Source organism: Phoenix dactylifera, chromosome 2, assembly GCF_051530095.1.
Source record: "Phoenix dactylifera cultivar Ajwa chromosome 2, Ajwa_hap1_PhDact_Kaust_v1.1, whole genome shotgun sequence".
Taxonomy (NCBI): domain Eukaryota; kingdom Viridiplantae; phylum Streptophyta; class Magnoliopsida; order Arecales; family Arecaceae; genus Phoenix; species Phoenix dactylifera.
In genome coordinates, this window is record NC_143191.1 from 34120763 (window position 1) to 34192851 (window position 72089).

General features: G+C 39.4%; 4 protein-coding genes across 10 annotated transcripts; 1 reads left to right on the top strand and 3 right to left on the bottom strand.

Moving 5' to 3' along the window:
* The first annotated feature begins 7756 nt into the window (after positions 1 to 7756).
* LOC148714756 (xyloglucan O-acetyltransferase 3-like) lies at positions 7757 to 10302 on the top strand. Its single transcript, XM_088716105.2, has 3 exons — positions 7757 to 8374; positions 8456 to 8742; positions 9376 to 10302. The coding sequence occupies exons 1-3, from the start codon at positions 7903 to 7905 to the stop codon at positions 10144 to 10146; spliced, it is 1530 nt and encodes a 509-aa protein (XP_088572231.1). The 5' UTR covers positions 7757 to 7902; the 3' UTR covers positions 10147 to 10302.
* Positions 10303 to 16175: 5873 nt separating this feature from the next.
* LOC148714757 (uncharacterized) lies at positions 16176 to 27222 on the bottom strand. The gene is made up of 2 exons (XM_088716111.1): positions 26341 to 27222; positions 16176 to 16489 (listed from the first exon to the last, which is right to left on the bottom strand). Exon 1 carries the CDS (start codon positions 26957 to 26959, stop codon positions 26342 to 26344), a length of 618 nt encoding a protein of 205 aa, XP_088572237.1. The 5' UTR covers positions 26960 to 27222; the 3' UTR covers positions 16176 to 16489; position 26341.
* Positions 27223 to 28164: 942 nt separating this feature from the next.
* Positions 28165 to 43865, bottom strand: LOC148714758 (Acyl-CoA N-acyltransferases (NAT) superfamily protein). Of its 6 annotated transcripts, none has more exons than XM_088716106.1 (3): positions 43183 to 43865; positions 31517 to 31743; positions 28165 to 28863 (listed from the first exon to the last, which is right to left on the bottom strand). In XM_088716106.1, exons 1-3 carry the CDS (start codon positions 43818 to 43820, stop codon positions 28718 to 28720), a joined length of 1011 nt encoding a protein of 336 aa, XP_088572232.1. In that variant the 5' UTR covers positions 43821 to 43865; the 3' UTR covers positions 28165 to 28717. The 6 variants fall into 6 exon arrangements, with proteins under 6 accessions (XP_088572232.1, XP_089785050.1, XP_088572235.1 ...); XM_089928924.1 differs by lacking the exon at positions 28165 to 28863 and adding an exon at positions 28913 to 29022; XM_088716109.1 differs by lacking the exon at positions 28165 to 28863 and adding an exon at positions 30868 to 30962.
* Positions 43866 to 47289: 3424 nt separating this feature from the next.
* LOC148714759 (Protein kinase superfamily protein) lies at positions 47290 to 52267 on the bottom strand. Of its 2 annotated transcripts, XM_088716112.1 has the most exons (9): positions 51996 to 52267; positions 51847 to 51907; positions 51333 to 51449; positions 51034 to 51218; positions 50087 to 50285; positions 49828 to 49991; positions 49626 to 49730; positions 47662 to 47784; positions 47290 to 47558 (listed from the first exon to the last, which is right to left on the bottom strand). In XM_088716112.1, the coding sequence occupies exons 3-9, from the start codon at positions 51400 to 51402 to the stop codon at positions 47355 to 47357; spliced, it is 1050 nt and encodes a 349-aa protein (XP_088572238.1). In that variant the 5' UTR covers positions 51403 to 51449; positions 51847 to 51907; positions 51996 to 52267; the 3' UTR covers positions 47290 to 47354. The 2 variants fall into 2 exon arrangements, with proteins under 2 accessions (XP_088572238.1, XP_088572239.1); XM_088716113.1 differs by lacking the exon at positions 51996 to 52267 and having other exon boundaries at positions 51747 to 51873.
* Between the last annotated feature and the right edge of the window lie 19822 nt (positions 52268 to 72089).

Sequence of the window (72089 nt, forward strand, 5' to 3'; positions counted from 1 at the left end):
TTTTTAAAATTTTGATGTCTATCATAAGTATTTCTGGCAGAATACATGCATACATATAACTATATATCTATATATATTATTTAAAATAATTTTCTAAACTTTGAGGTGTGGATTTTCAGGATCTTCAGAGCGGGAGCGGAAAAAAAAAACCTACATTTTTTTACCGTGCTCCAGGGTTTTTTTGTTTTTTTTATTTTTGCTTAGACGGGCGCCTCACAGTACATGAGTATAGACATACCCAATAAAATCTGAAAACAAAATATCGCGAGAGCCATGGGCAGCTCTCTTCCCTGCGTCCATAAAATACTACCTGAGTGACTAGCCACGTAAGAAGCCATCCAATTCGCGCCCGTGTTGGCTTCCTTATAGACATGCTTGGCCAGGAAGACCTTTTCGTCCCTACCCATGGCCTAAATGTCTCGGAGTAGGGAATAATTCCACCCCAACACCCTCGGACCCTCCTGGATCCATCCTATAATAGTAGCCGAGTCGCCCTTCATAATAATGGAGCTAGCCTGCAACACTCGCCGCGCGTATCGAAAATCCTCCCATGCAGCCCTCAGCTCAGCACTGGGAATCGAGGTCTCCACTAGCTGATAGCCACCAGCCGCCACTACTCGTGCTTCTCCAAAAGCACACTCGTGCTTCTCCAGATAGTCTAATGAAATTAAATTCTTCTTCAACTTCGGGATATGCTTGACATTGGTCAATGTTCTGATGACTCCATCATACATCCTCACCTTAATGGTGCCTACCCAAGCAACCTTGCAAGGATGATCATCACCTAAACTCACACTCCCTCCATCGGTTTTCTCATAGGTATCGAATCACTCCCGATGCGAAGTGTAGTGATGCGAACATGCTGAATCCAATGTCCATCGACTGTTTTCCTTCACGTGACCATCCGAAACAACTAGGATATCATCTCCACTGTCTTCAGATGTAAGAGCACCCCCATGACTGGCCGAACCACCCTTGGAAGAGTTCTTTTCCTTCTCAGATTTCAGCAAAGGATAATTTCTCCTTATGTGACCAAACTGATGACACTTGTAGCACTTCCAAGCCTTCTGCTTGCCCCGAGACTTAGATCTGCCCTTGGACTTCTCTCTAACCCTTTTCCGAGGCCTCCCTTGCCTCTCATTAACAGCAAGAACCTTTGAGTTAGAACTTTCCTTGCAAATCTTCTCTCTTTGCTCATTAGATCGAAGAACACCAATCACCTCTTCATAATTCAGGGTTTCCTTCCCATACACCAGGGTAGTAATCAACCCATCATATGATCTTGGGAGAGAACATAGCAGTAGAAGGGTCCTATCTTCTTCCTCAATCTTCACATCAAGGCTCGTGATCTCCGAGCAAACTTGATTGAATTTCTGAATATGAGAAATTAGATCTTCTCCCTCTGGCATCCACAGACTATACAACTATTTCTTCAACCATAGTTTATTAGTCATGCTCTTTCCCATATAGGTGTTCTCTAACCTCTCCCATAGCCCTCTGGCTGTTGTCTCTGAGCAAATCTTAGGTAGCACCTGATCAGCCAAGCATATACGAATCGTGCTAAAAGCAATCTCCTCTAACTCCTCCCAGTCTTCCAAACTGATCCTTTCCGGTCTTTTCCTAACCAAGACCTTATAGATCCGCTGTTGCGCCAGCAAATCCTTCACCCTTTGCTGCCATAGGGTGAAGTTTTCCTTGCCATCGAACTTCTCAAAATCTGCTTTGAGATTTCTCAAGCCATAACACCAAACAGAGATTTAATGAACGCAGAAAATTCTATTTTGAAGGCTTACCACAGATTTTGATTTTCCTCCACCGAATCAGCAACCTATGACTCTGATACCAATTGTGGGAGACCTTATGGATCTGATCCCAATCTTGAGAAGATGAACGGCCTCAAACCACAACACCTGAAGACTTTCCTTGGCTGCTAGAGGCGTGGATCACTGGTTCTTTGATGGTGGAGGAGAACAAGAGCCAAATGAAAATTGGCTCTTCTTCCTTATGGCCTAGGGTTCTTAGGGACGGCGGCTTACGTGCATGAGAGGAAGAGAAGAGAAGAGAATAGGGTTTTTCAGGGAGAAAGGAGTATCATCTGATTTCATTCCATCCATACACAAAATACGTGAGTGTATATATACATGGTTAATCATGACCCAAATCCAAAAAACTCCCCTAGGCTAAACCATGTGAGAAAGCACTCAACCCAAGCCCATGTTCGCCCATGACTTGCATGCTCTCTCTCCCTTTGAGCCTAAACCTAGCCCAATAATAGTTAGCCACCTCAAGACCCAAGTACTTGAGTCTCAAGCAGGTAGAAGACCAAATTCCGTCTCTACCTAAATTTGAAACAGACTAGGGGTCGACCTTTTAACAGCATGAGTTGACCCTTGCTCTTCAGGAGTCGACTCTTTAACAACATGAGTCGACCCTTTCTCTTCAGGAGTCAACTCTTTAACAGCATGAGTCGACCCTTGCTCTTCAAGAGTCGACTCATTAACTGCAAGAGTCGACCCTTTCACTGTTTCCACTGCAGTTTCTTGCATTCCTTGCTTTGGATGCGCCACATTTGTGCCCACAGTTTGCGGTCTGCCTTGTTTGATAGCTATCCATCTCTTGATGGCGGTTATCTATGGTTACACAACACTCTGCGGTGCTGCTCATGCAAGCAGAGAATTCATGCTCTGTCATTCATGCAATAAACTGTGTTCTCCTTCCAATCTCACGCGTGAAAAGAATTCGTGCCTTCATCTATTTGGAACCGTTGAGCACCAATTTCCATGGTTCGATGCTTACATAATTGGCCTTTGTTTGTAGGAAAATATCACTCTTAATTAAAAGACAAGGACGATCTCTATGGCACGCATTGTAATGTGTACTCAAATCACGCTAAGATCCAATTGCGGATCCTTCCATGATCGGCTTGGTTAGCATATACCTGATTATATTTATTGAACATATCACATACATCAGAATAGGCAACATGTAATATCTTAATTGAGTAAAAATATAACACAAAGCTTGGCATAGTTTTCAACTAGCGTACAACGCCGCTCGGCATCTGTTGGAGCACGGATTAAATAATATACTGCATATTCGCATCCTTTTACATTGTCTTGCGCAGTTGCGCTAAGAGGCTGACGATGGCTGGGTGTGGGAGTTTGGGCTACACCAGAGAGTTGCTTTTTTTCTCTGAAAGGTGGCTTGGGAGCGTCTGCCGACGAGCTCAGTGTTGAATAGACGAGGAGTGGGCATTTCTCCCCTATGCCTGGATTGTGGGGTGGATGAGTCGGTGGATCATATGCTCTTCCAGTGCGTGTGGGCGAGGGGTGCTTGGAGTCTGACTGGGATCCCGGGGGATGCTTGGAGTCGGAGGGATTGTTTTTTGGAGGAGGTTCGGCGATGGGTTGGTGTCCCTCAAATGCGTTGCATGGCTATTTGGGCGTCTTGTACAGTTTATCAGGTATGGCTGGCCAGAAACACCCGAATTTTTGGCGAGGGCAGCCCATCATCGAGATTTGTGATGGAGCGGGCTAGGGCTCAGGCACCAGAGATCATACATGTGGATTCAGCTCATAAACCTTTGACAGTTCGGGACATCTGGAGCTCCCATATTGCTTCGGCAACTCCACGTACGGTATTCTTTACCTGGGAGCCCCCACCCCCGAGTTTCCTCAAGGTCAATTTTGATGGCTCAGTCTTAGACGGATGTAGGAGAGGTGGGGCTGGATTCGTCATCAGGGGGCCGAGTTCTTGTGCGGTGGCAGCGGGGGGCTGTCAGATCTTCGATACCTCAGTTCTTGGGGCGGAGCTGCGGGCGGCATGGATGGGTTATATTATGCGCGGCGAGTGCTTCAGGCGAGTTCAGTCTTACTGGAGGGAGATTCATCCATGATGATCAACTGGGTCCGAAAGGGCCCGAGCAGTTATGGAGGAAATCATCCCCTGCTTCGCGACATTTGGGAGATGGCAAGGGAGGGTGTCACATCCCAGGCTATGCATGTATATCGTGAGGCTAATGGGGCGGCCGACTGGGTGGCAGCTTATGTAGCGAGCCACTCAGGAGGTACCCTATGGTCTATAGAGAGATATGCCTAGAGCACTTCGGGATCTTTTGTTTTCTGACTCTATTGGGTGTATTCATAATCGTGATGTATGAAATGCCCGTTCCAGAAAAAAAAGTACAATTTTAGTGGCTCACCAAGTTTTAGAGGCACGAACAAATGAGGTTTATTTTTTTAAATATTATTTTAAAGGTTTAGCTAAAATGAATTTATCTTGTGCCTTAAGCTTCAATAGTGGGGGAAAAGACCGAACCTTTCCTGTGCAGTTCGATATAAGCCGCGTAAGAAAATTTCCATGATTTAAAATGAGTAACTTTTCAGCACAGTTAGACATAATCCTCCCAATGAAGTAGCAGGGGGTACGAAGGAAGCTGGACATATTCGGTTTGTTGCATGATTTAAAAAGAATGACATTATAGCATGGATATTTTCTTACTACAATAAAAATAAATAAGGATTACAATAAGTTATATTATTGTAGTTGGAGGAAGGAGCCGTTCATCATGATATATTACTGTGAGGATCCGTGCAGACGTGTGTTTAGTTCCATATCAATTATTCGCTGGATTGATCTTGGATACTTATACATGATCAAATAACTCTAATAATAGCTTTCGGCTAGCCATTTTGGGTGAGGTACTAGGTTGTTACAAATGGTATCAGCGCAGATCTGGCCTATAACCTATATGAACTAGAAGATACTGTAGCATGGATCCATTGGGGCTGACCACGAGCCGATCGTGGCGTTTGTAATTAGATTTGAATAGATTTGAACCCTTAGCCTGACGAGAACGTCAGGGCTTGAATGGGAAGAATATATGAGGATCCGTGCGGGCGCGTGTTTTAGTTCCACATCAATTATTTGCTGGGTAGATCTTGGATACCTATACTGGATTAAGGAATCCAAATAATATATTTCGGTTAGTCATTTTGGGTGAGGTTCTAAGTTGTTATAATTACTATATCATGAAATGGTGAAAATGTACTTGGGAGTAGCAGAAGGACCAGCTATTAGCAGGAGGGGGGATTTGAGGTTGGAAGTGGGTGGTGGTGGAATGGAGGGTGTAGCGATGGCGAGAGCGGATAGAGGAGGTAGCGGGGGCGTCTCAAGCTTGGGGTGGTCCTCCGCCTTCAATAAGACATAGGGATTGGAATTTTGAAAGCAAATTCTAAGGCATGTTATACTCACGTCTCTTTCACTGCACAGTGGTTAATGGACATGGACGGAAACAGATTGGAATGAAATGTTAAATTGATATGCCATATTGAGACTTTTTAATCTTTGGGCGGTGAAACACAAAAATTTTGAGGGTCTTGCGGTAATTTTGTTTCTTAAATGAATTGTGATGGCTAATTAGTACTTTTTAAAAATTTGATGTCTAATCATAAGTATTTCTGGCAGAATACATGCATACATATAACTATATATCTATATATATTATTTAAAATAATTTTGTAAACTTTGAGGATGTGGATTTCCAGGATCTTCAGAGCGGGAGAAAAAAAAAAAAAAAACCTACATTTTTTACCATGCTCCAAGGTTGTTTTTTTTTTTTTTGCTTAGACGGGTACCTCACAGTACACGAGTACAGACATACCCAATAAAATCTGAAAATAAAATATTGCAGAGAGCCGTAGATAGCTCTCCCCCTGCGTCCACAGAATACCACCTGAGTGACTAGCCACGTAATAAGCCACCCAATTCGCGGCCGTGTTGGCTTCCCTATAGACATGCTTGGCCAGGAAGACTTTTCCGTCCCTGCCCATAGCCTAAATGTCTCGGAATACGGGATGGTCCCATCCCAACATCCTCGGACCCTTCTGAATCCACCCTATAACAGTAGCCAAGTTGCCCTCCATAATAATGGAGCTAGCCTACAACACTCGCCGCGTGTATCGAAGATCCTCCCATGCAGCCCTCAACTCAGCACTGGGAATCGAGGTCCCCGCTAGCTGACAGTCACCAGCTGCCACCACTCGTGAACTCGGGTCTTTAATGACGAACCCGGCGCCCCCTTTACTCCCTTCGTTCAATATCGACTTATCGAAGTTAACCTTGAGAAAGTTCGGGGGTGGAGGCTCCATTGAATAAGCATTTTGTTCGTGATCATGCTCTGTTGGGCTCCTTGCCCCAGGCAATTCGATGATTCCGATCTTCACAAAAAAAAATAAGAAAAAGCAAGAATCACGGCTTGGTTGGTGAATAGGGTTTGCTTCCAGTTGCATGGTATTTAAAGATGACGGAATGATCCATAACCCACAAATAGTCCATGATGAAGAGTTGAGACTTCATAAATGGGGACCGTGTTAAGTACTAAACTGAAATAATTTTAAAATTATTCTCTTTAATAAGGCCAATAGTTCAACCAATCTGATATGGTGTTTGCACAGTCATCAAACGAGCCTTTCTCACCTAAACCAAGGAGTTGGTGTGGAATCCGGTATAAAGGCTAAATCAAAATATGATTTTCTTTTTAAATATTGAGGCCGGTATAAAGGCTATCTACTTGTAGTATTCCTCCATATTAAAAAGAACTACTGCTTGATCTCGTCATTTTTTAAAACCTTTTTAATGTGCCTAATCTGGCCACCAAGGCTTATGGATGTATTGCAATTAAACCGATTAGGTGCACTCGCACCTTTTAGCCGAAAGATGCAGCTTAGGTGAATGATTGGCCCTCAGTCGACCAAGATTAGCTGGTGAATTTAATCATTTGTATCAACCAAACCTCTATATTAAAAGCATTTTCTAGAAAGGCAATATCAAAAGGATAAGTACCATGCTAGTTACCAATATTTGCTAGTATGTACTTTGAATGCAATTTTGTTTCACACAATAAAGACCATAAAAAAAATGCTATCCTTTAGATCTTATGACATGAATAGAGAATTACAGAAAAATAACATCACTATTTGACAAGTCATTGTTTACAGGTTGATATTAAAAAAAAAACAAATAAACAACCTGCCAATTTTTACTTTTTCTAGAATAGAGCATACTTTTGTCTTGCAGAATGGTCTTTTAGACCTCACAAAACCATCGTGCACAATTTCTATTATTATTCAAGCTATAGTTACGACTTTTGATGTTGGGGATACCATAGTCTAATGAAGTCCCAAATTAATCATGTTGACGAAGACAATGAACTTCAAAACACAAACACATTATATCTAATTTTAAACATAGGTAAATATAACTATGTTTCAAATGTTTGACGTAAAACTAACAATTGGTATAATATATAATTGAAATACTGAAGAAGTCCTTTCTTTGGGTGAATGCGCGTTATTTGACTCAATAAAGGCACACATACTAGAAGCGGATGCACATACACATGTTGCAAAATGCATAAAAATATTTTCATAACCAGGGATATCCAATTTAAAAATTGATGATTGCTACAAATAAATTAAATTATATCAATTTTAAGATATAAAAATAAAGTAGTTTTATCGTGCAAGATTTCCCTTCTTACGTACGATAGCTATTGGTAAAATTATTCCTATTTGGACTCCGGCCGACGTGCCCTCCCAAATCGCATGGCAATTTCCTACAATAAAATCACCAAAACGATCCGTTGTTGGGCGGTGCGCATCACAAGAACCAGCCACCCTTACATAGTACATGACACGTACCCTAATTTGGTCCACACCTCCCATCCATATTTACCTACCATGTCGGGTAAACAACCAAGAGGGTTCCTTTCAACACCTCCAAGCTCGGGTAACCCTCTAATTTCTTCAAATCTGTAGTTGAGCTAACAAAGAAGCATAGAAGGAATTCAAAGTCCTCGACCATCTTCTTGGAGTTCCACCATCGCCAAAGAGAACAAACAGCATGGTGACCTCTCTCTCTTCCTCCATGCCAAAATTGCACTGCTCCATGGAGTGGAAAGTGATCCAAAAGAAGATTGGGTCCTCCTTGTTGTGGCTTCTGCTCCTCTCCACCGTCTTCATTCTGTTCATCTTACATTCTTCCAACCCTTTAACCAAACAAGGCCTCAGCCAGAGCCCTACCATCAATACTGATAACGAGAGTGTAGCACAAATAGCAGGAAGTCCCCTTCCAAAGCTCTCTTCTCCACCACCTACAACCAATGAAGGACACCACCAAAGCCCTTCTCTCACTACCAATTATGACAATAGCATGAGACCTGCAGTAAAGAGCTCTCCTCCAAACCCCTCTTCTCAACCAACTTTAAACAAGGCAGGCCTCAGCCAAAGCCCACATCTCCCTGCTACTAGATACGCTGTGGCACCAGTATTTCAGAACTCCTCTCCAGAGCTCTCTTCTTCACCAACTCTTGCTAGTAAGCTCATTACCTATCACTTAATTCCTCTATCATTGTATTATTAATACCTGCGGTCATTTGCTTTTACTTTTGATATAGATGGTATGGAAGAGCTATGTGATATGTCCAAGGGTAAATGGGTTAAGGAACCAAGAGGGTCTCTTTATACCAACATGACATGCCCCTGGCTCCCTGAGTTGAAAAACTGCGCGAAGTATGGGAAGGAACAGAGCTATGTGCATTGGAGATGGCAGCCAGATGGGTGTCAGCTGCCGAGATTTGAGCCCATGATGTTCCTGAACATTGTTCGAGGGAAGAAGCTGGCTTTTATTGGGGACTCACTAGCCAGGAACCAGATGGAATCTCTTCTGTGTCTCCTATCTCAGGTGATTCTCCAATTCAGTTGCTTTCCTTCTTTCTAGTAGTAGTTTCTGATTACTCTTTCCTTTTTCCAATTTGTTTTCATTTTTATATAACCCAATAAGATATCTATGCAACCCAGATTAATCCTATGATGCTAACGATATATAGAACATTTCATCCAAACAAGGAACAGCCAAAATAGCAGGTAATATGTATACAACATTTCCTCTCGGAAGGTTACTTGAGGTTAGGCATGCCTTTTACCGATCAATTGCCATTGGATACTAATACACTAGGGTGCAATGGCTTCAAAGCCTCTACAGATAGCAGAGTAAGATCCCAAGGACTTTTTTTTCTCTTCCAACAGAGAAATAAAAACAAAATCGAAATCATTGCCATTGAATTAAAATTTCTCACACATTCGGCCAATCCCATCTTTGATCTTATAACAGGGAAGATCCTTGCAGAAACAGAGAAGTTATAAATTTATCATAATTTGATATTGTGCTAGTTTCTCTCTATTTATTCATGCATGGTGACGAGAATCTAACTAGTATTGCTTTTTAGCTGGCTTTGCTTTCTTATAAAAACTTGTAGTTCTGAGTGCTAAGATCGTCTCCATAAATAAAAAAAAAGTTCACTGAAATTGGGTGCAGGCAGAGACTCCTACAGAAATTTACAAGGATTCCGAGGACAAATATCGAACATGGTACTTTCCATCCCACAATTTCACCCTCATGGTCATGTGGACAGAATTTTTTGTTGTCGGAATACGGAAAATTCTCAATGGAACGGCTACAGCCTCGTTTGACATACACCTCGATCAGATCAACAGAAACTGGACAGACAAACTCCCTGGTGTAAACTATGCTGTCGTTTCCGGTGGTAACTGGTTTTTCAGAAGAAATTACATGTACAAAGGTGACAAAATTATAGGTTGTGTCAATTGCCAAGAAGGCAACTTGAGAAACCATGGTGTCCAATTCGCTATCAGAATGGTCCTTAGAGCAGCTCTTGAGTTCATAAGTACATGCAAGGAGTGTGAAGGGCTGGTAACATTCCTAAGGACCTACACACCAGCACATTTTGAGGGTGGTTCATGGTTCACTGGGGGATACTGCAATAGAACTCAACCCTTGAATGATAGTGAGATAAGTTCAGATAAGATCAGTTGGGAGCTGAGGAACGTCCAATTGGAAGAGTTGGAGAGGATAAAGCAGAGAGAGACGGTAGGGAAGAGAAGGTTCGGCCTATTGGACGTCACCAAGGCTATGCTGTTTCGGGCTGACGCGCATCCTGGAGAAAACTGGAACAAGAGATGGACCACCGCTAATGACTGCTTGCACTGGTGCCTGCCTGGGCCAGTTGACATGTGGAATGATCTACTGTTGCAAATTCTGAAGGAGGAGTCGTTACTTTATGGATAGATCTCGAGAAGAAGCAAAAAAGGATGTTTAATTGTATCCATTTTTTATTAATTTAACATTCAAACAAAATCCAGATTAATTTCTTGGAAATTGTTAAAAATGTGTCAGAAATTTGAACCTAAGCACGGAATAGGATACTTCCAATATGGACGCTTACATCTTGGCATCCCTTTGGATAAGTAGGAAATGGATGAGGTTTCTTTTATACAGCTCGTAGCTTGGTACCTGCAGTAGGTGTTACAGTCCATGCATGGCAAGGACTCTGGGTGTGGAGTGGTGTACGTTAGGCAAGGTGGACTTTGTATCCCCGGCAATTGGATGCATGGTTCCCTTGGCTTGCATATGGAACAGTCACAGTACTTGCAATTTTTAATTTACTCCCAAAAAGTTTTTTTTTTAAAAAGATCCTTGATTTTTTTTTTTGCCTCTAGGATTTGATATTTTCTTATAGGATGAGTTTCTGTGAGTCCTGTTTTGCATCTCGTCAAATGGAAAATGAATGTGGATGTATCAAAAATTACATATAGAGATACATCCATTAAGTTCACTCAAAAAAATTAGTACATCCGCAGGACTATGCTGTTTAAGATTCTTACCGATAAAAATCCATTGAAATATAATTTTTTTAAAAAATTAACATAAATTAAAAGAAAATAAAAATTATTTACTAAAAATATTAAATAATTTTACCTCAGCGGGTTGGCACTCTCTCGAGAAATGGTTGTGTTTCCCATGGTATTGGTTAAAGAAAAAAAGCCTCTAGTAAGCGGTTGGTTGGCTCAGCAACCGCAAATCTCAATAACATTCATCCGCATGCGATCTCTAAGCAACCAGTGGATGATCTAATGGTAGATTCACGGGAAGAAAGGGCGAACCCTTCTTTTGCACGAAAGATACAACTATGGTCCTAATACCGTAAGCCCCCATGCATGGCCGGGTCAAATTCCTCCTCACGTCCTCATGGACGGTATGATTTGATGAACTTCCTAGTTTCCTACGTTACCACAAATATGGAGTTTTCTTTTTTGACACAATCAGTAGAATAACTGCCAATTTATGCTATTATCTGGTGAACAAGGTGGACATAGTTTCGGCAATCAATTGTGTTTATGACTTGCATAACTTTATAGAAATACCTCTTATTAAATATAACTACTTGCTAAGAAAATAAATCAGGTCTTTCAATAATATTGCTTCTCACCCTTCCTCCCCTTATTGGACTAATATTACCTTCCCAATATAGTAAAATGCACTCTTAATTTTCCAGCAAGTTTAGAAGCTAATGTAAATTATAAAAAGTAAAAAACCTAACGTTGTAGTCATCAGTGATGTAATTATGCCCCTGGTCTCACTTCCATAGACCAAATGCTAGCACTTGCCTCTTCAACAGTTTCAAATTTAATTTCTTTAAATCGTTTAAATATATCAAGATGAGAATGCAAAAGAAAATCTCAATATCCTACAGAGGAGTGTTAATATTCGGAGACAAATTCTGGTTTGAATTTTGAATCTGATTGCTTGCATCCCCTTTAGGCAAAACATAAATGAACGGTTAGGTGAAATATATAGTTTGCGAGCCTTCTTTCCTTCAATTATTGTTGTTTAAATAGATCATGAAGGAAGTCCATTAATTCAATGACCAAGAATAGCAGCAAGGTGCAAGTCGAATAGGATTAACAACTGACTGGGTCGGCTCAGTTGAAAAGTCCTTTGATTCTGCTAACAAAGAAACTAGAGCAAATGCACTATACCCAATCAAATACTGGATAATACATATCCAAGAATAATTCCTTAACTAATTTGCAGGTTGAGACTCCACTAGAAGTGCAAAAGGATGCTGAAGACAAATTTTGGACCTGGTACTTCAAATATTATGACTTCACTCTCATGACTCTGTGGACCAGATTTTTAGTGGAAGGAAGAGAGAGAGAGAGAGAGAGAGAGAGAGAGAGAGAGAGAGATCAATGGCTCAGCCTCTTGGATGTTTGACTTGCAATTAGACAGGATCAACACCAAATGGCCTGACAAACTTCCTTTGATCAACTATCTTGTCATCTCTGATGGTCACTGTTTCTTCAGGAAAGACTGCATGAGCGAAGCAAGCTTATTGGGTGTATGTTCTTCTCGGAGGCAAATCTTACAGACCAAGGAATCAACCATACTGTACTGAGGGCCTTCAGAACAGAACTCAAATATCAAAATAAATGCGAAAAATGTGAGGGGCTGCTTACCTTGTTACAGATATTCCCCCCCACCACATTTCGAGAGTGGGGCTTCAAATGGTGGAGCGTAATGTGGGGCTCCACCATTAAAGTGGGACCCAATACTTTGTCTGCATGTTCTTCTTTATGTTATTCTGAAGGTATCGGAGATCAACTTGCTAGAAGTTCTGTGCCCGCTGCTGAAAATGTTTCTTCCAACAACTAACAATTAAAGTGGGACTCATCACAATATACTTCCTCTTGTTGAGCCTAATGTAGCAGCATTCACTCTCGAACTACAAAAGATAACTTGTACCTTGAGTCACTGTTTGGATTAGGGAAGCTGCTTTCCACAGATAACATCTGACTGGCTGCAGCTTCTGCCCAGAGGCAAGAAAAGGGAGGAAATCAGGGCTATCATGGATTTCCGATCTTGACTTTTTTTTTAAGGATACTAAAAATCACCTTAGAACTAGATATTCTTGTCCCGGAAACTGAGGAAATCCACGTGAGCTGGTATGATCCATTTTTGATTATTTTCTTCCTTTTCCACTACACAGGGGAAAGACCACCAATCCAGAGTTTTCTGTGGATAGCAAATTCTATCATCCAAACAAGCCAAAATGCTCAAAATGCCTGTCTTCAGCATAGAAGTGGTCAAGGCAGCAAAAGGTATCTGTCTGGTGTATGCCCTTCACACTTTTAACAGCTTAAATGCAAGAAGTCTTCTTAATCTCCCAACTTCATAGTTATTTCGCTTCTGTGAAGTCATATTTCCAGGAGAACATCTTAATGTTCCAATTATATACTGTGATTTAAGAACTTATTTTCTTATAAAAGGCTAATACAAAATATGGATTCTTCACTGGAATAGAAAGAGAATAGATTGAATACAGTCACTCATATAGATGCCCAAAATGGAGATAAGAAGGTATCTTCTCTTGCATTGCATAATGATGCACTACTTTCATTTGTTTCCAACATCACTGTAGAACTCAACAAACGAGGAAAAATGGAGAGACATGAATATAAAACCTTTGCATTCTTGAATCTGAAACATCAAATAGTTGAAGCGACACAAAATAACAGAAAAAGTTTGTACTGTTATTAATTTTTAACTTCGGACCTGAAACACATTTTGTTGCTTGTTTTAATGTTCTGTATCATAAAACACTGGTTGGGCAAGAGTCTATTGTCCACAATATGTAAAGGAGGTAGTCGTTTTTCGAGTACCAGTTTTTATGTTGTAACCAAGGTTCAGAAAATCAAACTTGGTTTTGATTTCGATCAAGCTTAAATTTCAGTATTGGAAGTTACAGCTATTTCAGCTATTTCGCTCAAGATAATTAGAAAAATAAAAAATACAAAAAATAAAAGAAGCCAAAAAAAGTTCTTACACAACATTTTAAAGCATTTTATGTTATATAAGATCTTTATTTACGCAATTTTAATAGTTCCAAGCTGAGATCAACAGACTATGTAAGTAAAGTTTTTTTAATTATGCTAACAATAGTTTCTTAGGTTCTCTCTCTCTCTCTCTCTCTCTCTCTCTCTCACACACACACACACACACACACACACACACACTGAACTTCAATTATTAAAAATTTGTTACAATATCTTTTATTTTTCTAGAGTAGAAATGACAAACATCCAGAATTTGTGCACATCTTTTTATTCTATAGATTACATGAATATTAATTATATAGGTTTTTTGTGTACATATCCTCCTAAATATTAAAATTTGCATGAATACCCTTCTAAATTGATATTTGCATGTATACCTTTATAAAATACTTGTTTTGCATGTATACCCTTCATATTTCTCTATTCTTGCATGCATGCCCACAACATCTAATGCCATTAAGAAATTAGCAGTTTAAAATTAAAAATGACTGAAATATCCTTAATGAGTAGATATGAAAAAAAAATATTTATAAGAGTATATATATGCAAATAATACTTTATGAGGGTATTCATGCAATTTCACATATTTAGAAGGGTTTACAAGCAAAAAAATTTTAATTTTATTTTTTTTTCTATTTCAACCTATTTTAATACTTGGATTTGTCTAGTGCCTAATCCTCAATATTTTTCATAAAAATATTGTTTAAGAAAAAGATAGATTTGGTAATTAGATAACAAAAAGAGTTATGGAAGTTTTTTCACTAATCATGAATATTCTATTTTATTCTGCTTCATTTATAACGACCACTATATCTTATTTCATTGAAACATAGCTTATAACATTTATTGTTATAGATGCATATATGAGGGCATGCATTAGAATATAGAAAAAGATTAGAATCTCTTAAAAGCACACGATAGATTGCAATAATCAAGCTTCCTTGCTACGGCTATGCTTATGGTTGGTTGAATAACATCAATCATCTCCAAGCAAAATCATTGAAAGATTTTGAACCCTTCAGACTTATTAACAACCTCTGCGGCCATATGGTAGAATGCCACCCCTTATGTTGTGTATCTTAATCTACTTTTCTTTAGAGCTTCAATTTTCTTGAAGAAGAAAAAAATATAGTATATAGAGCTCATCTTGTCACAGTAATTTTAAATCAGCCACTAGCCCACACATGAGAAATTTTTCAACTCTAAAAGATAAACATTGCAAATCTCATATACTAAAAGATAAATATTGCAAATCTCTCACAACACTTTTCTTTAAATAATTCATAAAGCTAAAGGCAGGAACTAACCATCTTCATGTAAAAAGGATACAATGTAGGATTGTCTATGGTGGAGAAGAAAGTCAAGGGAATGATTTTGATTCTAGACGGAGAAGTGAAAGAGAGGATCGAGAGAGATCGAAAAATTTCTCAAAAAAGATAGAGATATTAGTTACTAGCGAGACCAATTAACCTGTTATCCGCTTCAGAAATAAAAAGATACTTTCATAATTTTAATTAATTTTTAATTTAAATAAATATAATTTTGGCTAATCATGTTAGCTGAATCGCCATGTTAAAAATATTCATACACAAAATGTTGTTTTGTGAGGGCATACACGTAAATATTAATTTGGAGGGCATTCATGCAAATTTCGATATTTAGAAGGGTATTGATGCAAAAATTCAAGAATTTTCTTGCTTGTATACCCTTCTAAATATATAAAATTGCAAGAATACCCTCCAAAATTGCTATTTACATGTATGCCCTTATAAACATTTTTTTGCATGTTTACCCGCTAAGGATATTTTCGTCATTTTAATTTTAAACAGCTAATTTCTTATCGACGTTAGATGGCATGGATAGATATGCAAAAAAAAAAGAAGGGTATACATACAAAATAAGTGTTTGATGATGATATACATGCAAACATCAATTTTAGAAAGGTATTCATGCAAATTCCAATATTTATGAGGATATGTACGCAAAAAATCCTAATTATATTGATAGGATATTGTACAATTATATAAAAAACAAGCATGTTATCTTGTACTCAATGGTAAACTATACTCAATATTCAAGATAGTCTCTTTAAGAACTGCAATGGGGGCCTTTACATAGGCTGAGGCCCACACCACAAACTGTTTGGGGCCAAAAACCCTGGCCTGATTTTTTTTAAAATGAGAATTCTAGATTTTTTTTTTTTTTTTTTTGTTGGGGGGGTGGGGGGGGGGGGGGGGCAGGGGGTTTGGGGTGGGGAGGGGGAACTGTCAAGATTGATCAAAACTAATTGAAACCGGACATCTAAATTGGCTGAAACTTGATAAAACAAGCAATTTTTAGTTCAGAATAAGCTGAAACCAGTTCATTTCGACAATAACTTTTGACCGTGGTGGCTACCATGCTCATCATACATTCTGAAGCTGATTAAAATTGTGTGAGTAACACTCTTTCAACATTTATTCGGTTTCTAAAGTCATTCTTCCATTCAACAAAATGCATATTCCTATTGTAAGCAATAGCTGCAAATGTCATAATCATGTCTCAACCCACAATATATTTGTTATGATCGTTTTGTTGGCAAGCAGTCACATCTTAAGTGACATCCTGATACAAGCAATATATGCCCCACGACCAAAAACTCCAGCATCTCAAGTGAAACTCACCAAATCAACATATGCTCGACCAATTAACCTTTTCGAGTCATGAAACCAAAAGCCCACCCACCTCTCCTATTCCTACACAAAAAAGGAAACCAAAACAAAGAATTAGAATTACTACACATTTATTAACAATGAGGACAAGCCATGCATGTCATCCTTTCTGGAATCTGATGACACTAGTCATTAGCTTATATCACATCTACAGAAGGATTAATTCATCTATATTGCTTCACACAAGCGATCTTTTGATATAGCTAGAAACCCCTCCGCAGCTCAGGGCATCTCACATTGATTAATTTAGCAATCACACATTCTTTATGTCTACTTACACTGGGTGATGTAACTAAGAGTTGCATGTTGTAGCTAATATAATACATTGTAAAATTCTGAATATGCTTTTGCCTTCCAGATCTGAAAATATAAAGAGGGCAGAAGAAATGAAGAAAGAAGATTAGAGAAAAAAGATGGACGGTTTCTGCCCAAACCTACAGCCAACAGCTATTGATTCATGAAAGCAGTCAAGATACAATTCAAGACCTGTTTTGCACTTTATACTTCTGACAACTATTATTTCATCAGGAATACTAGATTGTGACTTAACTAGGATACCTAATCAAATGATAACTTAAGCAATAATGATAAAGATACCCATCATAAACCTTCTAATGATTATAAGATAATCTAAGTTGACTTAGCATTCCAAACATACAAAAATTAAAATAAGACGTCAAAACTACCCTTGAGAAGAAAAGATGATCATCATAGCCTCCTAGAGTAATGATCATGAAACTGAATATAAGGAAAGTCAAAGATTATCATCCATCAATATCAAGCCTGGTTCAACATGGAGACCCACATATCAACTACTAAATCAGATTTAGTTGTCTTTTTGTATGATTTCTCAGCTTTGCATTTGCATCATTGAGATCAGATATTCCTTCAAATGGATTATGTATCCTTTCCAAGACTGTTTCTAACTTTGAATTTAAGCATACCTCTTCACAAGGTCAACAGTTCTTGCAAAGCTGTCACCATAAGTCCTAAGCGAATGTATCTGACATCTTTTGAGAGTTGAGATATTAATCCATTCTTTTGCCCACTTATCAAGGTAACGAAATGAAACATGCGATCTTTTCAAACTTCAACTGTTTGAAGTTCAAATTGCATGCTGGAAGAGATTGTTGCTCTAATACAAAACTGATGCAATTTGAAGTGACGCAACTTGTCTGTTTCATTATAATTCTTTTAAAGTTGGGGATTTTAAAGTCTCCACAATGATATAGGATTTAATGCAAAGAAGAACTAGAGTGGGAAAATATGTGGATTCTCACTATATCCTGAACTTATTGGATAGTTAGAAGTGATGTGCAACAGCTTCTCGCTCAGATACAAATTCATACAACTAAGAGCAGCAGCATTCTCTGCTAATTATGATAGCCATTTAGATTCAACCTTATCTCAACCAGTTTGAACCATATGAAAGCCACAGAATACCTATAATAAGTGAATTAACCAAGGGATAACTAAGAAAGCCATGACCTATGCAAAAATGCTACATAAACAAGTTTCTTTTAACCTTTTCAAGGCTACCTAAAAATCATTCAAAAAATAAACCCAGTATGATATAGGAATTCTATACTGAAATTTTTTTTGCTGTTCTGGTCTTATATTTTCCTGCACTCATAGCAAACAACTGTGTCGACATGCTTTTTGTTTGATATCTGGCACTTCAAACCTCTTTCTTCTTCTTGTTTTTACTTTTCTCCTTTGCTGAAACTTTCTACTTTAAATCACCTCTCTATCTCTGCAACTTGGCAAGAAGTGATAGGCAGCCACGCAGAACTATAAGAGTTCCAAAGCCAAACATCAAGTATAGTGGGTGAAGACCAGGCATGAGAACCGGACATGCAGGACGAGAAATCCATGCATGCAAGGGAGAAAGACCCGGAGCCACCTTCAGCAATGGATAGATGCTGATTTACCGCGTCAAACAGTTGTTGGAGAGAGTGTAGTTGTTTTGTTATAATTTTGTTGCATGTTTACTTGTGTTTACGTTAATTCTGTTATGCACGTAGGCTTTATTCTCGGCTGAATAGCCGAATAGTTGGTTAAGTTTAATTGTATAAATAAAGCTCCGAAGGTCAATAAAAGTTTATCGAGAAATTTATCCAACAACTTATCTTGTGGTTTGTTCTCACCCGAAGCAGAACAGTTACCCTTTTTTGCGATTGCTAGCTAGCTTTGACTGGGACCTTACCAATTGGTATCAGAGCTAGGTTGGCAATGGCGACTAACAAAGAGAGGATCGAAGCTTTGGAGGTAGCACTCGGAGGAGTTCAAGATGGAATGAGCCACATGGAGCAAGGCGTTGCTGATAAGCTGCACCACCTGGAAGACACTATCAATAGGATCTCTGAAGCATGGTTCTCTAACCGTGATGCAACCAGCTACCACAATGATCGGGGAAGCCACTCGCGTTCACACCGGGAGGAGCACGATGCAGGCCGCCAAGGCTTCTTTCCCAAGACCACCAAGCTGGAATTTCCGAAGTATTTAGGCGAGGATCCCACGGAATGGTTCAATCGTGCTGCTCAATTTTTTGAGTACCAGGGCACCACTGAACAACAGAAGGTTTCTCTAGCATCGTTCCACCTGGCGGGAGAAGCAAACCAATGGTGGCAGTGGATACGCCGGACATACCGGGAAGAAGGGTGGACCATGACATGAGAGGCATTCGAAGATGAGCTTTGGACAAGGTTCGGCCCTACAGATTGCGAAGACTTTGATAAAGCCTTATCAAGAATAAGGCAATCAGGGTCTTTACGTGACTACCAGCGAGAGTTCGAGAAGTTGGAAAACCGAGTTCGGGGTTGGACTCAGAAGGCTTTGGTTGGAACATTCATGGGTGGTCTCAAGCCGGAGATTGCTGATGGCATACGTATGTTCGAGCCACGGACCTTGAAAGAAGCCATCAGTTTGGCTCGAATGAAGGACGACCAGCTGTCACGGCAAAGGCGATTCGCACGGCCATCACCTGTCAACCGTACTCCACCAGCATTACCACCTTCTACACGAGCAGCACCAGCAACACCAATTCGGAGACTGACGTGGGATGAAATGCAACGGCGGAGGGCACAGGGACTATGCTTTAACTGCAATGAAAGGTTCACCGCTGGTCATAAATGCCAAGGCCCTCAACTCCTCCTGTTGGAAAGCTTCCCTGACACCAGCGGCATTACTTGTGAAGAAGTGACCGAAGAACTGCAGGAAGATGAAGATCAAGGAGAGCAACCCGAGCCCGAGATTACGCTGCATGCACTCACAGGGTGGGCAGCTCCACGAACTATGAGAGTTCTAGCAAAAATCGGGGCATTAGAAGTGATGGTGCTAATTGATAGTGGGTCAACCCACAATTTTATTAGCACTTGCGTGGCTGATTCACTTCGGTTGTCAGTTACTCCCACCAAGGCATTTACGGTCAAGGTAGCAAATGGCGAACCATTGAAGTGCCAAGGCAGGTTCGAGAAGGTGCAGGTATTCTTGCAAAGCATTCCATTTTCACTCACACTTTATTCTTTACCTTTAGTAGGTTTGGATTTGGTACTGGGCAACCAGTGGTTGGAGATGCTAGGCACCGTCACATGCAATTGGAAATCCCTCACAATGGATTTCCAATGGGAAGACAAGACCCAAAGGCTACAGGGGCTCGGACACCATCCCATCCGAGATGCCTCACTCAAGGAGATGACGAAGGAGCTTCTTCAAGGGCATTCAGTCTTTGCAATCTGTTTACAAATGAAGGGGCCCATGAGTACTGTGCCACCAAGCTTGCAAAAAGCTTTGGAAGATTATGAGGAAGTATTCAAGGAACCAACACAGCTTCCGCCGGCACGTGAGGTCGACCACTGCATTCCCCTTAAGGAAGGCACCGAACCAGTCAATGTTCGGCCTTATAGATATGCTTATTTTCAGAAGGCCGAAATTGAGAAGCAGGTCCAAGAGATGTTGGGTTCGGGACTTATAAGGCCAAGTACTAGCCCATTCTCATCACCGGTACTGTTGGTGAAAAAGAAGGATGGCAGTTGGCGGTTCTGTACTAACTACCGGTCCCTCAATGCGGTCACCATCAAAGATCGTTTCCTCATCCCCACGGTGGAAGACATGTTAGATGAACTGCATGGCGCCGCCTATTTCACTAAATTGGACCTGAGAGCCGGATATCATCAGGTACGGGTAAATCCGAATGATATTCACAAAACTGCATTCCGAACACATAACGGCCATTATGAGTATTTGGTAATGCCTTTTGGCCTATGTAACGCCCCATCCACCTTCCAAGCCATAATGAACTCCATCTTTCGCCCCTACCTTAGAAAATTTATCCTCGTCTTTTTCGACGATATCTTGATTTATAGCCCTACCTGGGATATGCATCTTGAACATGTCCGAAAGACTTTGAAGATTTTGAAGCAACAACAATTTTTTATCAAAGCTAGTAAATGTGCTTTTGGTAAGAAGGAGCTTGAATACTTGGGGCATATTATTACATGTCAAGGGGTTAAGGTAGACGATGCCAAGATTTCGGCCATGGTAGCATGGCCCCAACCTACTAACATCTCTGAGTTGCGTGGGTTTTTAGGATTGACAGGTTATTACCGCAAGTTTGTTCGGAACTATGGGATTCTGGCTCGTCCCCTCACGAATCTTCTCAAAAAGGGGCAATTTGGGTGGCATGATGAAGCAAAAGCGGCATTTCTCAAACTTAAACAAGCCATGACTACCACACCAACATTGGCCATGCCGAACTTCAATGATACTTTTATCATTGAAACTGATGCCTCCGGCGAAGGTATTGGCGCCGTCCTTCAACAACAAGGCAGGCCAATTGCATTCATGAGCCGAGCCCTTGGAGTTGCCAAGAAGTCATGGTCTACTTATGCCAAAGAAATGCTTGCCATTATCGAGGCCATCCGCATTTGGCGGCCATATTTATTGGGGAGAAGATTTATTATTCAAACAGATCAACGCAGTCTCAAGTATTTCTTGGTGCAAAAGATTGCCACCCTGGAGCAACAAAAGTGGGTTGCTAAATTATTGGGTTATGACTACGAGATCCATTATCGTCCGGGTCATGAAAATTCTGCCGCTGATGCCCTCTCCCGTCGACCGGACAGCCCCACTCTTGACCACCTATTTGTTCCTCGGGTGAATATCTGGGAAGAGATTAAAGCAGCTTCCAAAGGGGACACTTATATGGAAGCTGTGGAACGTTTGGCCCATGCACAACCTGAAGGTCCATATTCTAGAAGGAATGGGTTAACTCTCTTCAAAGGCAGAGTGGTGGTGCCGCATAAGCTTCGCAGCAAGCTTTTATTTGAAGCCCACGATACTAAAGTGGGGGGCCATTCAGGGACCTTGCGCACTTTCAAGCGTTTGGGCCAGCAATTCTATTGGCCATCTATGTTCTGCACTGTTCAAGAGTATGTTAAAAAATGCAAAATATGTCAGCGGACGAAAGCTGAAACACTGGCACCTGCGGGGCTGCTCCAACCTCTTCCAATTCCATGCCAGGTATGGGATGATATTACTCTTGATTTTATTGAGGGTCTTCCGGTTTCATAGAGCAAGGATACCATATTAGTCGTGGTCGACCGATTGAGTAAATCTGCTCATTTTTTGTCTTTATCTCACCCATTCACGGCCAAAATAGTAGCAGAAAAATTTGTTGAAGGTGTGGTCAAATTGCACGGCATGCCCAAGTCCATCATTAGTGACCGGGATCCCATATTTATCAGCAACTTTTGGCAAGAGTTTTTTAAGATGTCCGGGACTCAACTCAAGATGAGTTCAGCCTACCACCCACAGACCGACGGCCAGACGGAAGTAATTAATCGGTGTGTTGAGCAGTATTTGCGGAGTTTTGTTCACCAATGGCCACGAAAGTGGCATGCTTATTTACCATAGGCAGAGTTCTGGTATAACACAACATACCATATTTCCACTGGAATGACTCCATTTCAGGCATTATACGGACGACCCCCGCCCACTATTCCCATCTACCGTGATGGTTCCTCACCTGTGAATGCGGTTGATCAAGATCTTTTGACTCGGGATGAACTGCTGCAATGTCTAAAAAAGAATTTGGAGACAGCTGCAAACCGCATGAAGCAATCCGCAGATAAAAAGAGGCGAGAGGTTACATTCCAGCAAGATGATATGGTATTTCTCAAGCTTCAGCCCTACCGACAATCCACAGTGTTCAAACGCGCCCATCAAAAATTATCCAGTAAGTTTTATGGCCCCTACCGGGTTATACAACGAGTGGGTAATGTTGCCTACAAATTGCAGCTTCCTGAAGGAGCAAGAGTCCATCCCGTGTTCCGTGTTTCCCTTCTCAAAGGATACATTGGAGATTCTTCAACGGCAAGTGCGGAACTACCTCCAGTTAATGATGAAGGCGTGATCATTTTGGAACCCGAGAATATCATTGACAGCCGTTGGGTCAAACAAGGAGGGAAATTTGTGGAGGAAAGCCTGGTCAAATGGAAGCATCTTCCTTCGGAAGAAGCCACGTGGGAGAACACTACTCTACTGCGGCAACAGTTTCCACATGTGGCCCTTGAGGACAAGGAACCACTTCATGGGGGGAGTATTGATAGGCAGCCACGCAGAACTATAAGAGTTCCAAAGCCAAACATCAAGTATAGTGGGTGAAGACCAGGCATGAGAACCGGACATGCAGGACGTGAAATCCATGCATGCAAGGGAGAAAGACCCGGAGCCACCTTCAGCAACGGATAGATGCTGATTTACCGCGTCAAACAGTTGTTGGAGAGAGTGTAGTTGTTTTGTTATTATTTTGTTGCATGTTTACTTATGTTTACGTTAATTCTGTTATGCACGTAGGCTTTATTCTCGGCTGAATAGCCGAATAGTTGGTTAAGTTTAATTGTATAAATAAAGCTCCGAAGGTCAATAAAAGTTTATCGAAAAATTTATCCAACAACTTTTCTTGTGGTTTGTTCTCACCCGAAGCAGAACAGTTACCCTTTTTTGCGATTGCTAGCTAGCTTTGACTGGGACCTTACCAAGAAGCATGGCCTTTCAAGAAAACATGTGTCTTAATGCTCATTCAGATCAGTATACACCATCACAGACTTTTTCCACTTCATCTGTTAGATTGTGCCTTTTGTTTAAAGTTAGGAACTTTAAATCTAGATCATAGACCATGCCGCCTGTTGATGGTTCTAAAGGCCCTGCAAATTTCCTAGCTATGAAAATTATTTGTCAAAGATTTTGAAGGGTTTGATTCAGTGTAATTTTAGACGCTCTGAACAAAACAGTTTCTTCTAAGGTTATCAAGAAATAATATACTTCATCATCAAAATCTTTTAATGTGATAACCGTGGTTGACAGTAAACATAGTGTTTTCCCATCACTCTATATATGCCTAATAACCAAATCAAGTAACAAAACCATGAGAGTTGGAAAGTGCAAGAAGCACCTTTACAAGTACCATTTCTGAAATAATTTCCCCGAAATTCAGGCTACAGCCACGGCGCCGACGAAGAATTTGTGCAGCTAGAAAATTCAAATATGAGCCAAATCATGGCAGCACTGTTCAAGATATAAATTTTAAATATTCTAACCTCCTTTCTTTTTTCTGAATGTGCATAAAAAACTCCCACTTTACAAACATCCTGATCAGTCTTGTTTGAATATCTTTAAAAATAAGAAATTCTTAGATACATACATTCCCCAGATTAGTCTAAACCCACAGAACAGAAAATCTGATAATATTGTATCATTCAGTGTAACTGAAGTTCTCTTTTAAGAGAGTAACTCCCATTTGCCACCATTCAAATATCTAATAACTTCATCAATAAATTAGGTACTCTTCCCAAACCTTCTAAACAATTGCTGTCCATATAAGTATTTCTTGGTTTGTAACCAACTTCCAACAAAACAGATCCTAGTTCATTCTGTCATGGACATTAACATGAGACACCTTAATTGGCTCGCATATTCTCTTTGCTCTGGTATAATATTGGAATGACTAAACAACAGCAAACAGCAGCAGTACAAATTGTCACTACAGCAGACTAATGCTAATGACCAGATAACCAGAATAGAACAACTGCTGGAGAACATCATCAATTCACTAGCAGTACTAAGGAGGCAAACACACTCCTCTCCCTTTTGCCCAAAAAAACAAACATCCAAACATACTAAACATAGCCTGAAAACAAATCAATTCCTTGACTTTAATCAAGGTACTTGAACTCTTTTTTTTTTCCTACAAAAAATTATGACTTTGCAGATATTGTTATCACCTAATCCTATCTCTCACCACCCAAGCAATGCCAGACTAAATGGCTGGATGTTGGTATCATCTTTGCTAGATAACACAATCCAAGTTCATCATCTGCCATGTATGTCAAATTTTCAAGTAAGGACCTTGGCCATGGTGACCTCCATTTATACATATTCACTTTATCCACTGACGGATTTCCAATATAGTCCTAGCTAACCTTTCATGAAAATGTATAAAGATCATAGTGTCACTAAGCTCCAAAAAAAGATCACAGTGTCACATGGGATCCCCTAACTTGAACTCATTTTTTTTCCTACAAAAACTTATGTCTTTGCGGATATTGTTATCACCTAATCCTATCTCTCACAACCCAAGCAATGCCAGACTAAATGGCTGGATGTTGGTATCATCTTTGATTACATAACACAATCCAAGTTCAACATCTGCCATGTATTTCAAATTTTTAAGTAAGGACCTTGGCCATGGTGACCTCCATTTATACATATTCACTTTATCCACTGACAGATTTCCAATATAGTCCTAGCTAACCTTTCATGAAAATATATAAAGATCATAGCATCACTAAGCTCCAAAAAAAGATCACAGTGTCACATGGGATCCCCTAACTTAAGGAATGCAAAGAGTGTTGTTACTTATAATGAATGACAATTATTAAACTAGAATTCGACAATTGCAGCAAATACATAAGCAATTTTTCAATAAACTTGAAAATTGTGAGAGAATGATAAGTAAGAATATTTCCAAGCATCAACTGTCCTCTGTATAAAATACAATCATGTTGCTTTAAAATGTTTCAGCTGAAGAATCAACACATGGAGCTAGCAGAGGACAGAAGACCATGGGCATTAAGAAGAAAGGTGTATGTACATAGTGTATTGATTAACAAAGACATGTTGAGTTAGTGACAGATTCTAAAAGTAGTTATGCCAAGATAAAGTACATTTTTAGTAAATAGCCATCTGAACTTTGATGAAGAATAAGCATCAGTTATGATGTTGGAGCCAATGAAAAGTTGATTAAGAAAGAGTATACGGGTATGATTTATAACAAGGTTATGTTAAAAAAATTAAAGAAACAACTGGCAAGTGCAGCAAGCCAGTAGCTGCCCTTTCATAGGAGATTGGATCTTTGATGTTTACTAGAAAAAGTTGTCAAATACTGAGAACAATATCATGTCCCCGTTGATAAAGAACATTGATTATTAAAGCCCTAATTCCAAAATGCAAGTGGAAAACAAAGTTATGCCCTAGTTTATCGCCCTCGTTGTCATTGGAACGCCCCAGTCAACAAAATATTCCATACTCCTTCAATTCAATGAACTGCTCATATAAAAAGGCGATGAAAACCATCCAACCATTAGAAGGAAAGATAAGATTTTGGCACTGCAAATGCTTAGTGCAGAGAAATTAGTATTATACTTCTAGCAAGATTGAAATCCAATCAACTTAGTTCAGGCGGGATGGCTTCAAGATCACTCAAGTTTGTACAACAACATCACTAGGAGATTTTGACACCAGAATGCAATCAAACAATCCACGTGGAACAAAAGTTCCGAGAAGAGGGGAAAATAAATCCAACTCTGATGATCTACCTCAGGCATCGGCGGCGCTTCCGAGAGGAAACGAGCAGATCTCCCGGACGGGGGAGAACTCTACCAGGCCGATATCCATGGCGTAGCCGGAGACAGGGAGCTTGAGGTCGCGAAGAATACAGAAGGCCTCGGCCATCCGGCTCCTGGGGACGTCCTGGGCGACGGAGCAGTGGGGGACCCAGGCGTCGGGCCGGAACTCCTCGGGCACCTCGACCCCTTCCTTCCTGAGGGCGTCGCAGAGCTGGGCGTGGAGGTGGAGGAGAGCGGACGACGGGGTGGGGGCGAGGAAGAGGATTCCTCCTCCGCCTCCTCCGCCGCCGACATCGGAGGAGGAAGAGGAAGGGAAGGCGCCGACGGAGGAGAGGGAGAGAGGGAGGGGGTCGAGGCGGGAGGCTAGGAAGCGGAGGGCGGAGTGGAGCTTAAGGGGGTCGAGGGAGGGGGAGGAGAGGAGGGTTAGGTGGGGGCGGGCGGCCATCTCGATGAGCTGCGTGCTGATCTGCCGCCGGGCCAGAACGTTCCATGCCTTCAGCACTTGGTTCTCCAGCGCCGGATCGAAGTACAGTTCCACCGCGTATCCCAGCTGCGCCGCCGCCGCCGGCGGTGTTGCACCCTGAGACATTTTGCGTCCTCCTCCTCGCCGGCGGCGCTCACCTTCTTCGACTTCAATAAAAGAGAGGCAACGGTGAAAGGGCTAGGGGGGGTGAAGAGAGGGTGAAGAGAGGGGATGCTGGGGGCAGGAGAAAAGCTGGAGGGGCAACGGGTGAAACGGCGGGCGGTATTCGCTTTGCGTCTGACGAACGCGTTGCAGGGCTGGCGTTGCGGATGAAAGGAACCGTTTGACCCTTGGTCGGTGGAGCGGTGGACTCCAGGTAAGGCCTGTTGGTGGTGGGATCTTGACCAAGATTTTGTCGTGGAGTTTTGTCCATCGGAGTCCGGTAGGCGTAATCCGGCGAAGATTTCGTTTCAGCGTACTCGACTAGCCTGGCCACGTCCCGTAACCCAGCCCGCACCCCCTCCCCAAAACAGGGCCATGGCCACATTGGCCGAGTGCTTCAGACCGACTCAGCTATATTTGAGAGTGACTCAGCCACCGTAGTCAGCTGGTGGCTCCAGCAGTATAAGTGAAGACCACTCTTTGCTCTGAAATATTTGGATAATGGCAAGCGATGGAGTGGTATATGGCCAGTCATTTTGAAAGTACTTTGTTGATCGAAGGTGGAGGGCTGCCTAAAACGCTCAGTGACTTTTTATTTTCTAATTTTGTTGGATGTATGCATACTAAAAATATTTGAATCATATATTTCAATATACAAAAAATAAAAAATCCTATAGTAAACATTTGATGATTACCCTTATGATTTGTTACGGGGAGAACCACATCAATTGTCAAAATATGACCGTTTGATTTTGTGTTAAATAGCCATCATTGGATATTTCAGGGCCAAAGATCGTACTTATGCCGGCAAGTGTTCTAATGCATCGTAACTCAAGCCCATTAAGTATTGCTTTTTTCTGCTCGTGCATCTTAAGCTTACCAAGTTCTCCTTTCGGAAAACAAAAAAGAAAGAGCTTACCGAGTACAGTTTTTGTTATTAATGGGTTGGACAATGCTATTTTCCAGATGATACTTAACATGAGTACCATACGTGATGCATAATTTGTGCCTCCTCAAAACATATGAATGGTCGCGGATGGTATCGCATACACGACCACATAGCACCCATCTGCAAAATAGAATCTTTTAATGAATGAGATCACATCTCTTGTAGAAAATTTAATTATATATAATTTATTGGTTTATTTATATGTCCGTCTGTTTATTTGTTATCAGGTCTTGCTTCCATGAAATAGTAGCTGAGGTATCAATTTCTCTGTCTAAAAGCTCAAACCAAATGTCGGTGGTCATTAACAAGAATGCCCAGAAAAACATCAATTTTTAGCTTGATGGGATCAAGCAGACGAGACGATGGACCGTCAAAAATATTTTGGGGCATAAAAAGGAATAAGATGCAGAGGCGTGATCTACATGTTTGCTGAAAGTTGTTCGCCAACCTGATATATTATGAAAGTTCGGAAACCTTGTTTTAAAAAGAAAAAGGTAACATATGCACCACATGAGAAGAAAATCCTTCACAGACATCTCTGTGTAGAACTGAAAATATTTATAAGGCCACCTGCAACACTGACTACAGGAGCTTTGATGTTCTAATCAGTCATCCACCCTGCCGCACGTCGGATTTGTGCATGGCTCTCTACGCTCCGGCCACCATTTCCTCATAGGTAATTGTTCACAGTCAATAGCACCTACCTCCATCATTGCTCAGAAAGACCTGACTCCTTGACTCAGAATTTATAGTTTCTACAGCTCCGATTTTATTCAGTAATTCCGTACCAAGGTGTTCTGATTCCTTGTCGCCAAAGAGCAGGATGCCCATTGCATGGGTAGCTGCATCGAGGCCACCAATCCTTGCCTTGTTGTAGCACCATCCTGAGTTTTATCCTCCCCAGGCTTAAGACTTTCTCCTGAAAACATTTGGCATCAGAAATTTGAGTGAGACCACGGAGAAAAGAAACAAAATGAGTGCGGTTATCTGTAACTTAACATTCTTGGGTTCGTAGATCCATGCACTGAGTTGGCTTGAAAATTGCTGAAAGTCCAAACGAAAAGCAGCAGCAACACAGCTAATAGAGCAATAGTATATCAAAATTTAGCCGTTATTGTCCATCAAGTATAAAGCAGTACTGGTTTTAAGCAAATATGATTATTGTGGCTGCTGTACCGATATAAATCGACGTAAAACTTATAATAGTTTTACTTGCCGCTCCACACGGCTGAGAGCACTAATCCAATGACATGATATGGCTTTCTAGTTTAGAATTTCCTAGATATTCATTCAGCAATACAAGAAGTATTTATGCCATTTGGTTGCAGCTTCCTTACTAGTACAAGTATAAAATCCGTCTCTATATTTTTAGAAGCAGTACAATTTTTGCTTGGCAGTTAGCAATAATCTTTCTATGGACATCTGTAAATCTGTTTCAGGAAGCTTGGCAAGAAAATTTTGAGTCATGGATACAGAATTGTAAGACCTACTGCTCATGCAATTTGGGATCCTCATTTTGGTCTCAAGTAAATGGCATAGTAGGATGTTGGAGAGAGACGTTTCAGCGCACTAAAACCAAGAGAAAGCCTTGATATGTACGTCTAATTCGACTTAAAGCTTTAGCTGTTTGAGTCCGTCTAGGAAATGGACTTGATATACAAGTTGCATTGCAATTCAACTTAAGAACTTATGTTTATTCTATATCATACTAGACTTAACACATGATCCTTAGTATTCTCCCTGTTTATGTATGAACCAACTCGAGCTCTTCCGAGTCCAATTCACTCACTGCTCTAGCTCAAGAGCCTAATACTCAAACCCATTGTCTTGTTCCATCGAGTCCACTTGCAGCATCAACTTGGCACACAATGGCCATGGCTCAACTGTACCAGCCTGCATATTATCATTTTGTACAATTCAAATTTGAATATAAGGCCCTGATATGTATATATATATATATATATATTGATATACAAGAGCTGCATATTATCTCCACTTTTTGTGGGTTTCATTTATTTTTTTTTAACTTTTTTCACTCTTGCTAAGTAGAACGGTTCAACTGGTCTGATGCATTTAAGGATCAGCAAGATTCTATGGACTACAAGTCATGCGGTTTCTGCACTTGCAACAGAGATCTCCAACTTCTCCCAAGTCCCAAAATATGCGGCTCCACGATCCAAATCCACTGATTTGACTATCATGCATCATGTGATGAGCCGTGATCATGTGGCCTTTTGTTTTGTTGTGTCGAGGAATAATAGTCCTATAGATTCAGAATTTTGTGATATTTATAATACTTTTAAGCCACTGATTTTTGCCTTCACTTATATCTGTGGGAGGGAAACACATCTCTACGTTCTGAGAGATGGAAAGGCCTGCATGCAGCCACCCGCCCATGCAAACGTTGTTTTTGGGTCCTCTGTTTTCCTGCAAGTCGGATGAGTCACCATCCAAGCAAGAATAAATTGGAGAAAAGAAATTTAATTGGCCTGAAACATGCCATAGGAGGGGATTATTAACAAAGGAGAGGAAAGTGCAGAGCTATTACTGTCACTTGATAACAATGGGATTCCAATGGACACAAACGAGCCCTAAAAACTAGAACCAACTCCAGTTGCCCTTGCCCAGCAGACTTTACGGTGACCCTTTACGACAGACAACATGCAACAAAGTTCTTGAGAGGCACTCATGAAAAGCAAGAATCCAAGAACAAGAAGGTGCTTCCCAACTTCGGTAAACCGAGCAAAGAGCATGAAAGAAGAGTTCTCTGAATAATAACTGCAAGCTATGTGAAGAGCAAGAACCCAAGAATAACGCGGAGCTTCCCAACTTGAATCAGCCGAGCAAAGAGCATGAAGCAATAGCCTTCAAGCAACGTACAAGCAGCAAGAAACAACAAAGCATTGGCTGGGGATCTTCTTCAGGCCGCCTCCTCTCTTGTTGATGCATGCCAACGTGACTATCCTTCGCGAGGACAATCTCCAATTTTTCAGCCTACAGCTCCTTGAGCTTCTTCAGCTGATGGGTGCGAGTAGCTAGACTATCAAGGGATGATTTCAAACTTGTCCATAATTCAACTCCACACACTAACTCAAAAATTAGCAGGAAGTAAATTATGTCTTTAGAACCAGGTTGGAAGCCAATATATATAAAATGCAAACAATGACAGGCTGAATTAGAATAAGATTCTAAATATATAGCAGGAACTAAGTCACAATGCACTGTAACCTCATTTGTTCCACTGCCCCTACGTGATAGTAATGCTGCAGCATCTATGCTGCTTTTTGGAATGTTACATGTGGATATCATTTGTACTTGATGTGCAACAAACAACCAGAAAGTGCCAGTTGCAGTGACAAACTATCCATCTATCAAGAGAACCTTGTTACGAAAAAAATGTGCCTGCCTCTGAGAGAGACAGAGACTTGTTACATTTTTTAGCAATAGAATACAAGTACATAGAAACCCACATTGGAACATAATCTAGTATACAAAGTTAACAGATGATTTTGTGGCAGCACACATAAAAAATCAAATGGGGTGATCATTATAGTCCATGTTATCAGACTTACCGTCATCCGGAATAGGTGGCAATTCTTTCAACATCAAGTATTTGCGCCGCTGAAGGGTTAGCCAAATAAAGATGCTGTCTGTCCTGTCAACCTTATATCCAGCTTTCTTGTACAATAGAAATGGAACAGAATCAATCACTCTGCAGTGAAGGTACACTTTTCTTTCAGCCTTCATTTGAGTTATCAGTTCCTCGCATGCCTTTAGAAGATGCCCACCAATCCCTCTCCTAAAGTAAGGTACTGGAAAAAAATCATACATTGCAGAACTCTACAGAATTTATGTAAGAGCGCAAGCAGCTTATTAACCTTTTATTCCATTACAGTTTTAGAATTTCAAAATAAAAACTCAAGTTATACATTATTTGTGACAATCTACAAAAAGTTTATACATTAAAAATTTTAGATGTTGATGAAAAATAAAGAGAATTCCCAATCTTCAAGAATTACTGATCTCTGTTTTCAAGTCATACGGTTGTTTGCTCATAATACAGTCATGCTAGTGAACTAATTGTATGATTTTGTCAAACAAATATGAGAGGCCAAATATGATTATGAATTATCCAGCATACTCATTGTCAAGATTTCAGAAATCTTTGCTAGAAAGATTTGATATCCAGCAGCAAATTTTCAACAATCAGCATTTCCATCTGGCTCCAACCTCATCTTCTTTATCCTTATCAAATCTTCACTTTGCTTGCATCCCTTGTCTATAGCATATATACAACAATTCTCACCATCCCTGAACTCTAACTAGTAGAATCAGCTTTCATTGATAGGAAAAGGGTGCCAACTGACTGCATTGGTAAAGTCTTTAGTACGAGTGATCTAGGTTTGAATCATACACTCACCTAATTGCTGCCAGGCTTCCTCCCATCTTACTTCAGAGAGAGAAAAAGAGAGCATTCACTGACAGAAAGCGTTGAACTTCCCATATGCTTTAATCTTTCCGAACATTAGCAAAATCGACAACATAAAGAAAGAAAATTCTCGCTGACTGCACTGGCAAGAACTTCAGGGGCATAGGTCAAACCTACAATTCACCACTACTAGTTGTATTCTGCTATAAAGACCTTGCCAAGCTAGTCTTAGAAAAAGATTTGAAAAAATTAAAAATCTCAGAAAATTTCAGATAAATAATGACTGTGAACTCTATGAAGACCTCGTTCAGCAGGTTGTCATGTTCAAGCAAGACAAGATCTATTGCACTTCACTATTATTTGAGTGTCATTTCCACTTCTTGGAAATTCCTTCATGTTTCCATTTCTCAAATCAGGATATTGGCAAGGACACAAGAAAAGACAGTTTACCTGGACAAATCTATTTCTTTCCACTCTCAGTTTGTACTGCAAAGGTATTTAATTATATGGAAGGCATTAACTAACAAAATTTAGTGAAGATGAAGGCATTGGTGAACAAATTATCATATAGGATTGGATATTAGTGGTGCCCTCTGGTTAGTCTTGTGCCCGGTCATCCTGTAGCTGGCTATCCATATAAAAGCCAAATGGTTTAAAAACGGGAGAGGAGGCTAGAGCCATCAGGGACAGTTGCTTATGAGCAGCTAATGTCTGGCTTGATAAGAGCTCGCACAATAGTAAATAATTTCAGCTTGAGATTTACCTATCACTGTTGGCTTTATTGAGCAAAAATATAAACAAGTAAATGATACATTATATTATATTATTTATTATAACATATTATTCTAGTTATTATTTTTCATAATTATCAGCCCTTGCCCTTATTTAAGCGATTAAAGCTATTCCTTATAACTTAAAAAATCTATCTTTATACTTTAGTAATATATTCATATAGAGAAAACTATATCTCAGTTACTAGATTGAGATCTATTTGGTGGAAATTAGGTAAAAATGCATAGATACAAACCTTGGGGGATGTCAAGCTCCCACCAATCTCTTAAATGAGCCGCTCGTAAACAGCCTAAGCTGAACCTGAAATTAATTGAGCTTAGCTTGAACTTAAGCTCAACTAATGCAAGATCTTCCTAAAAAAAAAAACAAAAAAAGAAGCTCAGCCTAATACCAGTTGAGCTTGGGCTCCCTACCTCACTGGAGCTCAGCTTAATCCCCAACAATGTAGAGGTATCAGTTACACCGATCTTCGCTCAAAAACATCATGGTATAGGTGTACTGTAGAATCCCGATTGACTGCAACTACTTGTCAATATTTGAGAAAGTCCTATATGAAAACCAGCCAACATAAATCTCATTGTATAATAGGATAATAACGGTCACTATGGCTCCTCTTTTTTAGCTGCGCAGCATAGTAAGCTTAAAGTAAGAGTTCAGGTTCCATGCACAGAGAGAGTCTTTAGTGTAAAAAATCTTTGTAACACTATGACGCTAATTCAGGATGACAACAGTGGTTTCCAGCTCACTGGCTTCAACAAGTCTCTTTCCCTTATCTTTTGCAGGTTCCTGGGCCCTCGATAAGCTTCATGAAAATCTGGATATGCATGCCATAGAAGTAATAATGCTGCTTAAGCAGCATTGGAAGAATTTTGCTGGCGTGAACTGGCGCTGAGGCTTTTGGGCGCCACTTGTCTCACCATTGGGAGGAACAAGTTGTTAATTCGCCGCTGGGGAATTCACACAAAAAGGAACGAGGAATTCTCAACCACAAAGAGGGGGAAAAAGAATGAAGAAACAAGCATTTATGTATCAAAAGAACTGCCAAAAAAAGTTACAAGAATTTTGAAGGGAAGACCGAAGACTTATTTATTAGCTTTAGAAAAGGTTAGAACCATCAATAACTTGTGGCCAAGTATAATGGGCAATTTCTCAAAGGGTTGTCAACCTTTACTATAGCATTGCATTTTAACCATTAAAAGGAGAAGATATTACCATAAATATTTATAATTTTATCATAAGAAAGAGAAATAACATAGTGGCCAACTATAAATTATCCCCAAACAGCTAATTTTTGTTTATTAAATGCCCTCTTCACTTGAAACTCAGACAACTAAAGCTGAAAGGATTGGAGGAACCTACAATAACGAGGAAAACCTCAGAAACGTTAACTTCTCACGCTTGGCCAAATGGACATGAAAAATGTTGAAAAGTCTGGATCATCCTAGCAGAGAAGAGGCCTTGTGGAAAAGACAGGTGTGTACATCCTACTATTCCAGACGTAGATTTGGCATGTGAGAAAGGAAAAGACCTTCTAGAGCATCCCCAATTTAGAAAGATATTTGCAAAGATCTTGAAACTTTTTGGAACTGTATATCTTTCAAGCTTGGGAATGGTGAAAAGATTAGATTTTGGAAGGATGCATAGAATAGCCCGATACCATATGCTTTGCTCTTTCAGGATCTGTATCAGAAAGCTGTGCAACATAATTCCTCTGTAGCTTCATTTAGAAGATCAAAACAGTGGCTGTTTCGAGTGTAGGTCCCCTCTCATCCTCAGAATTAGCCCAAATGGATCAACTGCAAGCCTTCTCAGTCCACCTTTCAAACTCATTTGATGTGCCAGTATGGAAACTTGATAAAGATGAATCATCTACTGTTGATTCTTTCTACAGGTTCATTAATTATGGGGGTACACTCTGTTCGTTCTACAAAATCATTTGGAAGGCTAATGTGCTAGAAAAGGAAAAGGTCTTCATGTGGCTAGCTCTTAGAAACAAGCTGCATGCTGGGGAAGCATTATCAAGAAAAGGATGGAGAGTAAGCGCTGGTTGTCCTCTGTGTGGTATCAGATTTGAAACCACTGCCCATCTCTTCATCAAATGCCCCTTCACTCGAGAAATTTGAGCACCCATTGCCTCATGCCTTAACCTTAGGAGCCACCCTCCTAACCTAAATGATCTTTTGACCTCCTGGAGGTGTAGGAAAATACATAAGAGCATGAGAAAAGGATGGGATCAATTGTTCACATCTATTATGTAGCTACGGCACGAAAGGAACTCAAGGTTCTTGAAAAAAACAAGCCACTGCATCTTCACTCCTTCACAAAGTTCTCCAACCATTCAACCCGTGGGTCAATCTATGCTCAGCCAACTTAATGGATAGTCACAGGGTTGTTTGCACCAAGCTCCCTACCTTGCATAGTTAGTGGTGCCCCACTCTCTTACCTTTCCTTGTACTCCTTCCTACTACCCTTGTAACGTCCCTTCTCTCTCATCAAGCTCCTGTACATGTACCTACATTGTAACCTTATTTATCAATAAAATTTGGGGGAAGTTTCTCACTTCCTCCGCATTACATCAAAAAAATAAAAAATAAAAAATAAGGAAAAGGGCTAAAAGCTCAAATCAGCTGGTCATAATCGCATTCCCTTATTAACAATCAGGCCCGTCAAATCACTGAGTAAATGTAGATAAGTAAACAGTCCAATTTCTTTCATTTGACCATACATCTTCAAACCCTTAAAAGTTATTACATCAATTCTTCTTTTTCCTCCCTTTCTTGTGTGATATCTTTACTTGCATTGAACTGAAACTCCAAAATTTTGGAACAAGTTTAAGTCCATGTTAAATTGGACCCTTCTAAGCTGTCTTCAAATACCAATTATGTAGACAAGTCCATAGCTTCTTACTCCCCTCCCGCTCCTATTGCTTTGCCTATATCTTAAGCAACTAATTCAGACTGCGGTATAAAGGCTTTTTTCTTTTTTTCTTTTCCTTTTGAGAAGATCAAGGCATAAAGGCATTAATATAGGGTCAGGTAAAGATCTTGACAATCCTTAAACCAACAGAGGAATCATATTACTTTACTAAGATGAAAGATGGATGCCAAGATACTAGTAACTTGTCATAGAGCAAAATAACTAATTCATTGGCAACTAAATTCGAGAGTTAAAGAAAAGTATAATTGGTCACCAAAAATGGCAACAAAAAAAAATAATGGACTTGTTATAGTTCAAAGATGAAATAATGGGACCGGCCGAAACAGGTCCTTTTCGGGCCGGAACCGACCGGTTCGATGCCAACTTGATGCGAACCGGTTGGTTTGCACCGAGTCAAGTAGCACTGCGGCATTTTTGCCGCAGTGCGGCCACTATGGCAATAATGCCACAGTATGGGTGATGTGGCAATAATGCCATAGTATGGGCCACGGTAGTCTGCTGGCCACAGTAGTCTGCTCGGGCCTTCCAAAAAATTCCACAAACAACACCAATTCAGACTATCAGAAGGAAGAGCCAAGGCTAAATAAGGTATTCTTTCTCTCTCTTATCTCCTTCCTTTTTTGGGGGGCTTAAAGAAATAGCTCAAATATTGCAAAATAAGGGGAGATTATGCCAAATTTTTGAATTTGAGCTCGATTTTTTATATGTTGTAGATCTATGAACGATATACACGTTAATTTTATATAATTTTTAAAAATTAAAAATTTATTTTTAGATTAAAAAAGAATAATTTTTTTACAAATAAAAAAATTATAAAATCAGAAACGTATTTAGGGGCATGCAAGCTACTCTATATAAAAGTTTGGTGTCCATTCATTTAAGTTTTGGTACGATCATGCGCACAGTAGCCTAAGCCTAAATTTGAAAAAAAATTGAAAAATAAGTAGTCTTTATGCATGCCTAAGGATTATGGAGGGAGTGGAGAACAAGAGATCATTGTTTATAAGACATAGCCGCAGGATGGTTTTCAATACACCGGTAAGTCTTAGTTTACGCATGCTGCACAAGATAGGGACCACGGTATACGATCTGGTAGAGCCGCAAAGATACAATTGCATACAGGAGACAGGCTCCTTGAGGTCATTCAAGAGGATACAATGCAGTTGCAGATGACCTCGCATGTGGAGTAAGATCTATATACGTGTTAGATTCTGAGTCGTATACTAGATTCTATTATCTACAGCCATAGACAGCCTATAACCCATACGGATATGGATATGGTCCGTCTAAGGCATCTTCTGGTGGCTCTATTCTACGCAGTCCGGAGCATCTCACGAGTCGGATTTTGCTACCAGCATATTTGGATGGACTCCTCCACAGCTATATATTTAGGCAGAGGACACATCTCGAAGCCAGAGCTTCAGCGAAAAATCCAAAAGTGTTTATAATCCGGCGCGCATTTCTTATAGGATGAACGTACAAGACTACAATGCCGCTTGGTTAAAGGGGTGGGTTGATGTGTCTCCAGACTATGCTTATGATCCGGATATCTACAAGAGTCGTTGCCACTCGACCCGATTTTAGATATCGGCATATATGTTGTACTTTAAATGTATATAACTGATTGTATTATTCTATATTTTCACGTTGCTACTTAAATTGAGGATATTTTATGTTGTTCATTTTATGATTTGTATTATTTTAAAGCAATAAGATGCGTCATCTAAATTAAACTGAGATAGAAACATTAAAAAAATCAAAAAAATATCAAAAAAAATATCAAATTAGACTTAAATTTATAAAAAAAAATTCGAAAAGAGTGAATACCAAATAAACTTTTTGAGAACTGCAAAAAAAATTAGGGCGAGCCGGTCCATGAACCGGCACGCCCTACCAGTTCTGTTCGGCACCGAACCATACCGAGCGTCGACCGGTATAGGTCCCGGTACCGGTTCGGCGGACCTTACCTGTTAGAAAGAAAAAGGCAGCACAAGCAACTCCTTTTTTTTCATTAAAAAAATCCTATCATAACTACTAGTCCTTTTATAATAAGGAAACTCATGAGCCATATGATCCTATGTAACATACCCAACACCAAATATCAACCAATAAAAAACAAAATAAAATACTTTCTTAACTTGGTTTACTAATGACTACATTGACTCCCCTAAACCAAATTCTTCAAACTAGATCATACCGATCATCCCCTTAAGCTTCCGAAAAGTATAAGTTTTTAATGGCTATGAAAATATTTGCGATTTGAACTTCAAATGAACAAAACTCAACCAGATGTTTCTTTTCCTTCACTAAATATCGAATGTAATGAAACTTGATATCAATAAGCTTGCCGCGACCATGAAACATAGTATTTTTTGTCAATGCTATTATAGACTTGTTATCACAAAAAAATCTTGTAGGCATGTCTTGATGATGTTGCAACTCTCTAAGCATTCTACGCAACCATACCGCTTGAGTAGCATTATTTGCTGCTGCAATATACTCTGCCTCAATAGTAGAAAGAGCAACTATCTATTGCTTCTTTGATGATCAAGAAAAAATTTCTAACCCAAGATGGAAAGCATAACGCAATGTATTTTTTCACTTTTCAATATCATCTGCCCAATCACTATCTGTATATCCAACAAATTCCAGACTATTAGCATATGAAAAAAAAAATACCATCACTTTGCGTGCCTTTGATATATCTCAAAATGTGGTTTGCTACATGCAAGTGGGACTGATGTGGAGCCTCCATAAATCTGCTTATAATTCCAACATCATATGTAACATTGGGCCTAGTAGAAGTCAAATACCTTAAACTTCGTACCAATCTTTTAAAATTCATAGGATCCGCCAATTCACTTGTGCCAACTTTTACCAACTTCAATCTTTCTTCAACTAGAGTTAAAATTGGCTTGCATGATTTCATCTTGAATCTCTTCAAAATATTCCTAGCATTATTCTTTTGCGAAATAAATATGCCATCATCTGTTTGAGGCTTTGAGCCACTTCAATGCCAAAAAAGTAGAACATCAAACTCGTATCTGTCATCTCAAACTGAGCAATCATAGCCTCCCTAAATTCTATCATCAATTTTAGACTATTGCTAGTATAAATCAAATCATCCATATATAAACATATGATGACAATATCACCTTGCAAATTAGATTTAATATATGTGTGCTCATAAGGACATCTACTAAATCCATACTCAAACATGAGTCAATGTGCATGCACCATGCTCTAGGTCAAAGTCGGAGGAACCAATATTGGGCATCATAACGGTTCTCCGGTGGCACAAGTCGGTACGGCCGTGCCGGGCCTGTATTGACGAGTGCATGGTACTGTGGGAGAGAGGAAGAGGGAGAGAAGGGGGAAAGAGGGAGGCTGCAGGGGGCTGGCGGAGGCCGCGGCAGGCGTCTGCCCCCTCTGCCGCCCCCCGCGGCCTCCTCCGGCCCTCCATCGGCATCCCAACCTCTCCCTCTCTCTCCCTCCCCCGCTCACTCTCTTTTCTTCTTCTTTCTGGCTCCAGTAATGGGTCTCGTTTTTGTTGCTAGAACCGTACCGGTGAGCCACTGGTACGGCTCGGTACGGCCGGAACCATTAGGTTCGAGACAGTTCCGCCAACCTTGCTCACGGGTATGGCTCAGAACGGTCGGAACCGCCCGGTTCAGGATAGTTCCGCCGAATCTGCTCTAGGTGCTTTCTTTAACCCATACAAGAGCTTCTTCAACTTATAAGCTTTAATTTCTTCTTCTTTCTTCACATAACTTGCAGGTTGTTCAACATATATTTCCTCTTATGCCATGTCATTTGAGAAAGCAGACTTCACATCCATTTGAAATATTTTCCAATAACATGGGCAGCAAGAGAAATAATCATACATACACTATCAGTTTAGCAACAGGAGAAAACATCTCAAAGTAATCAATATCTGATTTTTGCATGTATCCTTTAACTACCAAACGAGCCTTGAAGCAGTCTATCTGTCCATTTGGCTTGAACTTTGTCTTGTATACCCATTTAACACAATTGGTTTCTTACCACTAGGAAGAGTGGTAAGCTCCCATGCGTTACTTTTTTTGATTGCATGAATTTCCACCATTGCTTGAATCCAATAATCATCACAAATAGCTTCCTTATATATCAATGGATCATAATCTACAAATAATGCAAAATTAACCAATTCAACATCAAATGGATCATTATCTTTACCAACAATAGAATCATGCAAACGAAAAGGTAGACAACACTGGCGCTGTGGACAATTAGATGTCTCTGTAGGAATAGATATTGTATACAATGGAGGCAAATCACTAAGACACTGCACACCTTATTCTTCAACATGCCCTTAAAAAGTTGTATTAATTACCACTAGCAACTAAGATGACTTATTCTCTTTAATGGACCATTCCCAATCAGCTTGCTTATAAAAAATGACAACACAACTAACAATCACTTTTTCAGTCTTTGGATTATACAACTCATAACCCTTTGACTTATGATTGTAGACAATAAAAATACATTTCTCTGCTTTATCATCAAGTTTCTTCCTCAATGAATCAGGCATATGTGCATAGGCAATGCAACCAAACAATCTTAGGTGTTTAATATCAGGCTTCCTTCAAGTCCAAACTTCTTGTGGATTTTTTCCCTGTATACTTCTAGTAGGGCACCTGTTCAAAACATAAATAGCACAAGCAAAAGCTTCCACCCAGAAACTTTTAGGCAATTTCTTGTAATGCAACATGCATCTAACCATATCTATAATAGTTCTATTTTTTTTCCTGCCACTCAATTTTGTTGAAGAGTGTACCTAGCAGTTAACTGATGCTCAATACCATGTTTCTACCAAAAATCATCACAAATAGTATATTCAGTGTCCCTAACAATCCTCAAAATTTTAATAAAGCATCCACTTTGCTTTTCAACATAAGCCAAAAAAATTTTAAATACATCACAAGCTTTAGATGTTTGCTTCAAAAAATCAACCCATGCTTTTCTACATAAATCATCAATAAACGAAATAAAATACCTGCTACCACCAATCGAAGGAACCTCCACAGAACATAAATATGAATGAATGAGTTCAAGCGGTCTTTTGGCTCTCTAAGATTTTTCTGTAGGAAAGATATCCCTATGCTTCTTCCCCAAAACACAAGTCTCACAAGCACTATTAGGATAGTTAATATATGGCAGTTCTGAAACCAACTTCTTACTAGCAAGAAATTTCAAACTATCAAAATTTAAAGATCCAAAATGCATGTGCCGCAACCAATTATCATTGCCAGTTACAGAACTAAAGCAAGGTAAATCTCCAAAATTAATATTTAATGAGAACAAATGATTTTGAGTCATATTTGCTTTTGCTATTCGTCCTTTTTGGTCATTGTTGATGATACAGCCACTCTTGTTGATATGCACATCATAGCCCTTTTTTGCAAGCTGCCCTACATTCAAAAGATTCTGATAAAGACTCAGCAAAAAAATATATCTGAAATATAGTTAAGGGACCCATTTCTTCAATTTGATTGTAATCTTGCCTCTCCCCAAAACTAGTAATATTTGTATTATTTCCAAGCTTCACCTGTGCGTGAAACGACTCAGCTAACTCAGCAAACATCTTCTTTTTGCCACACATATGATTAATGCAGCCTGTATCCAAAAATCACTTATTTTTCTCATCTTCCTCTATTACATGACTTTCCAGTAAAAAAAGTCTTTGAGTTATCACCACCGTTTTCAGCAATTTTAGCATGCAACTGTCTATTCTCTGATTTTTCTAAGGTGACATTCATGCTGATAGTGACCGTACATTTTAAAGTTATGGCACTAGATTTGAAAATTGCACTCTTGCTGATAGTGGCCATACTTCTTACATTTGTAGCATTGGATACAAGATTTATCATGTTTTTTATCAGAATCATTATTTCTTACTTGTCCTTTTGTAATCTCTTCCTCCTGTGTCTTTAAAACTCTGATCTCTTTGGTTTAATTCAGCTTTGTTGAAGAACTCTTCTTTTTGTTCTTCAAATTTAATTGGATTTGCAATGCTTCTTCTACCGCCATCTCTGACTTATCATTCATACGCTGCTCATGAGCCTCCAATAATCCCTATAATTCATCAATCATCACGACACTGAGATCTTTTGACTCTTCAATCACTGCCACAATATGCTCAAAATGTATAGTCAAGCTTTGTAGAATTTTCTGCATAACTTGAACAACATTTATATTTTCATTATTGGCTCTCATTTGATTAACAAATGTTTGTGTTCATGAAAAATAATCTGCAATTGTCTCACACTTTTCCATCTGAAGAAGCTCATTTTTTTCCCAAAAATTCTACAATCGCATTTTTTTAGCTTGACCATTACCCTAATAAGAATTTATTAAAATATCCGAGACTTCCATTGCTGTTTGTGCATGCATAATCTTCTCAAAAATTGATTATTCAACACTTTGCTGTAAATGATAGATAGCGTATTCATCCTTAACTTTGTTGTGTTTCAATTCCTGTCTCTCGGCTTGTGATAATTGTGCTGTATCAAAAGGCTGAATAAAGCCCTTTTCTACAACATCTCAAATGACAAATACCCACAAATCGAAAATAATATTGCATCTGAATTTTCCAATGCTCAAAATCATTTTTTCCATCAGATTTGAAAATTGTACGTGGTACACGAGACATATTTGCAGCCATACCTGAAAATCGCCAAGCTGTGTACCTAATATTGCAGTTCAAAATTGATAAAATTATTTAGCCATACAAATATTGAAAAAAACAAAACTCACAAGCGTGGCGGAGGCCTTTGAGGAAGAAAATGGCAGCACAAGCAACCCTTTTTTAAAAGAACAAAAAAAAAATCCTAATATCATAACTACTAGTCCTTTTATAATAAAGAAACCCATAGGCCATATGATCCCAGATAACATACCCAACATAAAACACCAAATAGCAACCAATAAAAAACAAAACAAAATACTTTCTTAACTTGATTTACTAATGCCTACAGGACTGCTCGCTGCCCAGTAGAATCAGAGCAATTCTAAGAGAAAGATTAACAAGAGCTCAATTACCTCCGAAACGTCTTCCTCACAGTCATGTTGCTTAGGTATGGATATTCTTGAGGGGGCACCGGCGTCGGGACGGATGCATTGGCCCCGAGAGCATCGAAGGAGATCTCGGCGATGCACGCCAGTTGCGCCTCCTCTTCCCCATCCCTCTCCTTATAGAAGCCGAGGAGCATGGTCATGTGCGGAATCCGAGCCCACCGCTCGATCACATACTGCTTCACCAGGAAGGCGAGGAGGGGGACGTAGCGGCCGGCCCACCACATGGACTCGGAGAACGACTTGGCGAGGAGCAGGGAGGCGGGGTCCACCTCCTCGGCCTCCATGGAGCGGATCTCCAGCTGGCCATGGTCGAATTGGTGGACGTAGCGAAATTGTTTGAGGGTTCGAAGTTTGCTGAAGCTGCCTGGGTCGAGGAAGGGGCCACCGGGTATCGGCGGGACCTCGACGGAGGGATCGAGAGCATGGGGTGGAGAGAAGCGGGGGAAGGATTTGAGGGAGAGAGGGTGGGATTTGTGAAGGGAGAGGAAGGCGTGGGAGGGGGTGGAGAGGGAGGGAGGGGAGAAGTTGTGGGAGGAGAGAAAAAGTAGGGGTTGGAAGGCGGAGTCGAGGGAGAGGGAGAGGGAGGTGGAGGGAGACGCCATGGAAGTGAGCTGGTGCGGGAGGAGGAAGGGATATGGGTTGGGCCCGATAAGGCCCCACGGCCTTCAGGTTGCGACGTGTGTTTTTTTTTTTTTTTTTTGTACGACGGCTACTCACCTTAGTACACCGAGCAAGCCAAGGACTACGATCTAGCGTAATTATAGAGCTGGTGTGTTTAGAGGACCTCTATAGAGTGTTGTGCTGCCTAGATAGCCATTCAGTCGGTAGTTTTGTTCATCTTTCGATATACATGTACTATCTAAAAATCACTATAATTTTGCATTATTCGCTGAATGTCATCAAGTAAAGGACGTCCAACCCTTGTCCGCTCCTCTTCACGTATCCAATCGATCAAGATGGCCGACTCTCCCTTGAGAATAATACACTCTGCCCGTAGTCTTCTCCTCGTATAAAAACTATATTTTCATGCTGCCTTGAGTTTTGCCTCTATGGCTATCGGTCTATCAGTACGTGCACGCTCGCTTCTATAATGTGAGTCATGACTCCAATTGCGACGTGTTCACTTTTTCTTTTTCTTCTTTTGTTTTTTTTTTTTGAGTCCGATGTAAAATTTTAGTATAAATACACCCTCGAGCGCCAGCATATCCCAAAATTAGAAAGAAAAAGAAGAAAATGAACCAATCAACTGTACTGTTGGGTTTCTATGCACACGGCGCGCTTCAAAGGATGCTAGAGCGGCCATACCTGTATCTGCAAAAGTATTCTCCTTCGGAAGCCACAGAGAAGGCTCCATGGACATGGATGGGATGCTGCACTGGGGATAGGGGCCCGACTCTACTTCAGTTGCCATGATGCATTCTAGAATGACATCATGAGTAGTGGACTCCTTAGCACCCGGACAGAGGTCACAATGAGAGGGTATACGCAAACCTATTTGTGCAGCATGCCATGACCAGGGAAGTCGAGTTTTCTCTACTTTCCACATGAATGATGCCATCCGAAGGTAGACACCAAGCTTCGAAATTCAGGCAAGGTTGTGAGATTGTGGAGGCCTAGAAAGGAATTGCCTGCAGAGGTTGCACAGCCTAATAGGTGAACAAAAAGAGCCCCAACTGACCGCATGCGGCCAATCAAAGACAAGGATCGCGATAGAGAGATTTTTGAAGGTCTAACGAATGAGCCCAATGTTCGCTAAGTCCTAATCCTATTAGAATTCTTGTTTAGTTGGTCATTAGCTTTAGTAATTTTATAATTCTATTTCCAGTTTCTACTAGAATCTTTAATCTTTAATAGTGATAAGTCTTATCATAGTGATAAGTCTTATTTTTTAGTGAGTACTAAATTTTAGTAGGAATCAAACATCCCACTCTCCTTAAAGGGACCTTTGGTGTCTCCTTATGTGTAGCTTGAGAAAAGGAGAGTGGCGTGGGAAAAGAGAAAGAAGGAGAGAGTGAGAGGTGTCCTTCTTGGTGAGGAGTGAGAGAAAGCCTTTTTGTGTGGCTCAATTTTTTAATTACATATTGTTTCTCTCTCCTAATTAGTTTTCTTCTAGTAATTTTTTTTTTCTGTTATTTGTTTGGTGTTTGTTCTAGATCTTGGATTGGCACAGTCGATTTACTTCGCATAACATGTCGTTCTATATGTTCCACCTATTAGAGTTTTAATTTTAAAAAAAATTTAAATTTTTCTTATCCCCTAACATTTAGTTGTTTTAAATGTTTTAAAATATCTTTTTGTGAGACGCCTCTTTTACAAGAGTTATGACTCTTCGAAAGAGAATGTTAGCTTCTGAAAAGATACGGTGTTTCCGAAACATTACATATCTTCAGAACCATCGCATCACTTCAGTCTTCGGATAGAGTCTATAAATAGACTCCTCTGGGATTAATCCGAATGTAATCCAATCTCTCTCTTTCTCATTGGTACTCTCTCCCGAGAGTTTCTTCTATAGATAGATTATTTTACTTTTCAACTTTCTGTTTTCTATATTTTCTTCTTTTCTGGGCAATTGAAGGAGTCGGTCGAGTCAGCCACCCAGGGTTCGTGCTTGTTAGAGGAGAATCGAGCTGAGCTGGGTTGTTATACCTTTGGGAGGAGATCGCCGCAAACTTACACGTAGGGGTTGAATCACATTCTTAGAGTAGTATATATCACATGCCTCGATCCAAACAAATTTTTTTCAATCTTCTGAATTTATTTTAATGAATTATTTTTTTAAAAAATAATGATATAGTAATTTTTAGGCAAAATATTTCTCTAACACCACCTTTGTCTACCTTTCTCGAAAAGGTCTCAAAGGCACTAACATCTGCCAACACTGGCCACTGATCAAGAGAAATAGATGAAATCCAAGGGTCTTGGGTGACCCTTGATAGAAAATCCATCACCAATAGACCATTCGAGGTTCGTGCTAATTGCTGGAGCCAAGGAGCATAACCTTTCCACATTGAGAACCTCCGCTGGGCTCCCAGTATGAAGCAAGAATCTAGCCGCACGCTTGGCTAAATAAGGCCTGATATTTAGTGCTAGTCTCGCAATAGATCTGGACAAGGACTTCCATGCAACTTGCTTGCAGTGTATGTACGAGAGATCATAAGGATCTTCCAAGGGGCTGAAGAGCATGTTTAGGGTCCATAGGTCCCTAATCTGCCCTCTGACCTCCTCCATTTAAGTCCATACGCATGTCTATTTATATACATGCATCCACATGAAGACATACATATGATGCACGTAAAGTACTTCTTGTATATTATCTGAATCATTTTGCTGTCATATAATTTATATTTGTCTCGTTCTCCGAGGATAAAAAAAAAATCAGCGATTTTGGAGAATGAAAAATACTTCTCTTTTGCACACAACAATGCACTTATATGCTCGCGAAGGGATTGGCTAAACATAACTTAGGCCCATGTTAATGCCCAGACCGGCCTCTGACTGGACTTCTCATGAGCTTGTGTTCTCAGGATATAAGGTCCAGAGTATGATCATAGCCCCTAACTTTCTTGCAATCGCGACTGGAGTTGGTTTCTGTTTCAGCTTACAACAGGGGGGAATGTTTAATCCTTGGCAAGGTCAGGATAGTTTACCGGTAATATCATAGTATCAGGGTAAAATACCAATGCTAGCATGTTTAAATAGAACAAGAAAAAGAAATATATTGATCCATTCAAGCTATTCGTGTCCGCTTAATTTAAGATTTCATATTGTCCATACCATAGTATACCATACCATACCGAACTAGGTGATATGGAGCATATGGTAATGTACCAATTCGATACCGATACATGGTATGGGGTGCGTATGAATATTCGGTATGCCAAACCAGCTCTATATTGTACCGTACATAATGATGGCATGGCATCGGCAATAAGGCCTAGTACCGAGATGGCATATCTTAGTCAATACATTAATGATTTTTTGACAAAGCACCCCTGCCTCTACAATCATGAGGACAGAAGTAGATGTTCTTGCAAGTTAGATTGCTTGAAAATTTTAAATGACAAAAATAAGTTGTCAAATTGATTTATTTGATTATTGGTACACAAACCCGTAGGTTTGCATCTCAAACAGATACTTTATACTCTCATATTTGCACAGATAATGAGTTGAAGTTCCTTCACACAGTCTGCCATTGATGGTCTTGCACTGCCCTCAATACGAACACATCTTGAAGCAAGGTTTGCAAACATGGCAATTGATTCCATGCTGTACGAGCTTTTAGCCATATCAGGATCGATCACTTTACGCAACTTCTTCCTGTCACTCAATAGATGTCGGACCTGAATCCATAAAAAAACCATAATAAGAATCATTTTGTTAAGGATTTTGCATAAAATCTAAAGTTTTGCTACCTTACGACCTACAATGGCAAATAATGCATACCTGTAATATAAGATTCTGATCCGTAGAACCCTGATTAAATTCTATAGCCCTTCGTCCAGTCAAGATCTCCAGCAGAACAACACCAAAGGCATAGACATCACTTTGTAATGTGAGTTTCCCTGTCTGTCAAACAGCAACGCAGAAATCAACATTTCAAAATTAAGAGTTTCAAAACCTCTATGTTTAAGTTTGTTAACTGCTTCAAACTTTAGTTTGCGAACTGCTTGACAGAGTCACATATCACAGAGTTTTTCTCCTTTCTCGGTAAGGTGTCCCAAGTATAATCATTTTGAATTTCCTATTATCCGATATAAGTTAGCTTTACCTCATACTAAAACGGATATTGGGCCATAGCAATGATTATTGGATTGATGCATTTCATACTTTTTCATAATTCTTGGCAATAAGCTAACAAGCATAAAGCTTATACTTTACTTCTTCCATTTGCATGCTTCTGCTTCACTAAACTTTCTCTAGGAACAGGCGGCCAAATTCTTTAAACCCTTTTCATTTCTCAGTATACTGTTCCCTCTGGTTTTTACATTCTCCCCATCCTGCAACTAATTTTACTGCTTGGATATGAAATTAATATAATAAAAAGAAGCACAAGTTGTATGGTGATATTATTTCATTTCAGATATCATAGAGAAGGGAAATAAAGAAGAAATGACCTAAGATCCTAGGAAAAAGGTCTTTAGGAGTAAGGAAGTTATGCCAATAAGCAGTAGTGAAATCTACTAAGAAAGTCAAGTTGTCAGGTTCACTGGGGACATGTCACTCTGCAAAATCAATTCATAAAGGCCTAAAAAGCAGCTAAAAAGTTGTGATTTTGTGAATTCTACGCATCATTAATTCATACATATGTGTGACAACACATTCAAAATGTAATACAGGCTTCCTGAAGTTAGACTAAAACATTTCCAGAAGGGAATGATAATAATTAAAATCCTCAAATATCTGAGATTACTGACCTCATATGCACCTCAAGTGATTCAGATTAAATTTGAGACTCTAAAGCTACAGATTTATCTTACTACAACCTTTTTAAATAGTTGAAATGAGGAGTTCCAATAAAACATTAAAAAAGAACATTGGGATTTATGAAAAACGTAAAAGTGGTTAAGAAGATTAATGATGGTCCCTGGTTATAACATTGCAATTCCCTTAGCATATTGGAGCATTTCATGTCACTTCAGAAATTTCATAGAAAGGAAGAAGGATTTCATTTTGGTTCTTTGCATCAGTTTTCTATCTTCATTCACTTCTACCATCTTGTCTTTCCCTTATCATATGGTTTCAGCAAAATGCATATGATTATACTGAAGCAAATTGATACTTTGCAGCCTGTGCAGCAACTGCATAGTAAGTCCAAAAGAAAATTTATGAAAAACATATGTTATTTCTGGTGTTTCTATAATATATCAAATATGATCTTGAACCATGTTGAATGATAAGAGCTTGTGGAAGTAAAATTAGCAAAAAAAAAATTCATATGCCAACAAATCAAGTTCAACTCAAGTTGGATTGATTTTATCAAAAAGTAAATGAATAAATAGATAATATTGGATTGATACATGTTAATCTTGCGATATATAGGGTCAGAGGCAGCCAAAGATCCTTTTCTTCAGCAATATGAACTCCAAGGTTGCACAGTCTAGATACCTATCTAGGCAAAACCAGTTCCAAACTATGAATACCACTGTGTATTGCATTCAGAATACTGCCTATGATATATTTGATGTCAACGAGGCAATAAAAATCAAATTGGGGTTCAATTAAGTCATGATTTTCATCAAATTTCTCAGACTGATGGTTCATCTAAACATATGAATACGCATGTGATATTCAATGTGATAGAGTTTTATAAGATATATTACTTATGAGGTTTCCTCAAAAAACGTATATTACTGATGAGTATCTGAAACCAACAAAGAAAGAATATGAGCATGGTTTTAGATGCATACCAATGCATACTCAGGATCAAAATAGCCAAAAGTACCTAGGACTCTTGTAGTTGCATATATATCCTCACCATTTGGCATTAGCTTAGCGAGGCCAAAATCAGAAATCTGAGGAGTTCAGTCACCATCATGGTTATGCCGTGCAAACTGTAGTAGCAGATGTTTGATCAATTCACAATTGCTACATACTTTATCTCTTCATTACCTTTGCCTCGAAGTATTCACTCAATAGAATATTGGTGGATTTGAAGTCTCTATGCACTATAGGAATACCAACAGCTGAACTGGAATGGAGATAAGCAAGACCCCTTGCTGCTCCAAGTGCTACTTTTAATCTTGAAGACCAGTTCATCTTCACTTCACTAATTCCTGCATTGCCAATACATATGAAGGAAAGAGCCAAACATGAATGATAACACACAGACAAAATGAAATAGATAGTGGGGTTTAATTAACTAACGAACCATTTAATAGATCTTGCAGGTTTCCTTTAGGCATAAATTCATATACTAAAAATCTATGCTTCCCATCAGCACAGTAGCCAATCAGTGTGACTAGATTTGGATGGTCAAGTCTGCTCAAAATGTCAACTTCTACTCGGAACTCACGTTCACCATCAGCTAGCTTAAAAGGTGGTAGATCCATTTTCTTTATTGCAACAACCTTCAAATTAGTACATAAAAGTGTGAATAGAAATTTCTGAGAAGACCAGAAAAATGAAAAGTTTCCAGCTATTTAAAAATGTTTGTGCAATACATTAACAATGTAAGTTTATATTTCAGATCTCCTTTTGACTTTCGTCTTTAAATCAGCATAAAACTCCTTCAAATAATAAAAAAAGAAAAATGTTCATACATAACCAACAATTATATAAAGAAATTAATATGTACTGGAAGAAAACAAGGCGACAGTGCGGTCAGTAGTATAGTGAAATGATATGACTCATGACGCAGCAAACACGTACAGCAGAAAGATATTGCTTTTCAAAAAGTCGACAGATTTGAGTTAGCAACGAGAATTTAAAAATTTTCTTTTCGAGAGAGAAACAACCAGTGCAAAGTTAAATATGCCATAAATTTTGGAGCAAACTAAATAATCAAAATGGCTGCTAACGAGTCATTCTAGCCCTCACAAATAATCACAAAATCTTCCACCTAGTGAATCTTTAATAAACGAGCATCATGTCATTATTACACCAGAACAAAATGTCATAAAATTTCAAACACCATATTTTTAGGTTCAATTTCATACATAATGTTAACCTAGATACTTGATCCATCAAATTGATAGCAGCTATTACCCCGAACTTGGTTACAAATGAAGTAGATAGAATTTACAGAATTGTGAAGCATTTTGAAATTGTCTCAAGGCAAATAGTTCTAAGATAATGCTCAATGCATCACGTACAAACCTCTCCATCCCTCAGAGTACCCTTATATACCCGACCAAATCCTCCTTTTCCAATCAAGTTTTCATCACCAAACGAACATGTTGCTTCCTCCATTTCCTTAAGGGTGAATACTGCTGAACAGTTACGTCTTTTTGGAGCTGAGCTTCGATCTTTCAGCTGCCAAAACTCAATAGGCTTATATATCCCTGCCACAAAAAGCAGATAAATTATAATGTTGGACTCCTATTCCCAACCTCAAAAAAAGAAAAAAAAATGTTCTGCAGAAAATTGAAACAAAAGGAACCAATTATATCACACACAAGGGCCAATATGATCTCGTGATTTGCTTCTCAGCCGCTTCTTCCATGCTGAAACTATGTTGAAAGGCATATTGGATCCTCAAAGAGTCTGTACTGAAACCTAAACAGATTGTGTTCCTGATGTCGAAGAAGAGATCGGCCTAAACATCAAGATGCAACAAAAAAAAGTATACATTGAAGTAAAGGAACCTTATAAATCAATTTATTTCTGCACAAAATAATGGATTTAATGTCGAAATTAACAAACAGAATATGCTAGAGCATCAAGATGAATCCCAAAAACACAACCAAAAAATATTCCTTCAAAACCCAGCCACAGGTGAAGCTATAACTGCATAAAAAATAAAGTTAAAAAGGAGAACAAAACGCAAAAAATAACATATCAAGAATAAGAAGAAAACAGATATAGCCCACCTAATTCATCTTAAGAAAACTATATCCACATTAAGGACAGAACAATGTAAGAAAATGGAGCAAGGAAGTCATCTTCAAGAGAACCAAAGTAGAGACCCACCTCAGAAGGCAGAACAACAAAGCATTAGCTTCAGTAGAGGGAGCCACAGTTCCTTTAAGACCTGAAAGAGAAACAGAGATACCTAAGAGAATAAAATAAACAAGAAAGAAAGGGACAGGGCAAACCAAAGAGCCTCTCTTGGGAGTTACGTATGATCGCGAAGTTAGAATTTGAGAGCTCCCAACAACCTCATATCTCCAACCACCTACTATATTTCACAAAAGAGTAAAGACAAGGGAAAGAGAGAACAAGGGAAAAGAAGAGAAAGCAATGAGTACTTGAAGAATAAGCAAAGCAAAAGAAGAGGGATGACAGAAGATTAAAGAAGAGAAGAGAGGAGAAAGAGGGATTTCGGTCGCCTGTAGAGGAGTGGGGAGGAGTTGGAGGAGAGGAAGAGAAGGCATAATGCCGGGCTCTCGCCACCAGGGAGGGATCGGGGGGTGGTGGGGAATAGTACGTGATGGGATAGTTGGCCGCTGGCGGGAGGCTTTCAGTTGGTTTTCTTTTTAGCGTTCCCCACCTCCGCTTCTTGTTGTAATTCGTTCGATGGGGATGACGTGGAGTTATGGCGTGATCACGTATCTTTTATTGGTCTGCTCGGACTTAGGACCAAATCTTGCTACTATTAATTTTCCCACCTGAGTATTTGTGAGACTTATTATAATTATTTAATTATAGATGTTCTAAGTATTTCATCTCTAATTATTTAATTATAGATATTTGGTTATTAATCAAAACTAATGTCTTGTACCACAAGTCCATACAGGTTCTAAGTTATATATATATTTTTTATTCTTTCTGTAATTTTAATAAGCCCATGGTCAAGGATCACCCACTTCGCTACCATCTGTGTCAAATCCGGCACTGGGGCCACTAATCCAATGTCAGTATGCTGTCACATCGGAGTGCAACCAGGATGGGCAGAAGCTTGGCTTGCTGCGTCGGAGGCTCCTTCAAGCACAAAATTTTTGTTGCTCAGACTTTGGCTTTTACATCAAAGGGCACTCAAGCTACTTAATTTCTATGAACACTGAAGATGATCTTTGTGAATGGTTCAATGAGGTTAAACCAGCTTTTTATCAAATTGACATGAGCTTCCACATGCTAGTCTAGAAGCGATTGGGCTTTTCCTTTTTTATACGCCAACTCTTGATATAACCGAGTTACGTTCTAGCCATCCATCGTCCCACCACCAAGAGCCAAAAAAAAAAAAAGTTAATCTTTTCAGAGCCCATAAAAAGGAGCCCTAAGAGCATTACTCACGCAATTGTTTGGAGTTTAACATTATTCACCCCTCATCTGTGAATGAAATGGCTTGTTTGGGGCTCCTTTTAGAGGGTCAACTGCAAGGAAATTTTAGGAAAAGCCCAAGGCAAGTATTGAAGTAGGTGCTCAACAGCAAGGGTGACCACAATATCATCGACATGTTGATGATGACAATGAATAAGGTATGGTGGCAGTTGTTATACTGACATTAATAATTGTTGACAATTTTACATTATTAGCAATCATTAATTTGACTCATGGATCGAAGAAAACCACTTTTAGTATATAAAATTGAGAAGGAGTGTTTTGAAAATTTGTGATGGAAACAATCATTTTGTGTATTCATCGCCTACCAGGAACGAACAAGAGTTAAAAAATAATTTTTAAATTAGATGGAAGATCAAATACATCAATCAGTTTCTCACATGCATAGCATGTGCAAAGATCTAATAACTATTAAAAGACACTAGATTTTAGCAAGAATGCCGAGAAAGGTGACGACAATTGAAAGATAACTCTAGCCCTTTTATGTTAAATGTGATTTTATACTCACACATCTAATGTGTGAGTATAAAATGTGATTTCTATCTCTTTGATACCACCATTCCTTTGGTCCTTGTGATTGGTTGGGTGGCTGCTTGAAACTTAAAATATAGAGTGAATGGTGGTATTCTCCTAATTTGATGAAAGAATTCTTATTATCCATTAATCATAAGGTAGTAATATAAATATATTTCCATTTTTGAGTGGTGGAGTTCTCATCTTTTCGTTCTCAAAGAAAAAATAAATTTATGAATATATTTTACTTAAAATAAGAGTAGTTATATTTATGTGGTAAAAGAATGAATCATACGACCAATATTCTAAGTATGATGCAAGGGGACATATTCAAATTAGACATCTGAGATTCCTACAAGATTGTGCATAACAAACTCATATTCTATTTCTTAACTTTCATGCGGTGTCGGTTAATGATGGGACGCTATTTTGATGCAATTTACATATTAAATAGGGGGTTGTGCATAAAAATCTTTGGTTCAATTTGACCTAGCATGTGTCAAGTGATTGGACTCATTTACGTTTAACATAGACATCTATGTAAAAGTATATATTGAATAAGGGGTATGTGAAAGTATATATTGAATAGGGGTTTATATGTAAAATTCTCATATTGACTAATCCCAATCCTAATGATTCGAACATCTCGAGCTCAGCTACAAAAAAGTTTAGTTCAGCTAGCAATAAATAAAAAGCTTAAACATTTCAAGCTCAAACTAAGCTTGCTTGTCTCTAGACAAAACTAGCTCAAATTTAGGATAAAATCTCATGTTTGCTTTAAACTACTCCCAACACATGGTCGTCATAGGACTGGTTCAAATTAAAGACTCGGAACTCCCACTTTCAGTACAAATAAAAATTATAAATGCAACTATCACCGTTATTGTCGGTACCACCTAAAAAACATACCAATTAATATATATATATATATATATATATATATATATCACAAATATACCAATTAAATAGGGGTTGCACGTTAAAAATCTCCACATCTCACAAACCCCCCCCCGCCCTCAACAACCCCGGGTCCATGCAAAGCGGTTCCTCTCTCATGCCTTGAAAACCATCCAGAAATCCTAAGCGCCAACATAATGGAGAGAGAGAGGAGATTAAGGCCCGGCAGGCGGGGAGGCAGGGCCGCATGAACGCTGCAGCAAAACTCTAGAATGTCCTCCATCGGTCTTATCATACTTCCGCGTTTCCCCATTCTCAAGATATAGCTTTGGTTGCAGTTCGTTGAAAGATGTTGCAACTAGTGGATGATAACAATGTCTATGATGTATGGAATTCGAGAAAACCATCAAAATGAGGTACGGAGTACATTTGCGTTATAAAAGTTTAAATTTGGATGGTGGAACCTCGTGAAATTTTCATATAGCACGGTCCAAAAGGACGAATTTTCAGGTAACTCGGTCTAAATTATAGATTTGGTAAATGACAACTTTGAACATGTCTTGTACTTGTGTAAGTTGTCCGTGTTTCTTCTTCCTCCTTTTTTTTTTTTTTTTTTTTTTTCTGTTTTAACTTTCGCAAGTTGTAAAAAGGTATTTTGGCAATAAGAAGAATAGGGTTGGGTGTTGGTCATTTTCAAACTTGAAACCAACTTAGTACTGGGAAGTTGTCTCTCAAATCTACAATTAGCAAGGCTCCAATAGAGAAGGATACTTTAGTTTGAGTTGAAAATTGCTATAAAAAAAAAGGGGGACGCAAGAAAATATCAATGGAGGCTACAAGGAAGAATATGAAGAAATTATTAATAACACCAGAGATGATCTTAAATAGGAAGGATCCATAATGACAACCTCAAATAACTAGGAAAAGGCCATATAGCTATAATTCGAAAACTATGTTGTTTTCAAAGCTTTACCTCAGAATTTTTTGGTTAATTCTGAAATATTAGATGGTATAATTTAATTCAGCTTTGAAGTCCTTTTGAATTTCGATAAGATGCAATGGCTTTTGATCTATTTGTCTAGGAAAAATTGGTATTATGTTAAACTGACTATATTTTATTTATATAGGAATGCATAAGCTTCTAAATTGATATTTTTTGGACCATTACCCATGTGCTTACTTTTCAAATAATGCACATATGAGAACCTTTTTCTATGTTGGTGAATTTCTGTTGGAGCTTCTTTAATGTCTTTTGTGAATTTTTTGTTAAAAAGGCATTCTAAAAATTATATGAGGATTTCCAGCTAGGTGGTGTGCTTTGCCTCATTTGAATCACCAGTAAGGATATATGCGGATCTTTGAATAGGTGTTGTATATGACCTGATTCAGTTTATTGAAGTGGATATATGTGGACCCTTGGTTAAGTATTATATGCGGACCTCAAGGACATATGTAGCCCCACCAAGTTAACTGGTGAGTGTTATATGTGAGGATATGGTGAGGATATATGCGGACTGACATAAATCAGCAACAATGATTAATAATACCCCCAACACCTTGAATGTATATATGGACTATTCTATTGGATATCAATGCGTATATGGTAAGTCCACTTGGAAATAAATTATCTGTGCAGGCTTTTAAGGAATATATAGGACACTAGGGACTAAAAATATAAGAAAAGTTGAACGACTAGGTTGCAAAATCTTAAGAAATAGGATACCTCGTATCAAATACTTTAGCAATAGGATACCTCGTGTTTCCCCAGCTTAGACTTTTCTATTGAAGTACCACCTCAAACTTATCCATTTAAGTACCACCTTGTTCTTCCGACCTCATAATTACCAAGTGCATGTCATGCTTACCACCTCATACTTACCATCTCAGATTTTTCAGGTTATACTTATCCATTGAATCGCCACCTCATGCCTGCACCTTATATTTTCATTCACTGAACAGCCACCTCGTGCTCACACCTTGTTTTTATGTATTGCGTTGCCACCTCATGCCTTAAGAATCAACAAACAAGCTTCAAAACATTGACATTTAGCAATTAGTTTTTATTGGATGGGCATGTCACCAAAATTAACTAGTTGTAATTTTTCTTTGAAAGAGGAGGGCCGAGAAGGCACACCCCTTGATGCTAGCTAAACATTTTTTTTCAGAAAAAAAGGCTATATAGGGAAGGTTTCAACCATCCTTTTACCATTCTTAGTTACCTCGGAAAACCAATAAAACCCTCGCTTAAGAAACTAGTTAAGGGAAAGAGAGGAAATGAAGGAGAAAGAAGTGATAGACAAGTAATTAGCATACAATAGTTGATTTTCGCTGAACCCTGAACAATGGGTATAAAATAGTTGGACCATCAATGAACCCTTGACCAACATGTAAAATAATTAGTTTCTAACATGCTGGTATTCATTTGATTTTGCAAAGTGATTTCAAGGGTATTACAATGTTGTCAAAATAAAATGATTGGTAAGACATTCAAGTTCTGATTTCCAATGTTCCTGAAATGAGTCACAATGGAAATAGGTATCTTATTAGCAAAAAAAAAAAAATAGGTATCTATCTTGTTATCTCGGAAATGTCATTTGTAATTATTTGAATGTCTTTAAGCTTCAACATCTTATTGCTTCTATCATTTTAATATGTTTGCCCTATCTTGTTCACTATGTTTGGCTACTTAGATGTGGAGCTCACAAATTATATTTCAGTGCAGAGACTTGTCCCCAAGAATGTTGAAGGACTTCTGCACGAACATTGGAGCCACAACCTCAAAATGACAGCTATTTTCTTTCTTGTAGGATAATTCATGCAAAGTGGATCTTGCTTTGTCCAGGGTTATAGGACGCAAAGATTTAATATGGATGATACTTCAGTTTGCTTTATGCGATCAAATGACCACTACTTTCATGAATAAATGAGTGAGGATAAATTTTATGAATTATTAGCTTCCACAACCAATGACTGATCAAAATACAAGACATTGGTTGACCAAGATTGTAGTCAACCGTAGACCTGGCAAAGCTGGGTTCCTGGTCGTGACATCACATGACCTCGAGGATATATGTCAACCTTAAAAGAAAACGACTTTTTAAAATTATATCATGATGGACTTTTGATCTTGAAAGATCGTTAATTTATGGTTTTATGTGAACTATTTGAACCCTTTCCTAAAACTTGTGCTTGAACCTTTCGTACATCTTATTTCTTATTGCAAATCTTTGTTTTTGAAACTTCATTATAAAATAATTTCAATTAATTTTTCTAGCAATTACTTGACCATCTATTTCATTTCAAAGTCATTTGTTTTCAATGACAACTTAATTTCTTTGACCATCAAAAGTTTGCTTGCTAAGTTTTGTATTTCAATATACCTATTGTACAGTGTTTTTAGAACAATTAGTAAGACCATATTGGAACTATTCGAAGAAGTTACAGTATATTTTTAAGTTTCTCACTGAAATTCCTGATTACAAATTGGCACAAAAAATGTCTTAGTCTGTGTTTAGTTGTTTGTATCTCTGAAGGTGTAGAATTGTATATAAGAGACTGTTTCAGTCCACGGAATTTTATTGGAATTTTATCTAAGAGTACATTTTGAGTTATGCCCTACTCAAACACATAATTTCTTTGATGATCATTATATTTTAACATTAGTCTCAAGCAAGATCCGCCGTATCAGATCCGGTAGGCATACCGGTCGCCAACCGGACCGGTACGTTCCGGTTCATACCGGAACCGGGCGGTATGAACCGGCCAGCTCTTCCCCACCAGAGTTGGGGAAGAAGAAGAGAACGAGAGAGAGCGCGGAAAAGAGAGGGAGGGAGGAGACCTGTGGCCTCCATCGGAAAGCTGCGGAGGGGTGGCGGAGCCCAGCAGGGGGTTGGAAAACCCGTGGGGGCACGACAGAGCCCGAGGCCGCGGCAGCGAAAGAAACAGGGGACGCGGCCTTGGCCTCCGTCGTGCCCCCGCCCCCCGCCGGGCTCCGCCGCTCCCTGGCCTCTTTCGCGGCTCTCTGATGGTGGCCATAGATCTCCTCTCTCTCTTTTCCGCACTCTATCTCCTTCTCTTCGTCTTCTTTGTCTTCGGTACAAAACCGGCCCGTACTGGTTTCCACGGCTCCGGCATACCGGTAGCTGGCCAGACCGGTTCGTACCGGCCGGTACGAGCCGGTTCGGCATACGATGATCTCAAGCAAGGTCCGCCGAACCGGTACCAGAATCCATACCGGTCGGCAGACGATCGGTATTATACCGACAGACGGTATGCTTGGGCGAGCCGATTTCGATCCGGCACATCCTTTTTCTTTGAGATTTTCAAGTTCAATTAATTGGTAATCAATTTTTTCAACTTTTTAATGATTTTAAGTCTAATTTGATATTTTTTTGATGTTTCTATTATTCCGGTTTAACCTGAATAATGCATCTTGTTGTTTTAAAATGATACAAAAATAAAATGATTACTAAAATGTTGTATACTACAAGAAGCAACATGCAATATCCTCAAATCAAGTAGTGAGGTAAAAATATAAAATAATATAATTAATGATATCATTTAAAGTACAACATACATACCGATATCTAAACTTTCGTCGAGCGGCGATGCCTCGCATAGATATCCGGATCATTACCGTAGTCAGGAGGTAGATCAGCCTACCCTCTAATCAAGCGGCATTATAATCTTATATGTTCATTCTATAAGAAATGTGTTCTGGGTTACAAGCACTCTCAGATCTCTCGTTGAAGCTCTAGCTCTGAGAAGTGTCCTTTGGCTGATAAAATGGCTAATAAAATGACAGTAAAGGGGCCCATTCAAATAAGCTAGCAGCAAAATCCGACCAGTAAGATACTCTGGGCTGTGCAAGGTAATAGCCACCAAAAGATACCTTAAATACACCATATCCATATCCGTATAGATCACAGGTTGCCTGTGGCCGCGGATAATAAGATTCAGTATGCGACTTGAAACCTAATGCATTTATGGATCCTACTCCATGTGCGAAGTCATCTGTAACTGTATCGTATTCTTTTGAATTATCTCGAGGAGCCCGTCTTCTATATGCAATCGTATTCTCGCGGACTCTATCAAATCGTGCACCATGGTGCCTATCTTATGTAGCATGCATAAATTAGAACTCACCAGTGAATCGAAAATCACTCTGCGGTTGTTTTATAAACATTGGTCTCATATCCTCCACTTCCTTTCTGGCCAGCAGATCTAGGACCAACAGAACTGCTATTCCTAGTCTCCGAATCTGAGTGAACTGACTCCCCACACTTTTCTTTGGAGCTGCATATGCCTTTTCTTTTTCTTTTTTGGTGTGATGGGTAGCTGCCTCCTTACCCTATTTGTCATTCGCTGCCTGCTTATCCGTTGTACCACTCACTGCATGTTTACTCTTCATGCCACTCTTTACTTGCTTACCCTTCGTGTCCCTCTCTGCCTATCTATGTTGGAAGGATATATGCCGCCCTCCTAACTAGGTCAACCGAGTAGCATAGTAGCCTCATCTAAGCATCTCCTAATCATATCTCTAAGAGGATGTGGTGACCCCTATGGCTATAGTTGATCATCCAAAAATATATTTTTAATTTTTAAAAATTAAGGGAGAGCCGTTTAGGTCTTAAGACTATAAACCAAACAAAAGGTGTTGGGAAGGCCGGCCTTAAGACTCTAAACCAAACAAAGAAGAAGGTGTTGGGAAGGCGAAGGCCTTCCCAACACCTTTTAACAAAAGAAGGTCTGTCTTCGCCTTCCCAACACCTTTTAACAAAAGAAGGTCTGGTTCACACCGAGTTCTGTTTTCGTCTTCCCAACACCTTTTAACAAAAGAAGATCTAGTTCACACCGAGTTCTGTTCGCCTTCCCAACACCTTTTAACAAAAGAAGGTCTGGTTTACACCGAGTTCGAACAGAACCGGCTAGTTCTAAACGGTTCTGACTGATTCGATCCAATTCTGGCCTTTTCAGGCCAGTTCCGGTCGGTTCGGAATCCGTTCCGACCGGTTTGTGGACAGAACCGAATTTAATAGCTGAACTGATCCGATTCCCCACTAGGTTGGCTTGGTACGGGCCAAACCGAGCGATTCAGTCCGGTTCGGCCAACCTTGGTCTCTAGTGACTATGATGGCAGATTCCGAGATTTGAGTAAAAATCAAGTCTTTGCGATAATAACAATGGGCACATCTTTGAGACCTAAAAAGAAATTAAACTTGTCCCTATGCCATGATTGGATAACAAACTACTATTACAATATCAAATCCCTAAAACGAAAATGTATTTATTCATGTCTTAGGATAACAACAACCATAAGTCCATAACTGCAACCATCAGAGCCTTTTCTCAATTATACATGGTCCAACATAGATTAGAGAAAACATAATAACTGGCTTCAATAGGCAATTTATGATCATCTTATTTTAATGGATCTAACCAATAAGTCACTTCATAGAAGCAATATGATGATGCACAAACAGAGAAAGAAACAAAAAGTACTTACATAAAATCAAAGCCAATTATAACTGATCAACTCATTTATATCCACTGAGCTGAATAATTGTGTATTTTTTTTTATTTTAAGAGATAAACTTAATGATCATCATATGTTTTTGGTCATTGTTTTAACTTAGATTAGGAGCAATAATATCTCTAGCTTACAATAGAAGAAAAGGTAGAAAGCAAAAGTATAAAGTACAAGTAACTATATTTTGATCCACTAATGTAGTCTCGACAAAACATAGATACAATACATAATGATAATGAAAGAAAAGTATTGTCATGAAAAGATGAGTTATCAAAAGCACTTCATGAGATATAGTATTCTAACTACCCTGCCATAGATCTACCTACCTAGGAAAACCATATTGGGAAAGATTATTACCATTTGTATACCTTCTGGATGCAGGGAAGATACACATGGTAAAGCATTCATGTAAGAACAGGCCGTAAGTTAATGCAATTTCCATCAGTGACTAACAGTGCCAATATTGCCAGTTTAATCTCTTGCATCACTATTACAAAGTTACATCTTTACAACATAGATGATAACTTGAAACAAGAAAAGTGAAATCTTAACCAGGATGCATGTGTCAAAACACAAGATAAGACATTTTGCAGTAGATCAAAGACATGGTTCATTAACTTGTATCAGACTAAGCCCATTGGAATTTAACACAGAATCAGTATCTAGTGAATAACATCGCACACAATGATGTTGGAAAATCAACATATTACATTAGACATGCTTCTATTATTAAAAGAGACCAGGCAAGGAGAAGAAGAATAGAAAAAACAGACTAGCAATTTAATGAGCCTAACTGTGCTGATACATTAAAAGGGGACGAAACTTTGACCATAGAACAAGAAAGATGATAACTTGTAGGATCGAAGAAAATAGGAAAATTGCCATCAAGGTGGTAGCCTAGTGGTAAGGGGGCGATAATTCCGCCCAAGTTGCCCGGGTTCAAAACGTGCGGGCGTCAATTAAATTAGGGGACCGGATGCCCCACGCCTGGATGGCTTGCTGGTGGTTATGCTTTCCTACCACTTGTACCAAGGTGGCGCCAGGGTGACGTACCCACACGTGAGGCGGTGAGCCCACGGGTTGGGGAAGGCACGCGAAACCTGCGACCTGTATCGAATATTCCCTGGTGGAAGGGGGGCCCAGTGGGGGCTGCTACGCGGGTGGGCTGGTCCCTCCCCCTCCCCTCCTATTTTCTCACCCCCCAAAAAAAATATATAGGAAAACCATATCACATATACAAAACATATCTGGAGTACAAAACCAAGAAAAACATGCCATTATGCACTCTTTGTAACCTACACCAGGATAGTATAGAATAGTTAAGTAATTCATTTTGACATTCCATTATAAAATCTATGCAAACTGTCATAACGTATAACAGGAGAACATGGTAAGCACTTTGTGGTACATGGGTATCTTTTATAAGACTGAGAAATCTGAATTAAACACCTAACCCATGGATAAAACAAAGATATTTTGGGAACATTGATTCAATATGTCTTTCAACCAAAGTCGGCCTCAACATAAAATTACCAAAGATGGGTATCTACATGCACAAATATTATCTTGTGCCTATATAAGTACCTAAAACATTTTTCTTGGACTTCCAATGGACCAATACTGTACCTTATGGAAGCATTGATCTGTTGCATTGAATGAACACATCTATCATTCCATATCTTGGAGGAAACCACCCACACTACATAGAACTACACAAACATAAGGCAAGATTAACATTTCTAATAGGTAAGCGTCGAAAAACCTAAAAAAGTGGGGCAAGGCTAAATCAAAATTCTGGTGCAAGAACACTTCAATTCATGAAGAAGGATACCCATAATTGCCACGACGCCGACTTTATTGATTTGTCATGCTGCTTCTTGTCCCATCTTCTCCATCCTTCACACCTTCTTATCAACTCTTACTCTGCTTTACAATTGCTCTCCATTGAGAACATAAACTTTTTTCATTCAAGTATAGGAAGCATTTAATAAAATTAGTGCAGCTCAAGGGTCATCATGATGGTCTATACATGGCATCCTCAAAAATTACAAACTCAATCCAATATTTCTTATATCAGCACCTTGTTATCTTGGTTTCCTAGTGTAATAATACTATAGGTTACTTAACATGTTGGTGATCAATTGACCCATTAAAATTACATATGGCATTTTTTTGCCACAACTACACAACCAAAAAAAATTCAAAGTGTAAACATGAAGAATCTCAAATATTATTTTCTATATGGGTTTGTTCTAGAACATTCCTTCTTGGGCTCTACCACATCCATTTGACAACTTATTCCCAATCCTGTTCCTACCATATGCTTCAGATAATGCTTATCAGAAAAGATACTACAACCTTGATTCCATTCATTCCTTTCATTTTAGTTAGCATCTTCTTGCTTTTGCCCATTAGAACCTGGCTATAACCAATCTAATAAGACGGCATAATAAGTCGGTTATAGTTTTACATATCCAACATAATATCACTTCAGCAAGGTGCTTGTTTAGCATTCCAGTTCCTATTACTTCTTACCAGCTCTTGTGAAGGCCTGGGCTTGGTCCACTTGACCGGCCCATGCTTGGCCCGAACAAACTAGCCAGTTGCTTAGAAGTATTTGGCAGCAAATTTTTCATGTCACAACAAGTTTTTCTATATTTATGATAAGTTCTCAAGAATGTTTTAACATACATTAAATGATAGAACACATATTAAAGTGACAAAGTAATGTTCACAGCGACTTCAATTTGAATTTCAAAGAACCAATCACTTATATCATTCTTTTCTTTTCTTTTCTTTTGGTAAAAATGACATTTCATATAGCTCTAACGTGAGTACATCCTGCCAAGTCAAGTGAGAGTAAAGAGTACAAAGAAGAGGAAATGTCTCCCGTGGATATCCAGATGATCTCTCCGGAGTGCCGAGCAACAAAGAAAGCGACCAAGTCTGCGGCACTGTTCGCTTCCTGGAACATATGTGATGCCTGAAAAGAGCTCAGCTCCTGAACCAGTCTGTGGGTATCATAGATAAGAGAGTGGCCATCACCATATCTATCCACTCCCCGCACGCAATCAATCACCACTAAAGAATCCCCCTTGAGGCATATGCACTCAGCACCAAGTACTCGCCTCGCACAGAAGATACTTTCCTAGGCTTCCCATAGCTCTGCCCCAACTGCAGTAAGACTGGGCGTATAGCAACCACCTGCTGCTATCATCCTGCCGAGTTGGTCTTTGATCACAAATCCAACCCCTCCCGACGTCCAGTCCGCCGACATACTACCGTCTAAATTCACTTTGAGATGACCAAAGGGTGGGGGCACCCAAGAAACAAGGGCAAATGTGGGCGCTAAGATAGCAGATCGAGTGCCCCAGATGTCCCTGTCCATCCCAAAAGTGAACACGACGATAGCTGAGGTGACCTCACCCGCATGAAGCACAACTCTATCCACCACCATCCTCGGAGGTAACCTCCTGCCCTCAAACAGACCAGCATTCCTATCCATCCATATGTAATAAGCCAAGTAAGCCCACAGTATCCCTACCTCCACAGTGCTAGGACTCCGCATGGAAGCTCTCAGCCGATGAGTCAAATCTTGTGCCGTCTGCACCAAGTGGGGAAGAGAAACAGGTGACCTACACTATATATCCCTAGCCCTGAAACACCGTAAGAGGACGTGATCAATAGTCTCCTCGGTATCAATACACACCTCACAGCACTGAGTGATCCCCATCCCCCCCAGACCAACAAAGACCTGGTCGGTAGACAACCCCATGCCACCTTCCAGAGAAAGAGCGCCACACGCGGGTGAATCCTCAATCTCCAAATCTAACCACCCACTATCCTTTGATCGAGCTTCTTACACACCAACGCTTGAAAATTTCTGACTTGCACCTGCGACCGCCCTGTTGACACCCATACCAGCCCATCCAACCTCTCCCTAGAAGGAGCCGGTAAGGCTAAGACCATCTTTGCCAACTACTCTCCGAAAGCCTCCCGAATCAGCCCCTCCCACCAGCGACCCCCATCGGGCTCCATCAGGTCGCTAACCCTGCAGCCGGCTAGCCTCGTGGTATCCACCATAGTCGGCAACCGACCGATCGGCTGCTCAGTCATCCAAGTATCCTCCAGCACATCAATGGACCGACCATCTCCAATGGCCCATCTAATCTCCGAGAGCACCAGCGCGGCTCTAGCACAAATTTTCCTCCATACCGGTGAGTGATGCCAGCCAGCTCAAGCTCCAGGGACCAAAGCTCCATACTTGGCCCTCAGCAGGGAGGACCACATACCATCAGGCTCTAATATGAATCTAGCTGCATGTCGAGTCACTAAAGCCTCCTGTCTCGCCATCAGGGACACCCCCAAGCCCTCATACCTGATCGGCTGACAGACAACCTCCCACACCAACAAATGGATGCCTCCTCTACCTCTACCCCCGCCCCAGATAAAGTTTCTGAAGAGCTGCTGAAGACTCATCACTAGCGCAACTGGAATGAAGGAGTTAGATAGTAAGTAGATAGGGATCGAGGAAAGGACAGACCGCACCAGGGTGATCCTATCCATCATGGACAGCGAATGCATCTACCAACCCTCTAACCTGTGCCTAATGCTAAGCTCAAGGGAAGAGCAGTCCCTGCTCCTCTAGTGGCGCCCAAAGAGTGGCACCCCAAGATACCTCAGCACACCCTCCTGCTCTCCCACCCCCCAAATCTCCAGTATAGAGATCTTCACAGCTTGTCTGGTCTTCGAACTGAAACAGATTGCTGACTTAGTTACATTGACCCGTTGACCCGACACTGCACAATAATCCCGAAGAATCCTCCAAATAATCCGAGCGGCCTGCCTGGTCGACCGAGCCAGCAATAAACAATCATCGGCATACATGAAGTGAGAAATCGCGGTGGCCTCCGGCATTGGCCGGTAGATCTCCAACTCCTAGGTGAATACTGCATGCCGAAGTGCTCTAGAGAGCGCATCTGCACAAATAATAAAGAGCAAAGGAGAGAGGGGGCAACCCTGGCGCAACCCACCAGAGGACTCAAAGAATCGAGATGGCGTGCAATTCACCAAGATGGCGAAAGAAGGACCTCTAACACAACTCATCACCCATCTAATCCATGTCTCATGAAAATCAAACTTCTGTAAAGACTGCTGCACAAAATACCATCTCATCTTATCGTAGGACTTTTCTATGTCCAGCTTGATGACCTCTAACACAACTCATCACCCATCTTATCCATGTCTCATGAAAATCAAACTTCTGTAAAGACTGCTGCACAAAATACCATCTCATCTTATCGTAGGACTTTTCTATGTCCATCTTGATCCCCATCAAACTCCTCCTACTTGAAACCCTGCCAAGATCAAACATGAACTCCTGAGCTACCAAAACATTATCTGACATACTCCGCCCACCCATAAAAGCCCCCTGCTCTGGGCTGATAAGTCTAGGAAGAGTATCCCTCAGTTTGACTGCTAGTATCTTCGTCGTAGCCTTGTACAAGGTAGTATATAGGCTAAAGAACATCGTAGGCATCAAAATCAACTCTTACCTTAGAATCAAGAAAACTAGATATATGACTGTAGCAGATGAGTCAAGCTTAGCATATTATTGCATTGTAGTGCTTAGGTCTTTTAAAGTGCAGATCAAAAGCTCCAGTCAAAGTGAAACAAAGAAATAATCATTTTAAGTGGTAAAACCATAACTGTATCAGGGAACAAGCCAACTATGCATCATTCAAACTTTTTAAAATAACTATACACTGAAATTAAATCAGGGATATTGCTACTTAGTACTTACAAATCTCAAAGTACATTTGAAATCTCATGAGAACGTTGTAGGCATTAAAATCAACTCTTACCTTAGAATCAAGAAAACTGATTATATGGATGTAGCACCTGTGAGTATAAATGAAATGAGACAAGAACTTCCATATCATGTGAATTAGACAACCTTTTAGCTACGATAGGGGTGAGATAAGCACCATATAAAAGGAGTTTAGGTCCATGCAGTGAATTACTGGAAAAACACAAAGCATGTGAACAAAAAGTTCTACCAACTATAATTAGTTCACAAAATGACATACAAATCAAACATAGAACTTACAAGCTAATTGTACCAAAAAAAAAATAAAATAAAAAATAAAGAAAGTTGACGGGGTGGATTTAATACTGTTATACATCAGACTTTTATTCACAAATCTCATTGTTGTCGTAATATCAACAAACTATGGCATCATCAGAATATTGCATGTATCAGGATCCATAATAAAATAATCAGTTTGATCATGCATGTATAATGAAAAATCATGGATCAATAACCAATGTAACATGCAAGAAAGTGAGAATGGTAGGTTGTGTGGGGTAAACAAGGACAAAAGGAAAATTCAATGTAAAATTACAACAGAATGTATGATACAAGAATCATGTCTATCACAGATTCGACTTTGGACTGCTTTCAGAAATTTTTCATTTAGCAGCATGTAGAAACCACTGAGGAAGCACTTGATCATTGACCAGTATAAATGCTACAATTGATAGTTGAAGCATTAAAATATTTCAAGGGTCATGCCCTTTATAAAATGATATAGATCAACCTTAGTTTAAATATCTTTGATCGAGGAAGACAATCTTAAATTCACTAAACGAGAGAAACTATTCATAAAGCAGACTCTAAATAGATGAAGTGATATTTACCTTCATTGAGTTAATGAATATTTAACAAAACATGTCTTTCAACATAATTTTAAAAGTTTATAGCACAGCCCCATTACAACTACATAGCAATAACTGTTTGTTTTAATATATCAAAGTACTTATTGCACAAAAAAAATGATACCATATAACAATAATTATGTGAAGGACGAGCAACATTAGGATATCTGAATACCAGCCTTATAATTCCTGATTGGAAAGGATGAGTTGATTTTGACATGGAATACAAATGTACTTACAGGTTTAAGAAATGAACTTGTGATACACCAACTTTTCAATCATATAGGCAATGCTTCTTAATTTACCAAAATTAAGAGGAAATGCCAAGTTACACAAAACAGTTGAATAATTAAATAACAATCTCAAGAAAATTGAGAAAAATAAGTTCAGAAGCATTGCCTCAACATAAGCAGAGGCCAAACCCTCAGAAATTTTGTGAAGAAAAATCCACTTCCTATTAGAAATCAAACTGCAAAAGGCAAAAGAGAAAAGATCAATATTACTCTAAGCAAGCAGGTGCAAACATGTGGATTGCAGATTTGGAAATTGAGCAAATATCCATCAAGTTGTCTTCCATTGAAATCTAAAAGAGACCTGCATGGCTCTTCCACTAATGGAATCAGAGAATTAGGATAATACCATGATTAGATAGGAAACAAATCATATCAACAACAATATTTTTCATCATTAAACAACTGTCAGTGACAGTCACGCATCATTAATTTAGTCAAAATTAATTAGAATCAAGACTTTATAAAAGCAGTATCATCATTTCGTACAAATCATTATGAACAGCAATATGTTTCATCGTTAAACAACTATCAGTGATGGCAGTCATCATTAATTTAGTCAATATTATAGGCTCAAGGTTTTATAAAAGCACTAATGTTCACAGCGGCTTGAATTTGAGCTTCAAAAAACCAATCACATTTATCTTTCTTTTCTGAATAACATCATAGGCATCAAAATCAACTCTTACCTTAGAATCAAGAAAACTGGATATATAACTGTAGCAGATGGAGTCAAGATTTGCACGTTACCATATTGTAATGCTTAGGTCTTCTTTTAAAGGGCAGATCCGAAGCTCCAGTCAAAGCGAAACAAAGAAATAATCATTTTAAGTGGTAAAACCATAACCGTATCAGGAAGTAAGCCAATCATGCATCACTCGAACTTTTTAAAATAACTATATATTGAAATTAAATAAGGGATATTGCTACTTATAAATCTCAAAGTACATTGGAAATCTCATGAGAACATTGGAGGCATTAAAATCAACTCTTACCTTACAATCAAGAAAACTGGATATATGATTGTAGCAGCTGTGAGTAGAAATGAAATGAGACAAGAACTTCCATATCATGTGAATTAGACAGCATTTTAGCCATGATAGGGGTGAGATAAGCACCATATAAAAGGAGTTAAGGTCCATGCAGTGAGTTACTGGAAAAAAACGAAGCATATGAACAAAAAGTTCTACCAACTAAAATTAGTTAATAAAAAATGACATCCAAATCAAACATAGAATGCACATGGTAATTGTACCAAAAAAGAAATAAAATAAAATATAACAAAATAAGTTGACATGTGGATTTAATACTGATATACATCAGACTCTTTTATTGACAAAGCACATTGTTGTTGTAATATCAACAAAATAAGGCATCATCAGAATATTGCATGTATCAGGATCCCTCACAAATTGCTTGTATAATGAAGAATCATGGAGCAATAACCAATGTCACATGAAAGAAAGTGAGAATGATAGGTTGTGTGGGGTGAAAAAGGATAAAAGGAAAATTCAATGTTAAATGATAACAGATTATATGATACAAGAATCATGTTTATCACAGATTCAACTTTAGGCTCCATTTACAAATTTTTGATTTATCAGCAAGTAGAAACCACCGAGCAAGCACTGGATCATTGACCAGTATAAATGCTACAATTGATATTTGAAGCATTGAAGCATTTCATGGGGCATGCCCTTTATAAAATGATATAGATCAACCTTTCTTTAAATATCTTTGATGGACGAAGACAATCCTAAATTCATTGAACGAGGGAAATTGTTCATAAAGCAGACTCTAAATGGATGAAGTGACATTTATCTTCATTGAGTTAATGAATATTTAACAAAAAAAGTCTCTAAATATAATTTTAAAGGTGTATAGAACAGCCACATTACAACTACATAGCATTAACTGTTTGTTCCAATATATCATAGTATTTATTGCACAAAAAGATTGATGCCATATAACAATAACTATATGGAGCAAAGAGCAAAAATAGGATATCTGAATACCAGCCTTATAATTCCTGACAAGAAAGGACGAGTTGAATTCGACATGGAATACAAATGAACTTAAAGGTTTAAGAAATGAACTTGTGATATGCCGAGCTGGATGGACCCTCTGACCGACTTCCTGCAAAACGGAACCCTCCCTACGGACAAGCTTGAAGCCCGATGGCTTGAGCGTCTAGCGACTCAGTACCTCATGCACGGGGGCAAGCTATAACGCCGATCATTCATGTTGACCCTAGGTTTGATTTTGATGATTACAAAACTATGAATTATATTTACTAATGATTGTGTTTTGCAAGAAAGAAAGATCTAAGTATTTTACAAGGATCATGGCCAAGATAGAACCACAAAAGTATAGAAGAAGAGACGACCCATCATCCATAAGTCGACCCCAAGTGGCCAGAGATAAAGAAAAGGAGCCAAGAACAGCGAACGAGTCGACCCAAGGTTCTCAAAAGTCGACTCCAGCTAAGCCGGAGTCAGCCCCAGCAAAAAACGAGTCAATCCCAGACAACCCGCAGAGAAGGAGACATAAGAGATGGTTTCTGTCCGACTGAGACGAGCCGACTCGAAGGATTCATGAGCCGACTCGAGAGGAACACGAGTCGACCCTATGTAGACACAAGTCGACCCTAAAAACATCTCAGGGTAAAGACAGAAAGCAGCCGAAAACAGCCGAGCCTTAGAGTCGACCCCATGCTAACATGAGTCGACCTCTGGACAGCTCAAGTCGACCCCAATACTAAGGAAGTCGACCCCTTAAGAGTTATAGAGAATTTTAGAAAGCAGCTAAGCAGGCAAGCCAGAGCCGACTCCGAGACTTATCGAGCCGACTCGTGAGGAACACAAGTCGACCCCTAAAATCAGGAGTCGACCCCAGGCGACGAGATGAAGCTACAACGGCTAGTGTTTCACGGCAACGGCTAATTTGTTTTCACCTCCAACGGCTCTATTTCGCCTCCAACGGCTCCAGAACAGTTTCCAAGGATCTCTAAGCCATAAATACAAGGGAATTAAAAAAGAAGCTCAACGACCAAACTTGAAGACATCTTCTTGAGAGCCCAAAATCCAGAATATTGAAGTGAGCAAATCAAGAAAGGCATCTTCTACATCAATCCTCATCTCTGAAAGTTGGTGAAGCATTCAAGACATTCTTCTACACCAACGACTTCTCTATTGCTCCTATCACTGTTTGAATTTACTCTTTTATTATTGTGTGCGCAATTGTGTGTTTTAATTCTTTCCATCTTATTTGTTCAAGTTTCAAAGGGTTCTGAAACTTGGAGGAAAATCTTGTCCAAACCTTAATTGGACTGTGTAAAGGTTTTGGTTGGTGAGCCAAAAAACCGATCGTGTTCGTTGTGATTCCGAAAAACAACAAGTTGGTTGTGAGCTTGTAAAACAACCGGTTAGGTTCTAGTCGGTGATCCCGTAAAACCGACCGAATTTGTTGTGATCTCGAAAAACAATAAGTTGGTTGTGAGCTTGTAAAACAAACGAACTGTCCATTAGATTACAGTGGAGGTCTTGGGAAGTGGATGTAGGTGCAAGGTTGGCACCGAACCACTATAAAAACTTGTGTTTGTTGATTGCTCTATTTTACCTTCTTGCAATTGTGCATTTAAAAACTTTTAATACCCAATTCACCCCCCCTCTTGGGCAGCATATATGGGCAACAATTGGTATCAGAGCGGGTGCTCTAATATTTTTTGTCGATCTAACCATCAAAGCAAAAGATCATGGCAGCCCCAATTGGGACATCTTTGGTAGAAGGCAAATCCACAAGCCGACACCCACTGTTTGCTGGAAAGTACGAATGCGCATTTTCATACAGGCCTTAGATTATGATTTGTGGAGTGTTATATTAAATGGACCTCACACACCCACAAAATTGATTGATGGCATCCCTTTTCCTAAACCTGAAGCGGAATGCGATGTGTATGATAAAAGGTATGATAAAAGATTGGCTCA

What these genes read in the sequence shown, in the direction of transcription:
- LOC148714759 (XM_088716112.1), bottom strand. Translation starts at nt 51,402, where the DNA reads ATGCCTTTCAACATAGTTTCAGCATGGAAGAAGCGGCTGAGAAGCAAA. An exon ending in ACGAGATCATATTGGCCCTT is followed by an intron (nt 51,219 to 51,332) that starts GTGTGTGATATA and finishes TTTTTGTGGCAG; the next exon opens with GGATATATAAGCCTATTGAG. An exon ending in TTGATCCTGAGTATGCATTG is followed by an intron (nt 47,785 to 49,625) that starts GTATGCATCTAA and finishes GCTGTTTGACAG; the next exon opens with ACAGGGAAACTCACATTACA.
- LOC148714756 (XM_088716105.2), top strand. Translation starts at nt 7,903, where the DNA reads ATGGTGACCTCTCTCTCTTCCTCCATGCCAAAATTGCACTGCTCCATG. An exon ending in TTCTTCACCAACTCTTGCTA is followed by an intron (nt 8,375 to 8,455) that starts GTAAGCTCATTA and finishes CTTTTGATATAG; the next exon opens with ATGGTATGGAAGAGCTATGT. An exon ending in TTCTGTGTCTCCTATCTCAG is followed by an intron (nt 8,743 to 9,375) that starts GTGATTCTCCAA and finishes AATTGGGTGCAG; the next exon opens with GCAGAGACTCCTACAGAAAT.
- LOC148714758 (XM_088716106.1), bottom strand. Translation starts at nt 43,820, where the DNA reads ATGGCGTCTCCCTCCACCTCCCTCTCCCTCTCCCTCGACTCCGCCTTC. An exon ending in GTGAGGAAGACGTTTCGGAG is followed by an intron (nt 31,744 to 43,182) that starts GTAATTGAGCTC and finishes ACCTTACTTTAG; the next exon opens with GAGAGGGATTGGTGGGCATC. An exon ending in GCCACCTATTCCGGATGACG is followed by an intron (nt 28,864 to 31,516) that starts GTAAGTCTGATA and finishes AAATGTTTTCAG; the next exon opens with GAGAAAGTCTTAAGCCTGGG.
- LOC148714757 (XM_088716111.1), bottom strand. Translation starts at nt 26,959, where the DNA reads ATGTCTCAGGGTGCAACACCGCCGGCGGCGGCGGCGCAGCTGGGATAC.